We start from the raw sequence: 72,089 nt of genomic DNA, 5'->3' as shown, positions 1-72,089 counted from the left end.
TACACATCAATAACATGTATATCATATATACATTGTTTGGCGTTGGCCACCTTCTTATCGGCCAAATACTTGGGACAGTTGCACTTCCAGTGACCAGTCCCCTTGCAATAGTAGCACTCAGTTTCCAGCTTAGGCCCAGCCTTGGGTTTCTTTGTCGGAGGGGCAACAAATTTGCTAGTCTTCTTGGAGTTACCCTTCTTTCCTTTGTCATTCTTCTTGAAACTAGTTGTCTTATTGACCATCAACACTTGATGTTCTTTCTGGATTTCTGACTCAGCGACTTTTAGCATCGCAAATAATTCGTCGGGTGACTTATTCATCCCTTGCATGATATAGTTCAACACGAAGATCTTGTAGCTAAGTGGTAGTGATTGAAGATTTCTGTCAGTGGTAGCTTCTTGCGGGAGAGCGATCCCCAGCTCAGCTAGACGGTTTGAGTACACAGACATTTTGAGCACATGTTCACCGACAAACGAATTCTACTCCATTTTGCAAGCATAGAATTTATTGGAAGTCTCATACCTCTTGATCCGGGCATTCTTCTCAAAGATAAACTTCAACTCCTGAAACATCTCATATGCTCCTTGAGGTTCAAAATGTCTTCGAATTCCCGGTTCTAAGCCATACAAAACTACACATTGAAGTAGTGAGTAGTCATCCTTACGAGCTTGCCAAGCGTTCAAAACATCTTGGTCAGCCGTAGCAGGTGGTTCATCTCCTAGCGCTACATCAAGGACATAATTGGTTTGCCCAACTTGGAGGATAAGCCTCAGATTTCGAGCCCGGTCTACAAAGTTGCTACCATCATCTTTCAACTTAGCTTTCTCTAGGAACGTATTGAAATTCAGGGTTGCTCCTGCGGGAGCCATTGATCTACAACATAAAATTTTGCAAATATTACTTACACTATGCTCAAGACAATTGAGTTTAGCTAATCATATTACTAATAAACTCCCACTCAAATCGACATACCTCTAGTCGTTCGAGTGTCGCATTATCCAAATTCACTAACTCAAGTCCGATCATCACGTGAGTTGAGTATAGTTTCAGTGGTGAACATCTCCATGTTGATCATATCCACTATATGATTCATGCTCGACCTTTTGGTCTCTTGTGTTCTAAGGCCATGTCTGTACATGCTAGGCTCGTCAAGTTTAACCCGAGTGTTCCACGTGTGCAACTGTTTTCCACCCGTTGTATGTGAACCTTGAGTCTATCACACCCGATCATCACGTGGTGTCTCGAAACGACGAACTGTAGCAACGGTGCACAGTGGGGGAGAACACAATTTTATCTTGCAATTTTAGTGAGGGTTACCTTATAATGCTACCGTTGTTCTAAGCAAAATAAGGTGCATAAAAGGATTAACATCACATGAAAATCATAAGTGACATGATATGGCCATGGTCTTGTGCTTCTTGATCTCCATAACCATAGCACCGGCATGATCTTCATCGTCACCGGCGCCTCACGATGATATCCATCATCATGATCTCCATCATTGTGCCGCCATCGAGGTTGTCATGCTATCTATGCTATTACTACTAAAGCTACTACCTAGCAATATAGTAAATGCATCTACAAGCACAAACGCTAGTTTAAAGACAACCCTATGGCAACTGTCGGTTGCCGTAGCATCGACATGCAAGTTGATATTTAATTATTACAACATGGTCATCTCATACATCCAATATGTCACATCATGTCTTTAGCCATATCACATCACATGCATACCCTGCAAAAACAAGTTAGACATCCTCGAATTTTTTGTTGCATGTTTTACGTGGCTGCTATGGGTATCTAGTATGATCTCACATTACTTACGCAAAGCCACAACGGTGAGATGCAAATTGCTATTTAACCTTCTCCAAGGACCGCCTCGTTAAAATCCGATTCAACTAAAGTTTCAGAAACAGACACCCGCCAGTCATATTGATGCAACAAGTTGCATGTCATTCAATGAAACCGGTCTCTCGTAAGCGTACAAGTAAGGTTGGTCCGGGCCGCTTCAATATAACAATACCGCTGAATCGAGAAAATACTAAGGAGGGCAGCAAACAGAACATCTACGCCCACAAACTCTTTTATGTTCTACTCGAGATTTCATCTATGCATGAACCTAGCTCATGATGCCACTGTTGGGGAACGTTGCATGGGAAACAAAAAATATCCTACGCACAAGAAGACCTATCATGGTGATGATCATCTACGAGAGGGAGATCGGATCTACATACCCTTTTAGATCGCTAAGTGGGAAGCATTAAGAAACGCGGTTGATGTAGTGGAACGTCTTCACGATCCAAATCACCGCCGTCCCACGATTCATCCCGATCTAGCACCGGACGGACGACACCTCCGTGTTCACCACACGTACAGCTCGATGACAATCTCCGCCTTTTTGATTGAGCAAGAGAGACGGGGAAGTAGATGAGTTCTCCAGCAGCATGACGGCGCACCGGTGATGGTGGTGATCTATTCCTGCAGGGCTTCCCCTAAGCATCGTAGAAATCCGATCTAAAGGAAGAACTACAAACTAGAGGAGAGGGTTGCACGTGGCTAAAATTGTGTCTCAAAACCCTCAAACCTCTAGTATATATAGGAGGAAGGAGGGGCTAGGCTTGCGCACCACGGGAGCCTCCCTTGGGCTCGGCCGAACAAGGAGAGGAGGAGTCCTCCTCCAATCCTACTTTGATTAGGACTCCTCCCCAAGTTGTCCTCTTTTGGTTTTTCCACCTTTTACCTCATGGGATTTCTTTGGTTGACTAGTCAGCCCATCAAGGGCTGTTCCGCCACCATCAAGTCCACGTGGCCCCCTTGGGGAGTGGTGGGCCCACTTGGTGGACCCCTATACTCATTCGTCAATCCGGGTACATTGTGGGTAATGCATGAAATCCTTCCAGAATCCAAATACCAACTTCATATATATGAATCTTCATTTCCGGACCATTCCGGAACTCCTCGTGACGTCTGAGATCTCATCTGGGACTCCGAACAGAACTTCAGTCACAAGCACCTACAACTCAACTATACCGAAATGTCACCGAACCTTAACTTTGCAGACCCTGCGGGTTTGAGAACTATGTATACATGACATGAGACACTCTCCGGTCAATATCCAATAGCGGGACCTGGATGTCTATATTCGATCCTACATATTCTACGAAGATCTTATCGGTTGAACCTCTATGTCAAGGATTCATATAATCCCGTATACCATTCCCTTTGTCCTTCGGTATGTTACTTGCCCGAGATTCGATCGTCGGTATCTCCATACCTATTTCAATCTCATTAGCGGCAAGTCTCTTTACTCGTTCCATAATACAAGATCCCGTGGCTAACTCTTTAGCCACATTGCTTGCAAGGCTTGTATGTGATGTTGTATTACCGAGTGGGCCCCGAGATACCTCTCCGTCACATGGAGTCACAAATCCCAGTCTTGATCCATGCTAACTCAACGGACCCCTTCGAAGATGCCTGTAGAGTACCTTTATAGTCACGCAGTAACGTTGCGACATTTGATACACACAAGGCATTCCTCCGGTGTCAGTGAGTTACATGATCTCATGGTCATAGGAATGAATACTTGACATGCAGAAAACAATAGCAACAAAATGACACTATCATATGCTACGTTTATAGGTTGGGTCTTGTCCATCACATCATTCCCCTAATGATGTGATCTCGTCATCAAGTGACAAAACTTGTCTATGGCTAGGAAACCTTAACCATCCTTGATCAGTAGGTTAGTCAACTAGAGGCTCACTAGGGACATACTTTTGTCTATATATCCACACATGCATTTATGTTTCCATACAATAAAGTTATAGCATGGATAATAAATGATTATCTTGAAACAGGAAATCTGATAATAACTATTTTATTATTGCCTCTAGGGCATATTTTCAGCAGAAGGTATACCCAACTATCTCTTTTGGGTAACCTATGAAGACACACTTTTCTGCTTTGGGTTCCAGCTTTTCAGGCTAAAGCTTTTTGACATAAGCATCACATCCCCAAATTTTAAGAAGCGACAACTTTGGCTTCTTGACATACCATAGCTCATATGGTGTCATCTCAACGGATTTTGATGGTGCCCAATTTAAATTGAATGCAACTGTCTCCAATGCATACCTCCAAAATGATAACGACAAATCAGTAAGAGACATCATAGAACGCACCATATCTAATAAAGTATGATTACGACGTTCGAACACACCATTGCGCTGTGGTGTTCGAGGCGTTGTCAACTTTGAAACAATTCCACATTGTCTTAAGTGAGGACCACACTCGTAACTCAGATACTCAACTCCTCGATCAGATCATAGGAATTTTATCTTCTTGTTATGATGATTTTCAACTTCACTCTAAAATTGCTTGAACTTTTGAAACGTTTCGGACTTGTGCTTCATCAAGTAGATATAACCATACCTACTCAAATCATCGGCGAAGGTGATAAAATAACGATATCCACCGTGCGCCTCTTTGCTCATCGGTCCACTCACATCAGTATGTATGATCTCCAACAAGTCACTTGCATGCTCCATTGTTTCGGAGAACAGAGTCTTAGTCATCTTGTCCATAAGACATGGTTCGCAGGTGTCAAGTGATTCGAAATCAAGTGAATCCAAAAGTCTACAAGCATGGAGTTTCTTCATGCGTTTTACACCAATATGAGCTAAGCGGCAGTGCCACAAGAAAGTGGCACTATTATTATTAACTCTACATCTTTTGGTCTCAGTGTTATGGATATGAGTGTTATCACTATAGAGATTCAATATGAACAAACCCCTCATATTGGATACATGACCATAAAAGATATTACTCAAATAAATAGAACAACCATTATTATCTAACTTAAATGAGTAACCATGTCGAAACAAACAAGATCCAGATATAATGTTCATTCTCAACGCAGGCACTAAATAACAATTATTTAAGTTCATCACTAATATTGATGGTAACTGAAGTGATATCGTGCCGACGGCGATCGCATCAACCTTGGAACCATTTCGAACACGCATCGTCACTTCATCCTTCGCCAGCCTTCGTTTATTCCATAGTTCCTATTTCGAGTTGCAAATGTGAGCAACAAAACCGGTATCAAATATCTAGGCACTACTACGAGAGCTGGTGAGGTACACATCAATAACATGTATATTAAATATACCTTGTTTGGCGTTCGCCGCCTTCTTATCAGCCAAATACTTGTGGCAGTTCCGCTTCCAGTGACCAGTCCCCTTGCAATGGTAGCACTCGGTTTTTGGCTTGGGTCTAGCCTTGGGTTTCTTCGTCAGAGGGGGAAAAGCTTTGACACTCTTCCTAGAGTTACCCTTCTTCCCCTTGTCATTTTTCTTGAAACTAGTGGTCTCATTGACCATCAACACTTGATGCACCTTCTGGACTTCCAACTTTGCGACTTTTAGCATCGCAAAAAGCTCGGCGAGTGACTTATTCATCCCTTGCATGTTATAGTTCAACACAAAGCCTTTGTAGCTTGGCTGCAGTGACTGAAGAACTCTGTCAGTGATAGACTGTGGCGGGAGAGCAATTCCCAGCTCAGCCAGATGGTTAGACTACCCAGACATTCCGAGCACATGTTCACTCACAGGCATGTTCTCCTCCATTTTGCAAGCATAGAACTTATCGGAGGTCTCATACCTCTCGATCCGGGCATTCTTCTCAAAGATAAACTTCAACTCCTAGAACATCTGATATGCTCCATGATGTTCAAAACATCTTTAAAGTCCCGGTTCTAAGCCACACAAAACTTCACACTAAACTAACGAGTGGTCATCCTTGCGCGTCTGCCAGACGTTCATAACTTCAGGAAACGTAGGTTGGGGTGCTTCATCACCTAGCGGTTCATCAAGGACATATATTACTTTTGGGCAGCTTGAAGGATAAAGCTCAGATTACGGGCCCAGTCAACAAACTTGCTTCCATCATCTTTCAACTTAGCTTTCTCTAGGAACGCATTAAAATTCAGGGTTGCTACTGCGTGAGCCATTGATCTACAACCTAAAATTTTGCAAAGATTACTTAGACTATGTTCAAGAGAATAGAGTTTAGCTAATCATATTACTAATAAACTCCCACTCAAATAGACATCCCTCTAGTCATTCGAGTGACGCATGATCCAAATCCACTAACTCAAGTCCAATCATAACGTGAGTTGAGATTAGTTTCAATGGTGAACATCTCCGTGTTGATCATATCAACTATATGATTCATCCTCGACCTTTCGGTCTCTTGTGTTCCGAGGCCATGTCTGTACATGCTAGGCTCATCAAGTTTAACCCGAGTGTTTTGCTTGTCCAACTGTTTTGCACCCGTTGTATGTGAACGTTGAGTCTATCACACCCGATCATCACGTGGTGTCTTGAAACGATGAACTGTAGCAATAGTGCATAGTCGGGGAGAACACAATTTTATCTTGAAATTTTAGTGAGGGATCACCTTATAATGCTACCGTCATCCTAAGCAAAATAAGGTGCATAAAAGGATTAACATCACATGCAAACTTGTGATATGGACAAGAACTTGTGCTTCTTGATCTCCAACACCAAAGCACCGGCATGATCTCCATCATTGCGTTACCATCGAGGTTGCCGCGCTAGCTATGCTATTACTACTAAAGCTACTACTAGTGATAAAGCAAAGCATCACCAAGCGCAAAAATAATTAAAGGCAACCCTATGGCTCCTACCAGTTGTCGTACCATCAACGTGCAAGTCGATATTTGACTATTACAACATGATCATCTCATACATCCAATATATCATATCATGTCTTTGGTCATATCACATCACATGCATACCCTGCAAAAACAAGTTAGACGTCGTCTCATTTGTTGTTGCAAATTTTACATGGCTGCTATGGGTATCTAGTATGATCGCATCTTACTTACGCAAAGCCACAACGATGATATGCAAATTGCTATTTAACCTTCTCCAAGGACCACCTCAGTCAAATCCGATTCAACTAAAGTTGAAGAAACTGTTGGAAATCTGGCCTAGAGTGTAGCGACCCGACTCGAAACGAGTCAAGCCTCTGTGTATCTGTGCCATCCTTGGATCAGTATGCTGGCACACACAGTACATCAATGTATATATCAAAGTGCAATCACATGTAAATAACGTAAAATTGATATATACCTCAAAATATCAGCGGAAACAGTCAAAGGGAGTGGAGTCCCAATAAACACGAACGACAAGTTGAGTGTAGACCGTAACCCTGAATCATACTCTTACTCGTCGAAGAAATATCTGCAACATAAGACATTGCAGCCGTGTAGGTCAGTATATTGAATATGCCGGCAAGTCACAAATAGAGGGGTGAAAAGTAATCATCTATACTATATGCATATATGGCAGCTGGGGTTGTAAGTATTTTAGCGGAAAGCAAAGTTTCCTCCTACAACAACAGAGGGGATAAAAGCAAAATATTACTACATTGTTGGTTGTTAATGAGATGGTTCCACCAACCAGTTCTCATACCCAAGTTATCAATATTACCCACATCCATAATAAATGGTGTTGAGAATTCCAGATAGTTTCAGTTCCTTTGGCTCAAGTTGTCCATGACCGGGGACACGGCTAATCGATTAGGTTTGAGTACTCTGCAGAGTTGTGCACATGTTCCCCACAAGATTTGATCACCTGCATTGAAGTCCTCGCACTTCAGGGTGTTTGAGAACCGGACGATCAAAACATGGTCTTTCAAGGGGTTCCTTTGAGACTCTGACGGTGCCCATCCAATCCTACCGCTCATCTACATCTCGTAGCACCGCCTGTCCAGAGTCACCACGTTTTCCAACCAAGCCAGAGCCCATAATGACTTGTGGCTGGGTAGGTAAGCCTTGGGTCTTCAAGTAACGATCCATCTCTTTGTTCCTGGGTGAAGCTTTGCGCAAGATGTCATGGCGCCTCTCCATGCATCCCGGGTCATCCACTGGTTTCTCCAGCAAACCCATCTAAACCATCGTTCACCCAGAGGTATATTTCGTTCTGAGGTCTTGCAAGTCTTTGAGTCTTCATGTCTTGATTATTAAGTTCTTGCAACACTCATGATAAACACTCAACCAAACCCCGTCTACTAGGAGCATAGCATAATAACGTCCCGGCCAAAGTAACAAGGGTGATGGGTTCCTACCACATGATACTACATCAAGATCCAAATTTCCAAGTACCTACTTTGCATGCAATTGGGTGAAGAAGGTAGAACTACTATGCATAAAAACATAGGTAGAATATGATCAACGTGATTTGCCTTGCTGACGATTGTCGAACTCGAGCGCGTCTAGATAACAAGCTTCGCACTCCGGACAATCTATCGACACAAACAAATTCACACAATAAGCACCACAATGACAATAAATTAAAATAAAACAACAAACAAAAATAGCTATAACATGTGAGAGGAACAATTGCCTTTCGTGAACCAAAACAGAATTTGTTTCACATGAAATCATGAGTTAAAATATACTCAAAATTCTGAAATTTTAGCCAGTGCTAAATAAGATCACTAGTGACCAGTAGCAATAAGAATCAATTAAAAAACTATTCTTAAACTCCCGCTATAAGCAAAACAAGATTTAAATCAAATCTGTTCTAACTCAAATTTTATAAATTCAAACATAGTCAAATTATATATTTTCGGAAACTACAAGAAATTTGTGATCTAACTCAAAAATAATCACTTAATTGGCTTTGTATATTAAAAGTTATAGGCATTCTAAAATCAGATTCAAATCTGTTTCGAAATGAAAAATAGAAAAAGATTAAAAGAAATGGGTGACGTGGCAGATTCCTATTTGCTGAGAGGTGTGCACGTTTTAGGCTATCTAGAGGTCGGCCATAATGTAAGAAAAACTATTCGGTTTACTTAACAGGTTGACCGGTTCTTTTTAGAAAACCGAAGGGGTAAGCTATCTCTAATCTATACCGTGGATCTAGATCTAATGGTGAAGTAAAAATAAAAAAATAAAAGGAAAAGGAGAGAGTTGAGAGAGCTCTACCGTGGCTGGGAGGTTGGGGAAACTTCTCCGGCGAGGTGGGCGGCGAGGTGTTGTAGAGGCGGCGGGGTAGGTGCGCCGGCGGAGGGGCGCGGCAGGCGGCGTCGGGGTGGTGCGGGAGGTGGCCGAGCGCTCCTGGGTGCTGGTTCCTGGAGGTGTTGGGGCAGCTCCGGTGAGGCGAGGAAGGGTGGTTGAGGTGTGGAGCTCGGCGTTTGGGGTGGGGAATGGGGTGCGGAGGCGGTAGGGGAGCTCCTGGCGGCGGCAGGAGGGCGCGGGAGGTGCGGCAGTGGCTCCCGGAGCTTCGGCTCCGGCGAGAAGTGGGGCGGCGTGGTGCGGCCGGCTGAGGTGAGGAGAGGGCGAGCTAAGGGGGGAATGGAACGAGGAGAGGCAGGGCATTCTTATAGGGGTGGTGGGAGGCTCGGGGAGGAAATAGAGCTCGCGAATCCCGGAAGGGAACCTTCCTGGGAAGGTTCTGCCATGGCGAGAGAAGGAAAGAACGTGAGGTGGAAGAAGGAGGAGTACTCGGCCAGATTGGTTTCCTAATAGGCCCAGATAACTTTCCAAATAAAGTTATTTGTTTCCTTTTAATTATAATAGGAAAGTAAAACATAAAAAGGAAAAAATATAACTCCAAATATAGAACTATTATATATCAAATTTCTCAACAAAAAAATCCCACCACGTGGGCATTTTATTTTTCACAAAATAAAAACTTCATTTTTTTAAAATCCAATAAAAATCCAACTTTTGTCTTTAAATTTTTTTGGCACTCTTTTTCTATTGACTTTTTTTTGGGTGTCATATTACCTCCTCTCTTTCTTGCTTGGCAATTATATTGTCAGGAAAATTTTGTGGTTGAAATCTTGTGCCAAAATAATTCGAATCAAATACCGAAAGAAAATCAAATGCCACCTTGATTCAAATTCTTTATAGTTGAAGAAGTCATGCTATCTTCTCTCACAGATTTTTAATGGTTGAACTTGAATTCACAGGGAAAAAGGGGAAAGTCATTTTTATTCCCTCTCATTCAAAAGTTTTAAAAAGTTTCAAATTTCACTCAAGTTTAAATCACTCAAACAAACAAACAATCAATCTAATAATTATATTAACATTCCAAAATTTGGGATGTTACAAACCTACCACACTTAAAATGAATCTCGTCCTCGAGATTCGAAGAGGCTAGAAAGAAAAGGTTAGGGTTTGGGTGTCTTCTAACAAATCCAATCTCCTGCAAAGTGGGATGCTACCACACTTAAAATGAGAGTTACTGGTCCCTCAAAATTTTAACAATCCACTGTGGTCTTGGCATCTGACTGCTCACATTCTTCATGGTAACTTCTTTGGTGAAGCTCTTCCATTATATTTCATAATGTTTCCATCGAAATCAAGGGTTCTTATGTTTGTATAAGCTTCTTCCGTCACTGAGTCTCCTTAACTGACAGTCTCGTGATCAATTCTAAATAACCTATCAATGATTCTCATGGTGGTCTATCATTTGTGGTTATCCTGCAGAAAGAGAGGTCTTGGTTTCATCCTCATCGTAAAATTTCCTACGCGTGACAACAAGTGCCATGTACATGGGTCTTCATCATACCATTCTAAGGCTTAAACAAAAGCTTCAAAGAACGTTGTCTCTCACTATGAGTACGTCTCTCAGATTTACCATTCCGAATAGCAAGAGAATGATAAGAGTAAGTCGTCATGGTGATCAATCCATTCCGCACCCAAATCATTACTCTTTATAAGGTTTAGAGAATCTCGCATTCTAACACTTGGGCATCCTCACAAGCGTTGCAGAATTTCTCTTGTCCATGAATGAAGTTCGGATAATCCATTAGTTCTGCAAGCTGAACAAAACATCTATCGTATTCTTTACCACTCTCAGGTTTCACGCATGCTCCTAAGAAAACGTCTGCTGATCCATCATAGCTTCTTCCAAGTTTCTTTCTTCATAAAGGTAGTGATTGATCCTTATTAGTCCCGGGGTCTATGTGTTGCAGGCCCACCTTAACTCATACTCAAATTACTCCGTCTTTAAATCCTATGGTGTTTCATTCCATCATACTCTTGGGGTAACCATCATATAATAAAAATCCTCAGGCTTATTTTTGGTACACACTCCACTCTGTGGGATACTTTTTTTCCTTTGGTGTGTTTACCATTAAAAGGTATTGTCTCATCCATATATCATATAAATTTCATATTCAATCCTTTATTACATCCTTAATTTCCTCTCAAAACTCCAATTCAAAAGTACTCTATTACAATTGCTGCCATCCACATTGTTCGGTATGGTCAAGCATTGCTGCCAACTTTATTTATTTGTCACCCTTGGAGATACTTTAGTCCCACTGGAACTTTCCGAGGTGCTCCTTGAAATCATCCATCTTTTGCTTTCTCATGGTGGCCATGAGCTTCATCTCCATCATCTCTGCATGCATTCACTCATGTATTCCTGGGTATGACGGAGTCTTGCTTCCAGTATTTCTCCAATCTGACGTATGGCTTCCATGGCAACTTTACAAATAGCATCAAAGAAGGTTGCTCGTGGTACACGTGAAATGAAAAAGTATTGCCCCATAGTCTTTGGACAAACTCCTTTCACATGGTGGAGGTGTACTTCCACATACCAAAGTTCCACTCCACTTTCCATGAATGGGTAGCCTTTGTAGACTGCATCTCCTTCAAGATGAAGGTGCTTCATCATGTCCTTCTCGATTTTTTGGGTAATCATGATCACTAGTCAGGGTCATGATTGTTTCTAGGCCCTTAAGGAAGGACTCGTAGAGGGTTGTCATCTGTAGGTGTCAGAAAATGGGTACTCAGAGGAATGTATGTGTCTCCTTGGTATGCATGGTATACTCCTACTCATTAGATCCTATGGGTTTACCGATTAGTACCACACTTAAAATGAAATATACTCATGCCTGCCTAGACCAGCTTTTCTCATATCCTCATAAATGTTCAGAGTTCTTTGCTCGAAGAGAAACAACGCATATAGTTTTCATCATAGGCAATCGTGACAAAAAATATTGACTCATGAAGTTATTACAATCTCAGAGACTTCCGTTGCAAACTCTAACTCCATAAGCTCCTGATAACAAGAGGACTTCATGGTACACTTAACTACTCCATCTTTAGCTTTCTTCCACTGTGGACAATTAGTAGCATAATGTCCTGCTCGCTTGCAACGAAGAGAAATGACTTTCGACCTATCTTGAGGCTTCTTGGTGTTTGTTCTTTGCTCCTCGGGTTTCCCACTTCCTTGTTGGGCACATATTGGCATAGTGACCTAATGTCTTGCATTTAAAACATGAGATATTACTCAGATCCTTATCTGCAGAGATATGGCCTTTCCGAGTGTACTTTCTCTTCTTTCCGGAATTCTTTGTTCTAGTTAGTTCTTCCATTTCCTCAGGATCAAACTCTACTTTTTCTATCGGGCAGTTTCCCAGATATTTATGGCTTTCCTTCATGCAATCCTGTGAATATTGTCCCTCTTCTCCACATGAGTAGCATGCATTGGAGAAAAATCTGGTTAGACCTTGTCCATCAGGGTCTTCTATATTTTCTTTCATCACAGGTTCTTCTAGAATCTTATTCTTGAGCTTTTCCTTTATTATTGCTTTCTGCTTCTTGACAACTTGTTGCACCTTGGGGTAAACATGACACTGGGCTGGGTAGTGGGTGGTTCCTTCACACAAGAAACAAGTCACCTAACTGGTTGGGCATTCCTCCACTGGGTGATTCTCTTCACAATGAGGGCATCCATCCTTGTGTTCCTCCTGGGTGTGTCCTATTTCTCCATAGATCTTGCACGCACAAGGCTTCTTCATCGAATTATCGTAGCTCTTCTGAATGAGACGAGATCTTAATAGAGTCTTCTTGAATTTGTCCCAAGTTTTCGCTCCACTAAATCCTTGTATGGCATGATGTATTTTCCACCAGATAGCAGCACCTTGGGTAAAGTACTGAAGAGAGTGTGCCACTTCATTTTTCCTTGAAATCAAATTGCTCTCGAAGTGGTTCTCCATGTTCGGAATCCATATATCAGCCTCCAGCTGGGTCATTGGTCCAGAGATTACAAGTCCAGCTTCATACTCCATCTGGTAGGGTTGAGGTTTTGGGGATGAGATGGGTAAGATAGAGAGGGAGATACACACAATACAAACAATATTTTGAGAACAGGTTTTATTTGTGGCTGTCGAAAAACACACACCAATGACGACTCACAAATCATCGTATCTAACAGGGGTATATAACAGGGATTTGGATTTCTAATGGTCATATAAATATTCGAACGCTTCAGGGTCTTCAAATTGTTCGGGTATTCAAAGTCTTCAATTAGTGCAGCTTCAATTCTTCAAATGCATGGTGAAATTATCTTTACTTTGAAGTGGGACTCAGTTGATCCTTCATGTGGTCAAAGGGAAAGGGTATTGTCTAACTATTTGAGTTGAGAGAGAACATTTAATGAAATCAGAAGAGATGATAAGTAAAGGATGTTCTTGAAAATAATGTTTTTGAGAGATCCTTTCCTAAGGGATTTCCAGTTTCTAGGGTCACGTCCTACAATCAACATGTGCTCTGATACCATATCTGTAGTGACCCGACTCGAAACGAGTCAAGCCTCTATGTATCTGTGCCATCCCTGGATCAATATGCTGGCACACACAGTACATCAATGTATATATCAAAGTGCAATCACATGTAAATAACGTAAAACTGATATATACCTCAAAATCTCAGCGGAAACAGTCAAAGGGAGTGGAGTCCCAATAAACACCAACGACAAGTTGAGTGTAGACCGTAACCCTGAATCATACTCTTACTCGTCGAAGAAATATTTACAACATAAGACGTTGCAGCCGTGTAGGTCAGCATATTGAATATGCCGCAAGTCAAAAAGAGAGGTGTGAAAAGTAATCATCTATACTATATGCATATATGGAAGGTGGGGCTGTAAGTTTTTTAGCAGAAATCATAGTTTTCTCCCACAACAAGAGAGGGGATAAAAGCAAAATATTACTACATTGTTGGTTGTTAATGAGATGGTTCCACCAACCAGTTCTCATACCCAAGTTATCAATATTACCCAAATCCATAATAAATGGTGTTGAGAATTCCTGGTAGTTTCAGTTCCTTTGCCTCAAGTTGCCCATGACCGTGGACACGGCTAATCGATTAGGTTTGAGTACTCTACAGAGTTTTGAACACGTTCCCCACAAGATTTGATCGCCTCCATTGAAGTCCTCGCACTTCAGGGTGTTTGAGAACTGGATGATCAAAACATGGTCTTTCAACGGGTTCCTCTTAGACTCTGACGGTGCCCATACAATCCTACCGTTCTTCTACATCTCGTAGCACCGCCTGTCCAGAGTCACCACGTTGTCCAACCAAGCTAGAGTCCATAATGACTTGTGGCTGTGCAGGTAAGCCTTTGGTCTTGAAGTATCGATCCATCTCTTTGTGCCTGGGTGAAGCATTCCGCAAGATGTCATGACGCTTCTCCATGCATCACGGGCCATCCACTGGTTTCTCCAGGGAGCCCATCTAAACCATCCTTCAGCCAGAGGTATATTTCGTTCTGAGGTCTTGCAAGTCTTTGAGTCTTCAGGTCTTGATTATTAAGTTCTCGCAACACTCATGATAAACACTCAACCAAACCCCGTCTACTAGGAGCATAGCATAATAACGTCCCGGCCAAAGTAACAAGGGTGATGGGTGCCAACCACTTGATACTACATCAAGATCCAAATTTCAAAGTACCTACTCTGCATGCAATTGGGTGAAGAAGGTAGAACTACTATGCATATAAAACATAGGTAGAATATGATCAACGTGATTTGCCTTGGTAACGATTGTCGAACTCGAGCGCGTCTAGATAACAAGCTTTGCACTCCGGATAATCTATCGACACAAACAAATTCACACAATAAGCACCACAATGACAAGAAATTAAAATAAAACAACAAACAAAAATAGCTATAACATGTGAGAGGAAAAATTGCCTTCGTGAACCAAAACAGAATTTATTTCACATGAAATCATGAGTTAAGTTATTCCCAAAACTCTGAAATTTTCCGCACCGATAAATAAGATCACTAGTGATTAGTAGAAAAAAGAATCAATTGAAAATCTATATTTAAACTCCCGGTATAAGGAAAACAAGATTTAAATCAAATCTGTTCTAACTCAAATTTTATAAATTCAAACATAGTCAAATTATATATTTTCGGAAACTACAAGAAATTTGTGATCTAACGCAAAAAGAATCACCTTAATTGTATTTGTATATTAAAAGTTATAGGCATTCTAAAATCAGATTCAAATCTGTTTCGAAATTAAAAACAGAAAAAGATTGAAAGAAAAGGATGACGTGGCAGATTCCTATTGGCTGAGAGGTGTGCACGTTTTAGGCTATCTAGAGGTTGGCCTTAATGTAAGAAAAAATATTCGGTTTACTTAACAGGTTGACCGGTTCTTTTTAGAAAACCGAAGGGGTAAGCTATCTCTAATCTATACCGTAGATATAGATCTAATGGTGAAGTAAAAATAAAAAAATAAAAAAGGAAAAGGAGATAGATGAGAGAGCTCTACCGTGGCTGGGAGGTTGGGAAAACTTCTCCTGCGAGGTGGCCGGTGAGGTGGGGTGGCGAGGTGGGCGGCGAGTTGTTGTAGAGGCGGCGGGGTAGGTGCGGGCGGCAGAGGGGCGCGGGAGGCGGCGTCGAAGTGGCGCGGGAAGTGGCCGAGCGCTCCTGGGTGCTGGTTCCTGGAGGTGTTGGGGTGGCTCCGGTGAGGGGAGGCAGGGGCGGTTGGGGTGTGGAGCTGGACGTTTGGGGTGGGGAATGGGGTGCGGAGGCGGTAGGGGAGCTCCTGGCGGCGGCAGTAGGACGCAGGAGGTGCGGCAGTGGCTCCCGGAGCTTCGGCTCCGGCGAGATGTGGGCGACGTGGTGTGGCCGGCTGAGGTGAGGAGAGGGCGAGCTAAGGGGGGGGATGGAACGAGGAGAGGCAGGACATTCTTATAGGGGTGGTGGGAGAATCGGGGAGGAAATAGAGCTCGCGAATCATGGAAGGGAACCTTCGTGGGAAGGTTCTGCCATGGCTAGAGAAGGAAAGAACCTGAGGTGGAACGAGGAGTAATGGGCTAGATTGGTTTCCTTATAGGCCCAGATAACTTTCCAAATAAAGTTATTTGTTTCCTTTTAATTTTAATAGAAAAGTAAAACATAAAAAGGAAAATAATATAACTCCAAATATAGAAGTATTATATATCAAAATTCTCACAAAAAAATTTCCCACCATGTGAGCATTTTATTTTTCACAAAATAATAACTTCAATTTTTTTAAAATCCAATAAAAATCCAACTTTTGTCTTTAAATTTTTTTGGCACTCTTTTTCTACTAACCTTTTTTGGGTGTCATGTTACCTCCTCTATTTCTTGCTTGGCAAGTATATTGTGAGGAAAATTTTGTGGTTCAAATATTGTGCCAAAATAATTCGAATGAAATACCGAAAGAAAATCAAATGCCACCTTGATTCAAATTCTTTATAGTTGAAGAAGTCATGCTATCTTCTCTCGCTGATTTTAAATAGATGAATTTCAATTCACCGGGTAAAAGGGGAAATTCATTTTATTCCCTCTCATTCAAAAGTTTTAAAAAATTTCAAATTTCACTCAAGTTTAAATCACTCAAACAAACAAACAATCAATCTAATAATTATATTAACATTCCAAAATTTGGGATGTTACATAGAGGCAATAATAAATTGGTTATTATTATATTTCCTTGTTCATGATAATCATTTATTTTCCATGCTAGAATTGTATTGATTGGAAACTCAAATACATGTGTGGATACATAGACAACACACTGTCCCTAGTGAGCCTCTAGTTAACTAGCTCGTTGATCAAAGATGTTCAAGGTTTCCTGGCCATAGACATGTGTTGTCACTTGATAATGGAATCACATCATTAGGAGAATGATGTGATGGACAAGACCTAAACTATAAACATAGCATATGATCGTGTCAGTTTATTACTACTGTTTTCTGCATGTCAATGTATCTGTTCCTATGACCATGAGATCATGCAACTCCTGGACACCGAAGGAATACCATGTGTGTATCAAACATCGCAACGTTACTGGGTGACTATAAAGGTGCTCTACAGGTATCTCCAAAGGGTGTCTGTTGGGTTGGCATGGATCAAGACTAGGATTTGTCACTCCGTGTGACGGAGAGGTATCTCGGGGCCCACTCGGTAATATAACATCAAAATAAGCCTTGCAAGCAATGTGACTAAGGAGTTAGTCACGGATCTTGTATTACACGAGTAAAGAGACTTGATGGTAACGAGATTGAACTAGGTATGGAGATACCGACGATCGAATCTCGGGCAAGTAACATACCGAAGGACAAAGGGAATAACATACGGGATTAACTGAATCCTTGACATAGAGGTTCAACCGATAGAGATCTTCGTAGAATATGTAGGAGCCAATATGCACATCCAGGTCCTACTATTGGTTATTGACCGGAGAATGTCTCAGGTCATGTGTACATAGTTGTCGAACCCGTAGGGTCTGCACACTTAAGGTTCGGTGACGTTTCGGTATAGTTGAGTTATATTTGTTGGTGACAGAAGGTTGTTCAGATTCCCAGATGAGATCCAGGACGCCAAGTGGAGCTAGGGAATGGTCCGGAGGTAAAGGTTGATATATAGGAAGTCCTGTTTTTGTCACCGGAAAAGTTTCGGGCTCATCGGTAGTGTACCAGGAGTGCCGGGAGGGTGTCGGGGGACCACCAGGAGGGGTGTGACAACCCAAGAGGCTCATGGTCTATGAGAGGAGATGGATCACCCCTTGTTGGGCTAGCCTAAGTCTCTCTCAAGGGACCATGCGAAAAGGATAAAGGAAAAAGGCAAAAAGGCCAAATTAGGAAGGAGTCCTAATAGGATTCCACCTCCCTTATGGGAGATGGATTCCTCCCTTGTGGTTCAGCCGAACCTTCTTGGATTGGAGGCCAAGGCTGCCTCCTCTCCTCTCCTCCTCCTCCTATATGTATTAGAGGCTTTAGAGGTGAGGGCTAACCCTAATTGCCACGTACTCCCTCTACTTCATCTAGATCATTTTCTCCTCTAGTCTAGTTTCAGCGGTGCTTAAGCGACGCCCTGCTGGAATAGTTTCACCACCACCACACCGCCATGCTGGAGAACTCATCTACCCCTCCGCCCCTCTGGCTGGACAAACAAGGCGGAGATCGTCATCGAGTTGTACGTGTGCTGAATGCGGAGGTCCCGTCCGTTCGGCTCTAGATCGGGATAGATCGTGATGGGATCGCAGGACGGATCGTGATGAGATCGTGGGACGGGTTGCGATTTGGATCTCGAAGATGTTCCACTACATCAACCATGTTATATACGCTTCCGCCTAGCGATCTACAAGGGTATGTAGATTCACTCTCCCCTCTCGTAGATGATCATCACCATGGATAGGTATTGCGTGTGCGTAGGAAATTTTTGTTTCCCATGCTACGTTTCCCAATAGTGGCATCATGAGCTAGGTTCATGCGTAGATGATATCTCGGGTAGAACACAAAAGAGTTTATGGGCGTTGATGTTCAATTTAGTGCCATCCTTAGTCTTTTGTTGATTCGGCGGTATTGTTGGATTGAAGCGGCCTGGACCAACTTTACTCGTACGCTTACGAGAGACCGGTTTCATCGAATAACATGCAACTTGTTGCATAAAGATGACTGGCGGGTGTCTGTTTCTTCAACTTAAGTTGAATCGGATTGGACCGAGGCGGTTCTTGGAGAAGTTTAAATAGCAAATTTCATATCACCGTTGTGGCTTTGCGTAAGTAAGATGCGATCATACTAGATACCCATAGCAGCCACGTAAAACATGCAACAACAAATTAGAGGACGTCTAAGTTGTTTTTGCAGGGTATGCATGTGATGTGATATGGCCAAATACATGATATGATATATTGGATGTATGAGATGATCATGTTCTAATAGTTAAATATCGACTTGCACGTCGATGCTACAGCAACCGGCAGAAGCCATAGGGTTATCTTTAAACTAACGTTTGTGCTTGCAGATGCGTTTACTATATTGCTAGGTAGAAGCTTTAGTAGTAATAGCATAGATAGCACGAAAACCTTGATGGCAGCACAATGATGGAGATCATGATGATGGAGATCATGGTGTGGCGCCGGTGACGATAAAGATCATGCCGGTGCTTTGGTCATGGAGATCAAGAAGCACAAGACCATGGCCATATGATGTCACTTATGATTTGCATGTGATGTTAATCCTTTTGTGCACCTTATTTTGCTTAGAACAGCGGTAGCATTATAAGGTGATCCCTCACTAAAATTTCAAGATAAAAATTGTGTTCTCCCCGGCTATGCACCGTTGCGATAGTTCGTCGTTTCGAGACACCACGTGATTATCGGGTGTGATAGACTCAACGTTCACATACAACAGGTGCAAAATAGTTGCACACGCGGGACACTCGGGTTAAACTTGGCGAGCCTAGCATGTACAGACATGGCCTCGGAACACAAGAAACCAAAAGGTCGACCATGAATTTTATAGTTGATATGATCAACATGGAGATGTTCACCACTGAAGCTATACTCAATTCATGTGATGATTGGACTTCATTAGTGGATTTGGATCATGCGCCACTCGAATGACTAGAGGGATGTCTATTTTGAGTGGGAGTTATTAGTAATATGATTAGCTAAACTCAATTATCATGAACATAGTCCAAAGATCTTTGAAAATCATGTTGTAGCTTGCGTTGTAGCTCTACTGTTTTTGATATATTCCTAGAGAAAATTTAGTTGAAAGATGATAGTAGCAAATATGCGGACTGGGTCCGTAAACTGAGGATTGTCCTCATTGCTGCGCAGAAGGCTTATGTCCTTAATGCACCGCTCGGTGTACTGAACCTCGGGCGTCGTCTGTGGATGTTGCGAACATCTTACATACACGTTTTTTGATGACTACATGATAGTTCAGTGCGTAATGCTTAAACGGCTTAGAATTGAGGCACTGAAGACGTTTTGAATGTCATGGAAGATGTGAGATGTTCCAGGAGATGATATTGGTATTTCATGCTCGTGCCCTTGTTGAGAGGTATGAGACCTCCGATAAGATTCTTTGTCTACAAAGTAAGGGATAAAAGCTCAATCGTTGAGCATGTGCTCAGATTGTCTGAGTGCTACAATCGCTTGAATCGAGTGGGAGTTAATCTTCCAGATGAGATAGGGATGGTTCTCCAAAGTCACTGTCAATAAGCTACTAAAGCTTCGTGATAAACTATAACATATCAAGGATAGATATGATGATCCTTGGGCTATTCCCGATGTTTGACACCACGAAAGTAGAAATCAAGAAGGAGCATCAATTGTTGATGGTTAGTAAAACCACTAGTTTCAAGAAGGGCAAGGGCAAGAAGGGATACTTCATGGAACGACAAACCAGTTGTTGCTCTAGTGAAGAGACCCAAGGTTGAACCCAAACCTGAGACTAAGTGCTTATGTAATGTGGGGAACAATCACTGAAGAGGAATTACCCTAGATACTTGGTAGATGAGAAGGCTGGCAAAGTCGACAGAAGTATATTGGATATACATGATATTGATGTGTACTTTACTAGTACTCCAAGTAGCACAAGGGTATTAGATACTGGTTTAGTTGCTAAGTGTTAGTAACTCGAAATAGAAGCTACGAAATAAACGGAGACTAGCTAAAGGCGATGTGACGATATGTGTTGGAAGTGTTTCCAAGGTTGATGTAATCAAATATCACACGCTCCCTCTACCATCGGGATTAGTGTTAAAAATAAATAATTGTTATTTGGTGTTTGCGTTGAGCATGAACATGATTAGATCATGTTTATTGCAATATGATTATTCATTTAAATAGACTAATGGTTGTTCTATTTGCTTGAATAAATACCTTCAATGGTTTATTGAATCTCGATCGTAGTGATACACATGTTCATAATATTGATGCCAAAATATACAAAGTAGTAATGATAGTTGATACGTCTCGATCGTATCTACTTTTCCAAACTCTTTTGCCCTTGTTTTGGACTCTAATTTGCATGATTTGAATGGAACTAACCCGGACTGACGCTGTTTTCAGCAGAACTGCCATGGTGTTGTTTTTGCGCAGAAATAAATGTTCTCGGAATGACCTGGAAATTTACAAGGATTTTTTGTGGAATATATAAAAAATACTGGCGCAAGAATTACCTAGAGACACGGAGCCAGGACCCCACAAGCCCAGGAGGCGCCCCCCTGGCTGCGCGTGGCAGGCTTGTGAGGCCCTCGTGGCTCCGCAGCCTCCAACTCAAGCTCTATATATTCTCTCTCGCCCAGAAAAAATTAAGGGAGAAGAGTTCATTGCATTTCACGACACGGAGCCGCCGCCGCCATCTGTTCTTCCTCTGGAGAGCAGATCTGGAGTCCGTTCTGGGCTGCGGAGAGGGGAAATCGACGCCATCGTCATCACCAACCATCCTTCATCGCCAATTCCATGATGCTCTTCATCGTTCGTGTGTAATCTCATCGTAGGCTTGCTGGACGGTGATGGGTTGGATGAGATCTATCATGTAATCTAGTTTGTTTTGATGGGGTTTGATCCCTAGTATCCATTATGTTCTAAGATTGATGTTGTTACGACTTTGCTATGCTTAATGCTTGTCACTAGGGCCCGAGTGCCATGATTTCAGATCTGAACCTATTATGTTTTCATCAATATATGTGTGTTCTTGATCCTATCTTGCAAGTTGTAGTCACCTACTATGTGTTATGACCCGGCAACCCCGGAGGGACAATAGCCGGAACCACTCCCAGAGATGTATTGTCTAACTATTTGAGGTGAGAGGGAACATTCGATGAAATCAGAAGAGATGAGAAGTAAAAGGTGTTGTTGAAAATAAAAATTTTGAGAGATCCTTTCCTAAGAAATTTCCAGTTTCTAGGGTCACGTCCTACAGTCAACATGTGCTGTGATACCATTTCTGTAGCGACCCGACTCAAAATGAGTCAAGCCTCTGTGTTTTTGTGCCATCCCTGGATCAGTATGCTGGCACACACAGTACATCAATGTATATATCAAAGTGCAATCACATGAACATAGCGTAAAACTGATATATACCTTAAAATCTCAGCGGAAGCAGTCAAGGGAGTGGAGTCCCAATAAACACCAATGACAAGTTGAGCGTAGACCGTAACCCTGAATCGTACTCTTACTCGTCGAAGAAAAATATCTACAACGTAAGATGTTGCAGCCGTGTAGGTCAGCACATTGAATATGCCGGCAAGTCACATATGAGAGGGGGTAAAATATCATCTGTACTATATGCATATATGGCAGGTGGTGTTGTAAGTTTTAGCGTAAAGCAAATTTTTCTCCTACAACAAGAGGGGCTAAAAGCAAAATATTACTACGCTGTTGGTTGTTAATGAGATGGTTCCGCCAACCAGTTCCCATACCCGGGTTATCAATATTTCCCACATCAATATTATTATGTGTGTTGAGAATTTCAGATAACTTCAGTTCCCTTGGCTCAAGTTGTCCATGACCGTGGACACGGCTAATCGATTAGGTTTGAGTACTCTGCACAGTTTTGCACACGTTCCCCACAAGATTTGATCTCCTCCATGTATGTCCTCGCACTTTAGGGTGTTTGAAGACCGGATGATCAAAACATGGTCTTTCAACGCGTCCCTCTGAATCCCTATCGGTGCCCATCCAAATCCTACCATTCTTCTACATCTGTTGGCACCGCCTGTCCAGAGTCGCCGCGTTGTCCAACCAAGCCAGAGCCCATAATGGCTTGTGGTTGTGCAGGTAAGCCTTGGGTCTTGAAAATATCCGTCCGTCTCTTTGAGCCTGGGTGAAGCTTTCCGCAAGATGTCATGGCACGTCTCCAGCATCCCGGGTCATCCACTGGTTTCTCCAGGGAGCCGATCAACCGTCCTACATCCAGAGTTGCATTGCATCACGAGGTCTTGAAAAGTCTTGACTTAACCGGTCTTGGTTAATAAATTATTCTCGCATCACTCGTGATAAACTCTCAACCTGAATCCCGTCTACTCAAGCATAGCAATATGAAATTTGTCGTCCCGGGCCAAGTAACGGGGTTGTTGGGTGCCTACCACATGATACTACAATATGTAACCATAATTTCCAATTACCTACTCAGCATGCAATTGGGCATAGGATGGTAGAACTACGATGCATAAAACATAGGTGATACATGATCAAATGACTTGCCTGGTGATGTTGACGAAGAAGAATTTTCGTTCTCGAGGAATAACTTGATAGACTACTCGGCAATCTCCGATCAAATCTATATAACAACCATAACATTCACGTAAGCACTCATACTAGCAATCATTCTAGCAATCAAAACAAAAGAGAGAGCGAATAAGAATCCGAAAGAAACTTCAACTAAAACTAGGAGTCTTCTGCTACATCAAACACTAAATAGTTTTTTTGGTTCTAACTGAAAATAAAACATTAAATAACAGAGAACTAAGATATAAATTTAACCAAGATAAAATAAAGTATTTTACATAAAACTATTTTGAAAGTATTTTCAGATGGGAGTTGAAACAGTAGAGAAATTAATTGCAAGTTATTAGAGAACTAGAATTGATTTTATGATAACAAATAAAATGAAATTTTGTTTTTGTTGAAAACCTACTGTTAAATAACAGAAAACAAAATATAAACTTTCTCAAATATAAAATAAAATAATTTAAAAACAATTATAGAAAAAGAAATAGCCATAATCCTAAAAAAACTAAAACATAATCTGTTTTGGTAAAAACCCAAAGTAAAAATATTTAAAAAAAATTGAAACTTAAACTACTGAAGTATATGATCAATAGGAAATAGTAGCAAAAAGAATTAATTTAAAATCTATTTTTAAACTCCCGGTATAAGAAAAACAAGATTTAAATCAAATCTGATCTAATTCAAATTTTATAAATCCAAACATAGACAAATTATATATTTTCGGAAACTACAAGAAATTTGTGATCGAACGCAAAAAGAATCACCTAATTTGGAGTTATATACTAATAGATATGAATTTTGTAAGTTTGCACTTTTCTGGAAAAAAAACTGTGACGGGATTTTTTTGAAGCTCACAGTGGCTGGAAGGTTGGCCGTGGCTGGGAGGTTAGACGGCGAGGTGGGGCTTGCTCCGGTGAGGGGAGGGGCACTCCAACAAGGGGAGGGTCGCCGGCGGGGAGGGGTAACGGCGTTGAGGGGCTCCTGGGCGTCCTTCTGTTCGGTTCCTGGCAGAAACAACAATGGTGGGGGCGCCGTGGCTACGGGTAGGGAGAGGATGAGCTGATGGGGAAAATGGAACGAGGAGAGGAGGGGCAATCTTATAGGGGTGGTGGGAGGTGCGGAGAGGGAAGGAATCCCGTGAATCTGGGAGAGGAAGCTTCTGCCATGGCTAGAGAAGGAAGGTCGTGAGGAGGAAGAAGAAGGTACGGATTGGGCCAGATTCGTTTCCTAACGTGGCCCAGGTACATTCCTAATAAAAGTGATTTCTTTCTTGTTTTCAAAACCTGAAAGTAAATGATAAAAGGGAAACCAAATAAATTCGGAATATAGAGTTTCTATATACTAAAATTATCAGAAAAATAAAATCTAAATGATGGACATTTTTCCACGGCCAAAATAAAAACTTAAAAAAATGTTTTTCAGAAAATCCCCTAAAAGCTTTATTTCTTTTTGCAAATATTTTCTCAATTAAATTTTGGTTTTCTTGGATAAAAATATTTCAATAAATGCCCCTGGTTTTGGAGGGTCATGTTCCTCCTCTCTTTCTTGCTTAGCAAGGATTATTTTCGGGGTATTTCTCGGGGAAGAAAAATATAGAAGCAAGGGCAAATATTTGAAAGAATTCAAATGCAAAACTCCATTCAAAATCTTTATAGTTGAAGAGGTCATGTCATCTTCTCTCTTTGCTTTTAATTGGATGAATTTGAATTTACCGGAGAAGGGGAAAGTCATTTTATTCCCTCTCATTCAAAAGTTTTTGAAAAGTTTCAAACTCCACTCAAGTTTCAATCACTCAATCAAACAAACAAACAATCTAATAATTATTTTTAACATTCCAAAATAGTGGATGTTACAAACCTACCACACTTAAAGTGAATCTCGTCCTCGAGATTCGAAGAGGCTAGAAAGAAAGGTTAGGGTTTGGGGGTCTTCTAACAAATCCAATCTCCTGCAAAGTGGGATGCTACCACACTTAAAATGAGAGCTATTGGTCCCCCAGAATTTTAGAAATCCTCTTGGGTTTTGGCATCTGACTCCTCACAGTCTTCATACTAACTCCTCTGGTGATGCTCTTCCATTATACTCATAACGTTCTCATCAAAATCGAAGGTTCTTCTGTTGATACAAGCTTCTTCCGTTACTGGGTCTTCTTAACTGACAGACTCGTGATTAATACTAAATAACCTATCGATGATTCTCATGGTGGTCTACCATTTGTGGTTATCCTGCAGAGAGAGGGTTCTTGTCTTCACCCTCACCGTAAAATTTCCTACACGTGAGAACAAATGCCATGTACATGGGGCTTTCATCATACCATTCTAAGGCTTAAACAAAAGCTTCAAAGAACATCGTCTCTCACTATGGGTAAGTCTCTCAGATTTACCATTCCGAATAGCAAGAGAATGATAATAGTAAGTCGTCATGGTGGCCAAACCATGTCACACTGGAATCATTACCTTGTATAAGGTTTAGTGAATCTCGTATTCTAACACTTGGGCATCCTCACAAGCGTTGCAGAGTTTCTCTTGTCCACGAACGAAGTTCGGATAAATCTAATGATTCTGCAAGCTGAACAAACATCTATCGTTTCTTCACAACTCTCAGGTTTTCGTATGCTCCTAAGAAAACGTTTGCTGAAACAAGTTTCCTTCTCCAAAAAGATAGTACTTGATCCTTATTAGTCCCGGGGTCTGTGGGTTTCAGGCATACTTGGGATTACTCCTCCTTTAAATTTCCATAGTGTTTCATTCCATCATACTCTTGGGGTAACCATCATAAAAATAGTCCTCAGACTTATTTTTGGTACACACTCCACTCTGTGGGATACTTTCCATTGGTGTGTTTACCATGAAAAGGTATTGGTTCATCCATAAATCATATTCATTTCATAATCAATCTTTAGTACATCCTTAATTTCTTCTCAAAAACTCCAATTCAAAAGTACTCTATTACAATGCTGCCATCCACATTGTTCGGTCTGGTCGAGCATTTCTGCCAACATTATTCATTCGTCTCCCTTGGAGATATTTTAGTCCCACTGGAACTTTCCGAGGTGCTCCTTGAAATCATCCATCTTTTTCTTCATCATGGTGGCCATGAGCTTCATCTCCATCATCTCCGCACGTACCTCACTCAGGTATTCCTGGGTATGACGGAGTCTTGCTTCAAGTATTTCTCCAGTCTGACGTAGGGCTTCCATGGCAGCTTCACGAACAGCATCAAAGAATGTTGCTCGCGGTACACGTCAAATGAAAAAGTATTGCCCCATAGTCTTTGGACAAACTCCTTTCACACGGTGGAGATGTACTTCCACATACCAAAGTTCCACTCCATTCTCCATGAATGGGTAGCCTTTGTAGACTGCATCTCCTTGAAGGTGAATGTGCTTCATCATGTCCTTCAGGATTTTCGGGTAATCATGATCACTGGTCAGGGTCATGATCGTTTCTGGGCCCTTGAGGAATGACTCATAGAGAGTTGTCATCTGCAGGTGTCAGTAAATAGGTACTCAGAGGAATGTATATGTCTCCTTGGTAGTTATGGTACATTCCTACTCAGTGGATCCTGTGGGTTTACCGATTACTACCACACTTAAAATGAATTATACTCATGCCTGCATAGACCATATTTTCTCATATCCTCATAATTGTTCAGAGATCTTTGTTCCGAGAGAAACAACGCATACAGTTTCAACATAGGCAATCATGAGACAATAAATTCCATTTATTCATGATGTTATTACAATCACAGGGACTTCTGTTACAAAAAATTTCACTCCATGATCTCATGAAAAACAAGAGTTCTTCAGATTACACTAATTGCCGCGGTCAAACTTAACTACTCCTTTTTAGCTTTCTTCCTTTGTGGACAATCGTTAGCAAAATGTCATGCTTCCTTTAAACGAAAACAAATGAGTTCTGACAAGTCTCGAGGCGTCTTAGTGTTTGCTTTTGCTCCTTGGATTTCCAGCTTCCTTCCTGAACACGTGTATTTGTAGTGGCCAAATCACATACACTTGAAACATCTGACATGGCTCGGGTCTTTATCTGCAGAGATTTGGCCCTTTCGAGGGTACCTTTTTTTCTTTCTAGACTCCCTTTATTTTGGCCAATTCTTCTATTTCAAGTGGATCAAACTCCACTTTTTCCGTCGGGAAGTTTCAGATACTCTTGGCTTCCCTTCGTGCAATCCTGTGAATAATGTCCTTCTTCTCCACATGAGTAGCATGCATTGGAGAAAAATCTGGTCAGACCTTGTCCATGAGGGTCTTCAATATTTTCGTTCATCACCGATTCTTCTAGAATCTTCTTCTTGAGGGTTTCCTTCACTGGATCTTTCTCCTGCTTGACAACTTGTTGCACCTTGGGGCAAATGTGACACTGAGCTGGGTAGTGGGTGGTTCCTTCACAAAGGAAACAAGTCACCTGACTACTTGGGCAGTCCTCAGCTGGGTGATTTTCTTCACAATGATTGCATCCATCCTGGTGTTCTTCCTGGGTGTGTCCTATTTCTCCACAGAACTTGCATGCACAAGTCTTCTCCTTCGGATTATCATAGCACTTTTGAATAAGACAGGATCTTAACAAAGTCTTCTTGAATTCGTCCCAGGTTTCTGCTCCACTAAATCCTTGTATGGCATGATGCATTTTCCACCAGATAGCAGCACTTTGTGTAAAGTAGTGAAGAGCGTGTTCCACTTCATACTTACTTGAGATCAAGTTGCTCCCGAAGTGGTTCTCCATGTTTTGAATCCATATAGCCGCCTCCAGCTGGGTCATTGGTCCAGAGACTACAAGTCCAGCTTCATACTCCATCTGGTAGGGTTGAGGTTTTGGGGATGAGATGGGTAAGAGAGAGAGGGAGATACACACAATACAAACAATATTTTGAGAATAGGTTTTATTTGTGGCTGTCGGAAAACACACACCAATGACGGCTCACAAATCATCATAACTAACATGGGTATATAATTAGGGTTTGGACTTCTAATAAACATTGGAACGTTTCGGGGTCTTCGAGTTCTTCGGGTCTTGAGAGTCTTCACTTGGTGTAGCTTCAACTGAATGATGAAATCCTCTTTACTTTGAAGTAGAACTCCGTTGATTCTTCATGTGGTCAAAGGGGTAAGGGTATTGTCTAACTATTTGAGGTGAGAGGGAACATTCGATGAAATCAGAATAGATGAGAAGTAAAAGGTGTTGTTGAAAATAAAAATTTTGAGAGATCCTTTCCTAAGAAATTTCCAGTTTCTAGGGTCACGTCCTACAGTCAACATGTGCTCTGATACCATTTCTGTAGCGGACGGACTCAAAACGAGTCAAGCCTCTGTGTTTCTGTGCCATCCCTGGATCAGTATGTTGGCACACACAGTACATCAATGTATATATCAAAGTGCAATCACATGTAATTAGCGTAAAACTGATATATACCTTAAAATCTCAGCGGAAGCAGTCAAGGGAGTGGAGTCCCAATAAACACCAACGGCAAGTTGAGTGTAGACCGTAACCCTGAATCGTACTCTTACTCGTCGAAGAAAAATATCTGCAACAAAAGACGTTGCAGCCGTGTAGATCAGCATATTGAATATGCCGGCAAGTCACATATGAGAGGGGGTAAAATATCATCTATACTATATGCATATATGGCAGGTGGTGCTGTAAGTTTTAGCGTAAAGCAAATTTTTCTCCTACAACAAGAGGGGCTAAAAGCAAAATATTACTACGCTGTTGGTTGTTAATGAGATGGTTCCGCCAACCAGTTCCCATACCCAGGTTATCAATATTTCCCACATCAATATTATTATGTGTGTTGAGGATAATTTCCAATTACCATAATTTCCAATTACCTACTCAACATAATTTCCAATTACCTACTCAGCATGCAATTGGGCATAGGAGGGTAGAACTACGATGCATAAAACATAGGTGATACATGATCAAATGACTTGCCTGGTGATGTTGACGAAGAAGAATTTTCGTTCTCGAGGAATAACTTGATAGACTACACGGCAATCTCCGATCAAATCTATATAACAACCATAACATTCACATAAGCAATCATACTAGCAATCATTCTAGCAATCAAAACAAAAGAGAGAGCGAATAAGAATCCAAAAGAAACTTCAACTAAAACTAGGAGTCTTCTGCTACATCAAACACTAAATAGTTTTTTTTGTTCTAACTGAAAATAGAACATTAAATAATAGAGAACTAAGATATAAATTTAACCAAGATAAAATAAAGTATATTACATAAAACTATTTTGAAAGTATTTTCAAATGGGAGTTGAAACAGTAGAGAAATCAATTGCAAGTTCTTAGAGAACTAGAATTGATTTTATGATAACAAATAAAATGAAATTTTGTTTTTGTTGAAAACCTACTGTTAACTAAGATAAAACAAAATATAAACTTTCTCAAATATAAAATAAAAATAATTTAAAAACAATTATAGAAAAATAAATAGCCATAATCCTAAAAAAACTAAAACAGAATCTGTTTTGGTAAAAACCCAAAGTAAAAATTTTAAAAAAAAATATGAAACTTAAACTACTGAAGGATATGATCAATAGGAAATAGTTGCAAAAAGAATTAATTTAAAAGCTATTTTTAAACTCCCGGTATAAGCAAAACAAGATTTCAATCAAATCTGATCTAATTCAAATTTTATAAATCCAAACATAGACAAATTATATATTTTCGGAAACTACAAGAAATTTGTGATCTAACGCAAAAAAAATCACCTAATTTGGAGTTATCGACTAATAGATATGAATTTTCTATGTTTGCACTTTTCTGAAGAAAAAAACTGTGACGGGATTTTTTTGAAGCTCACCGTCGCCGGAAGGTTGGCCGTGGCTCGGAGGTTGGACGACGAGGAGGGGCTTGCTCCGGCGAGGGGAGGGGGAATGGTGGAGGGGGTCCCGGAGGCAAGGAAGGGGAGCGTCAGGGGCTCGTGGGCGTCCTTTTGTTCGGTTCTTGGCAGGAACAACAATGGTGCGGGCGCCGTGGCTACGGGTAGGGAGAGGGCGAGCTGATGGGGAAAATGGAACGAGGCAAGGAGGGGCAATCTTATACGGGTGGTGGGCGGTGCGGAGAGGGAAGGAATCCCACGAATCTGGGAGAGGAAGCTTCCTGGGAAGCTTCTGCCATGGCTAGAGAAGGAAGGTCGTGAGGAGGAAGAAGAAGGTATGGATTGGGCCAGATTCGTTTCCTAACGTGGCCCAGGTACTTTCCTAATAAAAGTGATTTATTTCTTGTTTTCAAAAACCTGAAAGTAAACGATCAAAGGGAAACCAAATAAATTCGGAATATAGAGTTTCTATATACTAAAATTATCAGAAAAATAAAATCTAAATGAAGGACACTTTTCCACGGCCAAAATAAAAAAAATTTAAAAATGTTTTTCAGAAAATCCCCTAAAAGCTTTATTTCTTTTTGCAAATATTTTCTCAATTAAATTTTGGTTTTCTTGGATCAAAATATTTCAATAAATGACCCTAGTTTTGGAGGGTCATGTTCCTCCTCTCTTTCTTGCTTGGCAAGGATTATTTTCGGGGTATTTCTCGGGGAAGAAAAATATAGAAGCAAGGGCAAATATTTGAAAGATTTCAAATGCAAAACTCCGTTCAAATTCTTTATAGTTGAAGAGGTCATGTCATCTTCTCTCATTGCTTTTAATTGGATGAATTTGAATTTACCGGAGAAGCGGAAAGTCATTTTATTCCCTCTCATTCAAAAGTTTTTGAAAAGTTTCAAACTCCACTCAAGTTTCAATCACTCAATCAAACAAACAAACAATCTAATAATTATTTTTAACATTCCAAAATTTGGGATGTTACAAGATGACCATAGTATGAGGAGTTCATTTATTCACTATGTGCTAATGCTTTGTTCCGGTTCTCTATGAAAAGGAGACCTTAATATCCCTTAGTTTCCATTAGGACCCCGCTGCCACGGGAGGGATGGATAATAGATGTCATGCAAGTTCTATTCCATAAGCACGTATGACTAAATACGGAATACATGTCTACATTACATTGACGAACCGGAGCTAGTTACATATCACCCTATGTTATAACTATTACATGATGAATGTCATCCGACATAATTATCCATCACCGATCCAATGCCTACGAGTCTTTTACTACTAGTCCTTGCTAAGTTACTTTACGGCTACTGCTGTCACAATTGTTATACAAGTCGCTACTGCTACTGTTACCGCTCCTACCATTACTATCACACTACTCTGCTACTGAAACTTTGCTGTAGATACTAAGTCTTTCAGGTGTGGTTGAATTGACAACTCAACTGTTAATACTTGAGAATATTCTTTGGCTTCCCCTTGTGTCGAATCAATAAATTTGGGTTGAATACTCTACCCTCGAAAACTGTTGCAATCCCCTATACTTGTGGGTTATCAAGACCTTTTTCTGGCGCCGTTGCCGGGGAAGCATAGCTTTATTCTCTGAGTCACTTGGGATTTAATTCTGTTGATCACTATGAGGAATCCGAGAGATCCAAAAACTAAAGTCTTGCCCTCAACTACGAGGATAGGTAAGGAACTCCCATCTAGCTATGCACTTGATTCACCTTCAGTTATGAGTAAATTTGCGACACCACCACCTACTAGAAATTCGGATGTGTCGCATGTCCTTGATGATGCTAATTCTGCTATCCATGATGATTTGCTTGATAATGATATGCCACTGGGTGCATTTCTTGATGCACAAATTGCTAGAGTTGCTGCTGAATATGATGATACTTCGGGAACTGATGAAATTATTGAAGTAGAACCTGCTGTTTCACCTGTTAGAACTAGCTCTCCTAGATATGAATTTCCTAATATACCTGAGGGTTATGTTATGGAGGGAGAGGTAGCTGAAGACTTTCTTGTTTGTAATGATAACTATGATCTTGAGAATTTATTGCGCAAGTGGAAAGAAAAATCTCTGAATGCTAGAATGAAATACAATCCTAAGTTTGCTACTTCACCCATCTTTGTTACCGACAAGGATTATGAATTGTCTATTGATCCTGAGTTGATCACTTTGGTTCAATCTGATCCTTTTTATGGTTATGAGTCTAAAACGGTTGTAGCACATCTTACTAAGTTGAATGATATAGCCACCCTATTCACGAATGAGGAAACAAATCGCCATTACTATATCCTTAAGTTGTTTCCTTTCTCACTAAAGGGTGATGCTAAGACTTGGTTTACTTCTCTTGCTCCTGGTTGTGTGCGTAGTCCCCAGGATATGATATACTACTTCTCTGAGAAATATTTTCCTGCCCATAAGAAACAAGCTGCCTTGCAGGATATATATAACTTTGTGCAAGTTGGAGAAGAGAGTCTCCCACAAGCTTGTGGAGGCTTGTCGAGTTACTGAATGCTTTGCCTGATCACCCTCTTGAGAAAAATGAAATACTTGATATGTTTTATAATGGACTAACCGATGCTTCTAGGGACCACCTAGATAGTTGTGCTGGTTGTGTTTTCAAGGAAAGAACTGTGGAACAAGCTGAAATTCTATTGAATAATATCTTGAGCAATGATAATGCTTGGACTATTCCCGAACCACCTCCGAAGCCAACTCCGAAGAAAAGAGGTATTCTAATCCTTAGTACTGAAGATATGCAAGAAGCCAAGAAATCTATGCAATAGAAAGGTACTAAATCTGAAGATGTTAAGAATCTACCACCTATCGAAGAAATACATGGTCTTGATAACCCGACACGGGTAGTAGAGGTAAATTCTCTTCGTAGATTCAATGAGAGTGATATTCCTTATGATAAACCTGCTAGCTTATGCTTATATGAATTTGATAACTTTGTTTCCAAACAACAAAGTTTCAATGATTATGTTAGCAGACAATTGGAATAAAATGCTCGCATGATTGATCATATAAGTGCTTGTGTGGATAGAAATTTCAATGATCTTAAGCTTTTGAGTAAACATGCCTCTATGGTCACTACTCAAGTAGAACAAGTACTTAAGGCTCAAAATGACTTGCTCAATGAGTTGAATGAAAATTCTGTTAGAGTTTTCACTAGAGGTGGTAAAATGAACCAGGAACTTTTGTATCCTGAGGGCGATCCTAAGAGAATTGAACAAGATTCTCAAGGAGTTAACACTGATGCACCTAGTCATCCTGGTATTAGGAAGAAAAAGAAAGATGATAGGAACTTGCGTGCTAGCAAACCCGTTGCTGTTAAACCCGAGAATCCAAATGATGTCTCTGTTTCTGATGCCGAAACACAATCTGGAGATGAACATGAGCCTAGTGATAATATTGATAGTGGTGTTCATGGTGATGCTCAACCTAGTAATGATAAGGATGTGGAGATTGAACCTGTGGTTGATCTTGATAACCCACAACCTAAGAACAAGAGATATGATAAGAACGACTTTATTGCTAGGAAGCATGGTAAAGAAAGAGAAGAACCATGGGTTCAGAAACCCATGCCCTTTCCTCCCAAACCATCCAAGCAAAAGGATGATGAGGATTTTGAGAGCTTTGTTGAAATGATTAGACCTGTCTTTTTGCAAATGCGTTTGACAGACATGCTCAAAATGACTCTGTATGCTAAGTACATGAAAGATATTGTGACTAATAAAAGGAAGATACCTGAGGTTGAGATTTCCCCCATGCTTGCTAATTACAATTTCAAGGGTGGGACTCCTAAGAAACTAGGTGATCCCAGAGTGCCCACTATACCTTGCTCCATTAAAGGAAATTATGTTAGAACTTCTTTATGCGATCTTGGAGCTGGTGTTAGTGTTATGCCTCTCTCTTTATATCGTAGACTTGAATTGGATAAGTTGACGCCTACTGAAAAGCCTTTGCAAATGACCGACAAATCAACTGCATTTCCTATCAGCATTTGCGAGGTTGTGCCTGTTGTGGTTGCGAACATTACTATCTTAACGGATTTTGTTATTCTGGATATTCCCGACGATGATGCCATGGCGGTCATCCTTGGAAGACCCATTTTGAACACTGCAAGGGCTGTCATTGATTGCAACAAGGGCAATGTCACTTTCCATGTTAATGGTAATGAGCACACGGTGCACTTTCCGAAGAAACAATATCGCGTTCATTGCATCAATGCTATTGAAAAATATTCATCAATTCTTATTGGAAGCTTTGAATGCCCTATACCTACTGTCAAGATGAAGTATGATTTACTTGTTGGGGATATGCACATCCCCGTTGAGGTAACCTAGTGATTATTAGAAAATTCTCCGTTTTTATGTGATTCGAAAACAGTTTGTCAAGGAGACTTGATCAACCTTATTGACGGATTTCTTTTCATGACCATGAGATGGATGAATCTAGGAGTCACAACCTTCTATTCCCAACTTTTACTTTCTGTTGCTTAGAAGAAAAATGATAAATTTAGCTTTGTTTTTCCTGTTTTCTGCTTTTTCCGTCCCTTAGAAAAGTAACCCGAAAATAAAAGTTCTTCAAATGCCCTGAAATTCAAGTATGATTTTTTCTAGAATATTTAAAATTTCTGAGATAGAAAGTTAGTCAGGGGATGCACTAGTGGGCCACAAGCCCAGGAGGCGCGGGCACCCCCCTGGCCGCTCCTGGCAGGCTTGTGGGTCCCACGTGGCCCCCCTCCACTTATTCCAGCTCCCATCTCCTTCTCCTACCTCAAGAAAAATCATTCCACAGCTCAAACCCGTGTTCTTGCTCTTCTTGCTGCATTTTTTGATCTCCTTGTGCAAAGCCCCATTCACCAAACTATTTTGCGGAATTGTTCCTTGGTATGTGACTCCTCCGTTGGTCCAATTAGTTCTTGCTCTAGTGCTTTATTCGTTGCATATTTTTGCTGCCTTGGTGACCCTGTTCTTGAGCTTTGAATGTTAATTTTAGTTGGTTCCAAGTAGTTTTGATGCATGATATGGCCTCTAGGCACTTGAAGGAATAGTTGCTATGAGTTTTGTTGAGCCTTGCTCACTTTTCTTTTGAGTCACTAAAAATTTCAGAAAAAGAAGATGTTCAGGAGAAACTATCATGGTGGTTCCTCAAGCAAAAGGGGTCCCCGTCTCTCGATTCGGGAGCCCGATCCTTATCACTCAAGGAACGCACAGGTACAACCATGTGAATGGCCTTCCGATGAATTCATGATTGATGCATGTTTCAAGGACAAGTTTGATACATTTGTTCACAATGCCGGGCTCGAAGAATTCATCTCCAACAAATGCGAACAGTAGATGCATTAACGACAAGATTGAGCATTTTCACCTCTGCGCATAAGAGCGCAGTAACGGGTGATAGAAGTTTCAACATGGGAGCTATAATCGCGAGGAGGCTAAATAATAATGCTAATGAAGGGGATTTCTTTGGTGGGATCTATGCCACTCGCATAGCAAATTTTCTTGGAATACCCATCCGCACAGGAGACCCCCCGCTCCATACAGCTTTCCTTGATCGCGCCGCTATGACGCGTTATCAGTTCCTTGAGAGGGAGCATGAATCCATCCTATACCGGTTAATATTTAACCGAAAGTGTGTTTTCCATATTACCCTTCTTGCTCCTGCCTTCTTTGACTTTCAGGTAAAACGGAGATATTACATAACCATAGGAGAGGCAGAGGAGTATGAGAGGGAGGCGAAGGTTCCTCGCCTCCGTGAGGCAGCTATTCAGGCGGTAGCTGCCACGATCCCATACAACCCCCATTATGATTTTGGATATCGCCCGAACCAGCCGTGGGAGTAGACCAACTTAGGCCAAAAGCCTAAGCTTGGGGGAGTACGTGTTTCTCACCGACTTTATATTCATGCTCACACATTCACTTTGATAGTCGGTGTTCACACCTTGCCGTTGTATCATCCATGCTAGTTTATTTCTTTTTCTCACTTTCTTCTCGTGTGTTTGTTTAAATTTAGAAAAACAAAAAAAATTAGTTGTAAGTTTACTTTCCAGCTTGCTAAGTGGTTTAAAAAAAGGAAAACCCAAAAAGATTTCCCGTTCTTCTTTTGCTTGTTGGGAGCTTTCCCGTGTAAATAGTTTTCTTTTTCTTTGGGTCAAGGTAGAATACCATGGTTAAAATGTTTAGTGGCTCTTACATGCATATCTGTTTATCCGTCAAAGATCCATATTACCTTGTCTTCTCCTCTGAGTTTGCTTGCAGATTCCAGCTTAGTCCAATGCATGAACACTCTCATTATTATCCACATCATCCAGTCGTGCAAGTGAAAGGCAATAATGACAATATATGATGAAGTGTCTGATCCTGGAAAAGCTGGTATGAACTTGACCTATGTTGTTTTTGTAAATTTGACTAGCTCATCATTCCTAATTTAGCTTTGTTATGAGAGAAACATGTTTGCGATGAAAACTTAGAGATCATAGTTTCTGATGCCATGCTTAATTAGCTAGGAACTTATAATGGTTTGTCTTGGATGCCAACATGAATTTCAAGATGATTATGATGTAGTATGATAGGATGGTATCTGCTACTTCTCAAACAACAGCGCTAGAAATTGGCACGTTGACGGAGACTTGGCTTGCGTTGGTTTTTCCCTTGAAGAGGAAACGATGATGCGGCACAGGAGCAGTAAGTATTTACCTCAGTTTGCGAACCAAGGTATCAATCCAGTAGGAGAATCTCGTCAAGTCCAGAATACCTGCGCAAACACAAAAGAGCTTGCACCCAACGCTATAAAGGGGTTGTCAATCCCTTCAAGATGGCCATAGTGTTCACTAGAGGCTTCTCTCAAAATAGAAAATATTACGGTGGGTGAACAAATTACTGTCGAGCAATTGATAGAACCGCGCAAAGTCATGACGATATCTAAGGCAATGATCATACATATAGGCATCACGTCCGAGACAAGTAGACCGATACTTTCTGCATCTACTACTATTACTCCACACATCGACCGCTATCCAGCATGCATCTAGTGTATTGAGTTCATGACGAACAGAGTAACGCCTTAAGCAAGATGACATGATGTAAAGGGATAAACGCAAACCAATGATGAAAACCCCATTTTTTACCCTTGATGGCAACAACATGATGCGTGCCTCGCTACCCCTTCTGTCACTGGGTGAAGTCACCGCACGGTATGAACCCAAAACAAGCACTTCTCCCATTGCAAGAATCATAGATCAAGTTGGCCAAACAAAACCCACAATTCGAAGAGAATTACAAGGATATGAAATCATGTATAAGAGAGATCAGAAGAAACTCAAATAAGATTCATAGATAATCTGATCATAAATCCACAATTCATCGGATCTCGACAAACACACCGCAAAAGAAGATTACATTGGTTAGATCTCCATGAAGATCATGGAGAACTTTGTATTGAAGATCCAAGAGAGAGAAGAAGCCATCTAGCTACTGGCTATGGACCGGTAGGTCTATGGTGAACTACTCACGCATCATCGGAGAGGTCATGATGTTGATGAAGAAGCCCTCCGTATCCGAATCTCCCCTCCGGCAGGGTACCAGAACGTTCCCCAGATGGGATCTCGCGGAGACAGAAGCTTGCGGCGGCGGAAAAGTATTTTCGTGTCTCCCCTGATTTTTTTAGGGATTTTAGGGAATTTATAGGCGAAGGAGCTAAGGCAGGGGAGGCCCAGGGAGCCCACAAGCCTGGGAGGCGCGGGCCCCCCTAGCCGCGCCATGGGGACTTGTGGCCTCCCCCGGGACTCCCTGCCTTGGTTCCCAAGCTTTCTGCGTATCTTCTGTTCCGGAAAAAAAAATTCGTAAGTTTTATTCCGTTTGGACTCCGTTTAAAATCCTCTTCTGAAAAGAATCAAAAACACGGAAAAAACAGGAACTGGCACTTTGCACTGAGTTTATAAGTTAGTCCCAAAAAAGATATAAAAGGCATACAAAACATCCAAAGTTTGAAAAGATAATAGCATGAAACCATCAAAAATTATAGATACGTTGGAGGCGTATAAAGCATCCTCGAGTAGGGAAGTGATATAGACTCAATTTTTGATGTGGAATGCTACCTAGCATAGTTGTCCTTTGTAACTTCTTTCATGTGACATGAATGATCAGATCCGTCAAATTCAAAACAATAGTTTGCTATTGACATGAAAACAACAATACTTCAAGGAAACTAGCAAGGTAATCATGAACTTTCGAAATAACAAGGCCAAAGAAAGTTATCCCTACAAAATCATATAGTCTGGCTATGCTTCATCATCCCCACACAACTAATTTAAGTCATGCACAACCCCGGTATTGGCCAAGTAATTGTTTTCGCACTCTTACTTTCTCAAACCTTTTTCAACTATCATGCAATACATGAGAGTGAGCCATTGATATAGCACTATAGGTGGAATAGAATGTGGTGGTGGTTGTGAGACAAAAAAGGAGGAGATGGTCACATTGACTCGGCGTGTCAAAGGGTTATGGAGATGCCCATTAATAGATATCAATGTGAATGAGTATGGATTGCCATACAAAGGATGCACGATAGCTATAAGTATGTGAAAGCTCAAAAGGAGAACTAGTGGGTGTGCATCCAACTTGCTCAAAAGCTATAAGTATGAGGCAGGCCATCCTTGGAATATACAAGCCAAGTTATATAATAAAGATTCCCACTAGTATATGGTGGTAACAAAGCAAGAAGTTCTCAATCAAGAAGAACATGGTGCTATTATGAAGCACAAGTGTGGAAAAAGATAGTAGCATTGTCCCTTCTCTATTTTTCTTTTTTTTTATTTGGGCTCTTTGGCCTCTTTTTTATGTGGGAAACTTTGGCCTCTTTTTTTTCCTCACATGGGACAATGCTCTAATAATGATGATCATCACACTTTTATTTACTCACAGCTCAAAGCTCAGAACGATGATGACTCTATACGAAATGCCTCCGGCAGTGTACCGGGATGTGCAACGATCTAGCTTGGCGTATGACGTTAGAACATCTCGCTAGCTATCTTACGATCATGCAATGGCAATATGAGAGTGACGGCACAAGTCATGAGACGGAACGGTGGGAGTTTCATGGCAATCTATCTCGGAATGGCTATGAAAATGCCATAGTAGGTAGGTATGGTGGCTGTTTTGAGGAAGGCATATGGTGGTTTTGTGCACCGGCGAGAATTTCGCGGCACTAGAGAGGCTAGCAATGGTGGAAGGTGAAAGTGCATATATACCATGGACTAACATTAGTCATGAAGAACTCACATACTTATTGCGAAAGTTTTTATTAGTAATCGAAACAAAGTGCTAAATGCATACTCCTAGGGGAAGGGTTGCTAGGTGTTAACCATCGCGCGATCCCGACCTCAACACAAAGGATGACAATCAATAGATCCATTATGCTCCGACTTCCTAACATAGTGGTTCACCATACGTGCATGTTACGGGAATCACTAACTTCAACACAAGTATTTCTAGATTCACAACACCTAACTAACATAACTCTTAATATTACCAAATCCACGTCTCAAAACTAATTGAGAGGAATCAAACTTTTCTTTCTACTCAATGCACATGAAGATGGAAGTTTTTGTATCCTCTTTGGGTACCTATCACCTTTGGGACTACTTTCATAGCACAAACCAACTACCAAGTCACGCACCGCCGTGCTCTAAAAGATCTAAGTGAAGCACATAGAGCAAAATTATCTAGGCTCAAAAGATATAAGTGAAGCACAATGAGCATTTTAGCAAATTCACGATGAGTGCATGTCTCCCTCAAAATGTGTGAAGCAAGGATGATTGTGACACAACAAAAAGAAAAGACTCCTAAGATACAAGACGCTCCAAGCAAAACACATATCATGTGGTGAATAAAAATATAGCTCCAAGTAATGTTACCAATGGAATGAAGACGAAAGAGGGGATGCCTTCCCGGGGCATCCCCAAGCTTAGGATTTTTGGTGTCCTTGAATTTGGCTTGGGATGCCTTGGGCATCCCCAAGCTTGAGCTCTTTCCACTCTTTATCCCTTTTTCCATGAGAACATCACCCAAAACTTGAAAACTTCACAACACAAAACTTAAACAGAAACTCGTGATATCATTAGCACAAGAAAACAAACTACCACCTCTTTAGGTACTGTAGCAATCTTGATTTCTATTTATATTGGTGTTAGATTACTGTATTCTCACTTCTCCATGGCTAGTACCCCCCGATACTATCCATAGTTTCATCAAAACAAGCAACCAACTCAACAAAAACAGAATCTGTCAAAAACAGACCAGTCTGTAGCAATCTGTACTAGTATAGTACCCGTGCGTTGCCACGGGATAAAAAAATTTGTCTATCAAGAAAAATGTAATGTGCCATGAGGAATAGACTATCCACATATGATATCTCATGATCCTAAAATGGTAGATAAATACATCTCATCATCATCCTCTCCCCTCCCTCTTCTCCAAAGGAAACCTCCTTCCACGATCCTTTATTTTTCGTGTTATCTTCCACATACTTCGCCTTGCACAATCTCTACTACTAAGTGTCTTGTCCAATCCCTATGTCTTGCAAGAGATTAAAATTTACAATGATATCTAAAACTATACAATCAAATTTCAATAAATTTTTGTAGCTTCTATAAAGATTGTCACACGGGCACATTCCACACACTAAAGTATGATGGTGCTTCAGTTATACAGTACAATATTCAAAATGCATCCGGTAAAAATTAAGTCCTAAAAAATCCTATACAAAAGGATAATATATTGTCGCTAGAGTCCTTTCTGAATGTGATTATGCGGACGTGGAAAGAAGAAATAAATTTCAATGCACTGGACGTGTATTAAACACATAAACTAAACACCACCTTGTAACCATGGAATGGTTCTCGAATAGCTTTATAACGGATACAAAATGCATTCCCTGATTTTTCTTGGCTAAAGCTGGCCCTCCAACTATCCTAAAAATGTAGCCCTGCGTTCTCATATGTTATGTTACAAGCAGCCACACCATTCTACCTATAGCCAAAACCCGAAGGGAACTACTACATATGTCCTACAAAAATATATGGTTGTAAGCCTGGGAGGTACTCCAGAATGCGGACACAAAAGAATGGCCGATGTCAGAAAAAATATTGTGGCCTGTCAATTGTGATCAGAAACCATCAGCGAGAAGCTCTTTGGCTCCTCTTTCATGGATGTTCTCGAGCTCATAGGTGTCAGCAAGTGGTGGCCATCAGAAAAATATAGAAGTTCGTTTACTCTTACTCGTTGCAACAGGTTCCTTGCTTTGTTTTCTGGAATTTTTCCCGGAGGCACATCATCTTCCTAGGCTCCTGGTAGTGGGCAACCACATACTCATCATCACAACCTTCCACCAAGATCCTTCCATCGTTCTGGTACGTGACGTCGAAGCCTTCCTTGTCCATCTCATTGATCCATATTCCCATCGCCACATCCTCCAGCTTGAACATCTGCAAGTCAAAATCCCTGGTTAATATTCCACGCCACAGCAGGGACAAACAGCTGGAGAACGTGGTGTTTTCTCTAGACTGCCTTCAGTATCGTTTCAGACTGAAGCAACTGAAGAGAATTCATTATCTCTGCTCAAAAAGAGGGTACCCTTGTACAAATTTTAGAAGGGCGTGTACCTTTAGCTCCCCTCTTTTGTGTTTTCTATAAACTTCTTTTGCTATATCCTGAGATACAATGTATCCTGGTCCATGTGCCCATGGGGGATAGCTCTCTTCAGGCCATTCCTACATAAAGGACAGAAGTAACAAATCAGATGATTAAGAACAGGTAGCATCAGAAGCATTTGCTACATGATAAATGATACTAATACACATGGCAGTCCAAAAAAGAGGTAGCGATAAGTTTCCATCAATTGTTTAATACTCCCTCCGTTCCAAAATATATGTCGTCGTTTTAGTTCAATCCGTACTAAAACCAGAACACTTATTTTGGAACAGAGGGAGTAATTAAATATAAGGTTCAATCACACAAACAAAGAGATTCCCTGTGCTAAAAACACGTTTGCATAATCCCGCAAAAAAAGAACACGTTTGCATAATTGTGCAACAGGGAAAAAAGTTTAACACATTACCTCTGAAGTTATGTACCACTTGATGTACGGATCTCGATGAGGCTGAGAATCGCAATTGACGCGGCCATACAGCAGCCCATGGCTGATATTTACTTGACGTAGGGACAAAAGTATCTCATCTACACGAACAAAAGCATCATCATCGGTTTTCATAACATACTTGGCTGAAAGCACATTTGTCTGCATGAGAAAAGTGATGTCAGAAAATGCAGGTTGCACGCAGAATTCCTAGGGTTCCACTGTACTCCTAAATAAATAAATACCCGCAAAGAAATTAAAGAAATTCTACCAAAAAATTAGATACATACCCCATATATGCAAATAGCAATGGTCTTCCAAAGAATCAAGTTGTAATAATCAACAAATGGTATCAATTGGATGTCTCCACATGTGTGTGCTTCGTTCCAGAGCTCCTCATTCACCACCTCATTTTTTTTCTTTTATCAAAGAAGCCAAAGGGGTACATGAGTATTGACCATGAAGTGAAGAGCGGTAATTCTAGTATATAACAGAACACAAGAAGAGTTATCACAAAACTTCAAAAATTGTTGTCTTGTGATGAGGGGTAAGCAAGTACACAGTGAACGCAAATGCAATCAAAAGAGGAGAAAGATCTTCAATAAGGTGGTCACTGTAGAAGCATGATACCCCCACCCCAACCCACGCACAAAGTAAGGACTAAGCATGTTCGTTTGTGAGGAAAAGTATGAATAAAGCCCTGTGTTATGCTGCTATCCATATGCAGCTCTACACCTATTATTTGACAAATGTACACATATTGCATATATGTAGGTACAACAACTATATGGTATACAAATTACTGTAAGATATAATATCCTATGCCTTTCATCCTTACCAGGCCAACAATGAACCGAAGTGCGAATTTTCCTGAGCGGACAACATCGTACTGCATCCAGGTTCTTCGAACCGCCATTCTGCGTTTAAAATTATTTGCTGTAGAGAATATCCCAATAAAAATATCAATGGATTTATCCGTAGGGACAGGTGGAGCCTTCAATATTTCCAAGTCAGTGACATGCTCAAAGTCCTCTGTTGTAGCCAAGCCACTTGCTAGCACAGACATCAATTTAATATGTACTTCAATCCTTACTTCACCAACAAACCCAGGCTCCAAATCCTGGTACAAACGCGGTAGATTAGTAATAAGAACATACTTTGAAACAGTTCCATAAAATAGTTTGATAATGAGAGTATCGAATAATAACTTCTACAGACCTTAGTAAGACGCAACAAAAAAAATTACCCGGGCAAAATCAGTTTGCCTGGACACTGTTACAAAATGCAATAGCAAAACGAATGTCTCAAACACGACTCACCTCTCAAAATGCAAAGGAAGTGACATGTTTCCCATCTACAGTCATATGGATCCCCTCTGCTCCAACACGATGAATTGCTATAGCAAGATATCTTTGTTACAAAGAGGAGAGGCGGATCCCCGCTCGTGCCGCGCCCTCTTCTTGGGCCGCCCGAGCACCTCCATCGCTCGACACTGGCGAGGATGAGGAGAGGCAAATCCCCGCCCCACGCCGCGCCCGCTTCATGGGCCGCCTGAGCACCACCAACACTCGACGCCGGCGAGGATGAGGAGAGGCAGATCCCCGCCCGCGTCGGGACCTCTCTTGGGCCGCCCGAGCACCACCATCACTCGACGCCGGCGAGGATGAGGAGAGGTGGATCCATGGGGTTTTGAATGGTGCCTTAGGGATGGGTCTGAGGCGGGGTAGAGAATACACGCATGATCGGAATCAATCCATACCTTATGACCCCCCTGTAGATCGAGATCCTCTTCCCAAACGCGATGACGCCAGTGGCGGAGGCGTCAGACTCCTTGTTGCTCCTTCTCTACTCTTTCTTTGCCCGCTTGGGCGCCGCTAAAAGATTAGACAGGGTTAAATATTTTTCTAACAGAAAATTTTGCATCTCGTAATGTTGTATTCTGTTATACCTTAAGTCTCGAGAGAACAATTTTGTACATTTGTAAATTTGCCCGTCTCTTGAAACTATACTCTGCAAAGAACAAATGCAGAAAGTGTTAGCTAAATTCTGCACAGAACAAATAGGAAATTAAACAAGAAAGAGAAGCTTGCAATGCCTATTTGGGGTTTGTTCAAGCTGAGCAGATTGAACCTGCTACCTAAATAATAGAGACAGACTTCTTCACATATGAATTATGGATGAGTGCAGCCAGAACAGTTATATTATAAGGGTTAATTGTAGACCATCAAAGAGTTGATAACAAGGTGATCAAACAAAAAACAAAATTTACAAAGAGAAACAATATTAAACCTAAAAGCTATATGTCGAGACGTAGGAACCTCAAAACAAAATTTACAAAGAGAAACAAAATTTACAAAGTGTATCCACTACAACAAAAACATGTCGAGAGGTAGGAACCCAAATTTACTATGTTGATTAAATAGAGAGAACACAAACCATTAAAAAGAGTACATTACAACTATAATTAGTATTTTTAAGAATGCAGCATAAAAGGGCAAGGGCGCTATATATCTAAAGTTTCAGTTGGGAGGAATTTTAGTTATGTCCTTGATATATCTGAAGTTGTGTGCTCATCCAGTCTAATGCACAAAGAAAGCATCTTTCAACCTGCAAGGACACCAAAAGAATTTGAGACTTGGTACACAAAAATAGGATTGTCCCATATATATCAGCAACACTGAAGTAGAATCCAAATACATTAGGACAAATAGCTACGAAAAATGGAGTATATCATGCTTCTTTCTTTTTCTATTAAAACTCCCTTCCAAAGAATTTTTTTCCGGAGGGTAGTAGCAAATGTAGGACAGTAAAGTATTATTCTTCTGATTATATGGCTAGGATGGTACATATTGAAGGGTTATTCTGTATCATCTTTCTTCAGGTGTGCTACATCAGAAACTATTGCATCCGGAAGTATGTGTATCCTCTCATAGATGCCCTTCGAAATATAGTATTTTCCCAGAAATAGCAGCCTTCACGAATGGTAACACGGATTTTTTCTCAGCAGTGGCAATGCCTCTTATAAAACAAATTATGTACAATACTAACTCTGGATAATTGTCAGTCTTCCAGCTCCTTCCAGCTGCATCACGGAGCCAAAAAAAGAGTGAAACCTTACCAAAGTCTAACCCGTGACAAGAAATGTCAAACCCAAGTAGATGCTATAGAAAGTTAGAAATTGAAATGTAGTATCTTTAAAACCATATGGAAAACTTGTGACAAGGCATATGTTACCTTCGGTCCATCAACTGATCAACCCCTCAAGTAAGGTATCAAACAATCAGAACAATAAGTTTTGTGTTGCAGAAATACAATGATCATCTATTTCTGGTACAATATTTATAAGTATCATCTAGTTTCTGCAGAAAATGAACAACAGAGTCAATCTAATTTATAAATTTAAGCGTGCAACAATCAAAAAGAACTTCAAGTATGAGTACGATCATGGTATGCTAATATGATATTGTGCTAGAAACCAAAATTATCTTATATCAGATTTATAGCTGTTAAGTAAATTCACCACAAGAACAAGAAGCTTGGCATGTTAGAATAAAAGAACTTCAACCCCCGTGTAACACAATCAGTTTCATCAATTCACCCATTTTAAAACATGAGTGTGACTATAAATATGAGTAGAAATTGGTGACTACAACTTGTTATATATTGTCGAGGGGCATTAGTTAATGTAGACAAGGAATTTATTTATTTTTCTTTCAGAACTTTTAAAAGGGTAAAGACATCCAATTTCCGGCAATACAAGCAGCGTCTGATCTGGGGGCTTGTGTTGTGATTCGACCCACAGGCATCCCGCTAAATCCTTCTCTAGTTGTCGAACTCAACGATACCGTGATTGAAACTATCCTCGGATATTTTGCATCTATTTTTATATGAAGATCATTAGTATTCTTCTTGTATCTTGCACACATAAATCACTAAACCATTGAATGCTCAGGTTTATTTCAAATGCACTGAATAAAGGCCTATGTGTACGCATCTAGCTAAAAGAGAAAATCTGTAGCATAATTATTATATGTGGATATACTCACTCCCTGGTACAAAGCTATCATTAGCGATATGTAATTTATGGAGGACTCGGTTAGAATCAATACCTGAAGTTTTTTCACCGCACATCATGTACCGGGGCATTTAGTGGTCAATCAGAAACAATACATGAAGTTCCTACAGAGCTGAGACATGATAATTAGCTAGTTAGTTGTTTGTCTCTGCCTATGGCAAAGCACTTACAAAGATCAGGAGACCCGGCCATGGGGGAAAACGAGGAGAAGGCCGGGTTGAGCTCCTCCATGGACCTGGCAGTGACCACCATGGCCACCTCACTGGCGTCATCGTCGGTGGTTAGGGAAGCTGTGTCGGTTGTGGCCACGACCATATCCGTGGAGCCCGGCGACGGGAGGTCGAGGAGGACGAAGAACGACTACAGTGGAGGTCCGCCTCCCTTGACGTGGACGGATCCATCCGCGTGGAGATCGACGTGGACGGATCCGTCCGGGTGGAGATCGACGTGGACGGATGCATGAACGTAAATATTACCTAGCATACTTGTCACAGGCACACACACACACACAGCTCACGTCCACAGTGTATCCCTATAGGCGACACGCATCACAACTAACCCAACAAAACATGAAAAATCCTGCAATGAACAGAGGAATCTAATGGAGAATCTACGAATATGATACCCCAAGATCTTATCTGACATATTGGAGACCACAACCAAAGCAGCAACATACAATACAACATCAAAGCCATCATCCTCGGTGCTCCTTTATTTTGCACGATAGATTTTGAGAAATCACCAGGTGTCTCTGCAAACAAAACAAGACCAAGATCAATACAACACGCACATGCTTGGGAAATTCGGAACAAACAAATCTACTCAGGTGGTGGAGAAGCGAAGAAGAAGAAGAAACACTCGAGGCCCTCGATGCGGGGGGAGGAGGCGAGGGGGGGTACCGAGGTGGTGGAGAAGCGCCTGAATGCGGCGGCGACGACGGCCTTGGCCTCCCGGAGGCCCCACGACACGCAGTTGCGCCACATCTCGCAGATCGGGTTGGCCCCTAGTGCGCTTTGTAGGGTTTGGCTCGGGTGCTTGGGTGGGGTGGAGAGGAGCACGGGAGGAATGGTTGGGGCGAGACACCGGCGGCGGCCTATGGAACCCTAGCCGAGGTTCGTGCTCGGGAGGAAAAGAAGGAGGAGGAGGGGGCATGGGTGGGTGTGGATGCGACGGAGATGACAGCGACGACGGCCAACGCGAAGGAAGATGCCAGCGGCCGGCTCACCTTCATGGGGGCATGACGATCGACGTCACTGGAGGGAGACAGGCAGCGCGAGGGACGGATGCGGCCGACGAGCCAGAGTGGCGGCGGCCGGCTATGGGCACGAAGGAGGGAGGTGGGGAGTCGGGGTAGGAGTTGCTGGCTAGGGTTTGGCTCCTCCGAAGCCGACCTTGCGAGCGACTCGGGAGGTAGCGGCTGTGGGCACCAAAAAAACCGAGACGAAAAAACCCAGTGGGAGGGATGACGAAAAAACCGAGAAGAAAAAAAACCGGTGAGATCCGGCTACCAACTGCCCCTTTAGGAGTAGAGATACTTTGTATACTTATGGTACCTCAAAAGTTCTGAAAAATTACGAATGCCTGGGCAAAAGGCATATCAACCAGCAGCAAAAAGAATCAACTCAAAATCTCTTTCTGAATAAAAATTAAAATAATCTCGTGAGCGAAAAGTTTCTGTCTTTTTCCACCAGGATCAAACAACCATCACCAAGACTAGTCATAAAGGTTTTGCTTGGCTCAAACACAAAAAGAAACACAAAAGACATTATCATAACATAATTATGATAGTGTGGACGCAACAAAACAGAAAGAAAAAGATAAATTCATTGGGTTGCTTCCCAACAAGCGCTATTGTTTAACGCCCTTAGCTAGGCATAAGGCGATAGAATCACGTATCGTCGTCTTTGGTTCTCAAACCATAAGTAGCCCTCATCATGGATTCATAAGGCAATCCAATTTTCTTTCTAGGAAAATGCTCCACGCCCTTCTTTAAAGGAAACTGAAATCTAATATTCCCTTCCTTCGTATCGATGATAGCACCGATAGTCCTTAGGAAAGGTCTACCAAGAATGATAGGGCATGTAGGATTGCAATCAATGTCAAGCACAATGAAATCCACGGGTACATAGTTCCTATTTGCAATAATAAGAACATCATTGATCCTTCCCATGGGTTTCTTGATAGTAGAATCCGCAAGATGCAAATTAAGAGAACACTCCTCAATCTCATTAAAACCCAGAACATCACATAAAGACATTGGAATCGCGGAAACACTAGCACCCAAATCACACAAAGCATTGCATTCATAGTTTTTGATTTTGATTTTGATAGTAGGTTCCCACTCATCATGAAGCTTTCTAGGGATAGAAACTTCCAATTCAAGTTTCTCTTCAAGAGATTTTATCATAGCTTCGACGATATGATTGGTAAAGGCCTTGTTTTGGCTATAAGCGTGTGGAGAGTTTAGCATGGATTGCATCAAGGAAATGCATTCAATCAAGGAGCAACTATCATAATTGAATTCCTTGAAATCCAAAGTAGTAGTTTCATTACTACTCAAGGTTTTAATATCTTCTACTCCACTTTCAATGCTTTTAGCATCAAGACAGATGGACTCCGAATCATTGGGGCGTTTTTCAACCAAAGTGGATTCATATCCATCCCCATCATCATTAGGTTCGACACAAGAAAACAAAGATTCAATGGGAGTCACACCAAGCACTTTAAAATCTTTGTGATTCTTATCACGAGAACACGCCCTTTTAAGCCATTCATGTCTAGCACGAATTTGGGCGGTTCTTTCTTTGCTCTCACTCATGGAAACACGCATAGCTTTCAAAGTTTCATCCATATTGATCTTGGGAGGAGCACATCTAACTTTCAAAGCATCAATATCACTAGAAATTCTATCAACGCTCCTAGCCAAATCGTCAATTTTGAGTAGTTTTTCCTCTATGGACGCATTGAAAATCTTTTGTGAGTTGATAAACTCTTTGATATTACTCTCTAGATCAGAGGGTTATGTATTGTAATTTCCATGAGTATTCTTGTAGGAGTTGCCAAATTTATTAGAGGGGTTACTAGGAAAAGGCCTAGGAACATAGTTTCATCTAAAAGCATTGTTGTTGCCAAAATTATTCCTACCAACAAAATTAACGTCCAAGCTAGCATTGCTACTCTCAATCAATGAAGACAAGGGCATATCATTAGGATCTAAAGGAGCACTTCTACTAGCAACCAAATTCATTAACTCATCCACCTTAGCACTTAACGAGTTAATTTCTTCTATAGCGTGTACCTTCTTACTAGTAGGTGACTCTTCAGTGTGCCACTGAGAGTACTTCGACATGATATTGTCTAGGAGTTTTGTGGCTTCTCCTAACATGATTTCCATGAACATTCCACCTGAGGTGGAGTCCAAGATATTGCTAGAAGCGAAATTCAAGCCAGCGTAAAAGATTTGTATAATCATCCAAAGACTCAAGCCATGAGCGGGACAATTTCTAATCATCAATTTCATTCTCTCCCAAGATTGTGCAACATGTTCATGATCAAGTTGCTTAACATTCATGATATCATTACGGAGAGAGATAATCTTAGCCGGCGGAAAATACTTGGATATATAAGCATCTTTGCAATTGTTCCAAGAATCAATACTATTTTTGGGCAAAGACGAAAACCAAGTTTTTGCTCAATCCCGCGACGAGAACGGAAAAAGATTCAATTTAATCACATCATTATCCACATATTTCTTCTTTTGCATATCGCAAATCTCAATGAAGGTATTAAGATGGGATGCGGCATCTTCTCTAGGAAGGCTGGAGAATTGCTCTTTCACAACAAGATTCAGCAAAGCAGCAATGATTTCGTTGATTCCGCACTAGTAGCGGGAGCAGTCGGAGTACTAATAAAATCATTATTATTAGTATTCGAGAAGTCACAAAGTTTGGTGTTTTCAGTCATGGTGACTTCAGCAAGCAAGCACGCACATAAGGGAACAGAAAGCAAGCGAGAGAAAAGGGCGAACGAAAAAGGCAAACGAAAAAGGCAAATATTTTCGTAAATTTTTGTTTTTCGCAAGTGGGGGAGAGGAAAACGAGAGGCAAAAAAGTAAATACGAGAGATGAGTTTGCGACACTTACTTGGATGAGTTCTTGACTTGATCCTCCCCGGCAACGGAGCGAGAAATCCATCTGCTACTTCTCAAACAACAGCGCCAGAAATTGGCACGTTGATGGAGACTTGTCTTGCGTTGGTTTTTCCCTTGAAGAGGAAAGGGTGATGCAGCACAGGAGCAGTAAGTATTTCCCTCACTTTGAGAACCAAGGTATCAATCCAGTAGGAGAATCTCGTCAAGTCCAGAGATCTGCGCAAACACAAAAGAGCTTGCACCCAACGCTATAAAGGGGTTGTCAATCCCTTCAAGATTGGTTGCAAAGTAAGATCTGAAGGTGGAAAGTGCAACGAAGTAAAAGAGTAAGGCTGAAAATATGGTGTGAAGTAGACCCGGGGGCCATAGTGTTCACTAGAGGCTTCTCTCAAAATAGCAAATATTACGGTGGGTGAACAAATTACTCTCGAGCAATTGATAGAAGCGCGCAAAGTGATGACGATATCTAAGGCAATGATCATACATATAGGCATCACGTCGGAGACAAGTAGACCGATACTTTCTGCATCTACTACTATTAATCCAAACATCGACCAGTATCCAGCATGCATCTAGTGTATTGAGTTCATGACGAACAGAGTAAGGCCTTAAGCAAGATGACATGATGTAGAGGGATAAACTCAAACCAATGATGAAAACCCCATGTTTTTACTCTTGATGGCAACAACATGATGCGTGCCTCGCTACCTCTTCTCTCACTGGGTGAGGTCACCACACGGTATGAACCAAAAATCAAGCACTTCTCCCATTGCAAGAATCATAGATCAAGTTGGCCAAACAAAACCCACAACTCAAAGAGAATTACAAGGATATGAAATCACACATAAGAGAGATCAGAAGAAGCTCAAATAAGATTCATAGATAATCTGATCATAAATCCACAATTCATCGGATCTCGACAAACACACCGCAAAAGAAGATTACATCTGATAGATCTCCATGAAGATCATGGAGAACTTTGTATTGAAGATCCAAGAGAGAGAAGAAGCCATCTAGCTACTAGCTATGGACCCGTAGGTCTATGGTGAACTACTCACGCATCATCGGAGAGGTCATGGTGTTGATGAAGAAGCCCTCCGTATCCGAATGTCCCCTCCGGCAGGGCACCGGAACGTGCCCCAGATGGGATCTTGCGGATACAGAAGCTTGCGGCGGCGGGAAAGTATTTTCGTGTCTCCCCTGATTTTTTTAGGGATTTTAGGGAATTTATAGGCGAAGGAGCTAGGGCAGGGGAGGCCCAGGGAGCCCACAAGCCTGGGAGGCGCGGGCCCCCTGGCCACGCCATGGGGACTTGTGGCCTTCCCCGGGACTCCCTGCCTTGGTTCCCAAGCTTTGTGTGTATCTTCTGTTTCGGAAAAAATCTTTTCGGAAGTTTTATTCCGTTTGGACTCCTTTTAAAATCCTCCTCTGAAAAGGGTCAAAAACACGGAAAAAAATGGAACTGGCACTTGGCACTGAGTTAATAAGGTAGTCCCAAAAAAGATATAAAAGGCATACAAAACATCCAAAGTTTGACAAGATAATAGCCTGAAACCATCAAAAATTATAGATACGTTGGAGACGTATCAGTATCCTCCTTTGAATGATTCAAGTGGCTTGACTTGGCACATGTTCACGCATGTATTTGAAACAAAATCAACATAACCTCTATGATATTCATGTTTATGGTGATTTATATCCAACTCATGCTTGCACTCAACGTTGGTTAATTTCAATGCATATTGATGTCTGTTGTCGCTCTCTAGTGGGTCGCTTCCCAGTCTTTTGCTAGCCTTCACTTGTACTAAGCAGGAATACTGCTTGTGCATCCACTTCCATAAACCCAAAGTTGTTCCATATGAGTCCACCATACCTACCTATATGCGGTATCTACCTACCGTTCCAAGTAAATTTGCATGTGCCACTCTCTAAACCATCAAATAATAATCTGTTTTGTATGCCCGAACCGCTCATGTGGTGACAAAGGGCGATCAGTATCTTCCATGCTTGACGTGTTATCCTCGATACGTGTTTATTCACTATCACTCACGAGAAAGGGGTCGGTAATCGGAATGCCCAGTTCCATGCTATAATCGAAAAGATAATTGCAAACAAAACTCCCCCTGGATTGTTGTTGGTATGGACGGCACCCGAGGATTCGGCTAGTCGTGGAGTGTGATTTATCGGTGGTGGGGAGTCAAAACTTTACTTTTCTGTTTGGGAACCGCCTATAATATGTGTAGCATGGAAGATGGTGAAAACTCTTGGTCATCGCGTAGACAATGAAAGCATGCCACCCAAAATTATTTATCTTTGTTTTGAAAGCTTGAGCTCTGGCACCCCTGTAAATCAATGCTTCCCTCTACGAAGGGCCTATCTATTTACGTTTCTGTTGAGTCATCCTCTTCTTATTTAAAGGCACCAATTAGAGAGCACCTCCGTCATTTTTATGCTTTGCTATTAATTGATATTGAGTATGACTGTGACTGGATCTTTTTTGCCATGAATTACAATGTTCAGTCAGCTCTTGGTCTTTGAAGGTGCCCTGCATTTATGTTTTGCGGTCTCAGAAAGGGCTAGCGAGATACCATCTGTTCATATTGCATTATGATTGTTTTGATTGAAGTGTTGACATTTGAAACTTATTATTATTGCTCGCTAGCTGATTATGCCATTGATATGAGTATACCATGAGACCTAAATGTCATTGCTTATGTGGTTAGCTTATGATCTTGCTGAAAATCCGAATATGAGTTAGACATAATTACAACAACAAGATCAAATAGAGTTCGTAAAAGTTTTTCTTTTGTCTCTTTCAGTTTGTCAACTAAATTGCTTGAGGACAAGCAAGGCTTTAAGCTTGGGGGAGTTGATACGTCTCCATCGTATCTACATTTCCAAACTCTTTTGCCCTTGTTTTGGACTCTAATTTGCATGATTTGGATGGAACTAAGTCGGACTGACGCTGTTTTCAGCAAAATTGCCATGGTGTTGTTTTTGCGTAGAAATAAAAGTTCTTGAAATGACCTGGAAATTTACGAGGATTTTTTGTGGAATACATATAAAATAATGGCGCAAGAATAACCTGGAGACACGGGGTTGAGCCCACAAGCTCAGGAGGCGCGCCGCCCCTGGACGCACGTGGCAGGCTTGTGAGGCCCTCGTGGCTCCGCAGCTTCCAACTCCAGCTCTATATATTCTCTCTCGCCAAGAAAAAAATAAGGGAGAAAAGGTCATCGCGTTTCACGACACGGAGCCGCTGCCACCACCTGTTCTTCCTCTAGAGGGCAGATCTGGAGTCCGTTCTGGGCTCCGGAGAGGGGAAATCGACGCCGTCGTCATCACCAAACATCCTTCATCGCCAATTCCATGATGCTCTTCATCGTTCGTGAGTAATCTCATCGTGGGCTTGCTGGACGGTGATGGGCTGGATGAGATCTATCATGTAATTGAGTTAGTTTTGATGGGGTTTGATCCCTAGTATCCACTATGTTCTAAGATTGATGTTGCTACTACTTTGCTATGCTTAATGCTTGTCACTAGGGCCCGAGTGCCATGATTTTAGATCTGAACCTATTATGTTTTCATCAATATATGTGTGTTCTTGATCCTATCTTGCAAGTTGTAGTCACCTACTATGTGTTCTGACCTGGCAACCCCGGAGTGACAATAGCCGGAACCACTCCTGGAGATTACCATAGTATGAGGAGTTCATGTATTCACTATGTGCTAAGCTTTGTTTTGGTTCTCTATTAAAAGGAGACCTTAATATCCCTTAGTTTCCATTAGGACCCTGCTGCCACGGGAGGGATGGACAATAGATGTCATGCAAGTTCTTTTCCATAATCATGTATGACTAAATACGGAATACATGCCTACATTACATTGACGAACTGGAGCTAGTTACATATCACCCTATGTTATAATTGTTACATGATGAATGTCATCCGACATAATTATACATCACCGATCCAATGCCTACGAGTCTTTTACTACTGGTCCTTGCTAAGTTACTTTACCGCTACTGTTGTCACAATTGCTATACAAGTCACTACTGCTACTGTTATCGCTGCAACCGTTACTATCACACTACTCTTCTACTGAAACTTTGCTGCAGATACTAAGTCTTTCAGGTGTGGTTGAATTGACAACTCAACTGCTAATACTCGAGAATATTCTTTGGCTTCCCCTTATGTCGAATCAATGAATTTGGGTTGAATACTCTACCCTCGAAAACTGCTGCAATCCCCTATACTTGTGGGTTATCAATAGTACCACTTACTTGTGGCACTGTCGCTTGAGTCATGTTGGTATAAAATGCATGAAGAAGCTCCATGCTGATGGATCTTGGTACTCACTCATTTTTGAAACGTTTCAAACATGCAAACCATGCCTATTGGTATAAACGCATGAAGAAACTCCATGCAGATGGATCGTCTGGACTCACTTGATTTTGAATCACTTGAGGCATGCAAATCATACCACATGGGAAAGATGACTGAAGGCCTCGTTTTTCCGATGAGATGGAACAAGAAAGTAACTTGTTGGAAGGAATACATTTTGATATGTGTAGTCCAATGAGTGTTGAGGCATGCAGTGGATATCGTTATGTTCTTGCTTCACTGACGATTTGAGTAGACACATGAGTATTTACTTGATGAATCACAAGTCTGAAATATTGAAAAGTTCAAAGCTATTTAAGAGTAAAGATCATCGTGACAAGAGGATAAAATGTCAACGATATGATCATAGAGATGAATATCTGAGTTGAGAGTTTGGTACATAGTTAAGACAATGTGGAAATTGTTTCACAACTAATGCCACTTGGAACACCATGGTGGATGGTGTATCCGAACATCATAGCCTCCCCCTATTGGATATGGTGCATACTATGATGTCTCTTATCGAATTATCACTATCGTTTTGGGTTAGGCATTAGAGACAATCGCATTCACTTTAAATAGGTAACCACGTAATTCCGTTGAGATGACACCGTATGAACTATGGTTTGGAGAAACCTAAGCTGTTGTTTCTTAAAAGTTTGGGGCTGCGACGCTGATGTGAAAAAGTTTCAGCGTAATAAGCTCGAACTCAAAGCGGATAAATGCATCTTCATAGGACACCCAAAATAGTTGGGTATACCTCCTATCTTAGATCCAGAAGCAAAGTGTTTGTTTCTAGAAACGGGTCCTTTCTCGAGGAAAAGTTTCTCTCGAAAGAATTGAGTGGGAGGATGGTAGAAACTTGATGAGGTTATTGAACCGTCACTTCAACGAGTATGTAGCAGGGCGCAGGAAGTTGTTACTCTGGCGCCTACACCAATTGAAGTGGAAGCTGATGATAGTGATCATGAAGCTTCAGATCAAGTTACTACAAGCCTCGTAGGTCGACAAGGTCACATACTGCTCCAGAGTGGTACGATAACCCTATCTTGGAGGTCATGTTGTTGAACAACAATGAACCTACGAGCTATGGAGAAGCGATGGTGGGCCCGGATTCCGACAAATGGCTGGAGGCCATGAAATCCGAGAGAGGATCCGTGGAGAAAACAAAGTGTAGACTTTGGAAGAACTACTTGATGGTCATAAGACTATTAAGTACATATGGATCTTTAAAAGGAAGACACACGATGATGGTGAAAAGTCACCATTAAGAAAAGCTCGACTTGTCGTAAAGATGTTTCCAACAAGTTCAAAGAGTTGAATATGATGAAACTTTCTCACTCGTAGCGATGCTAAAAGTCTGTTGGAATTATGTTAGCAGTTGGTGCATTATTTATGAAATATTGCACATACGATGTCAAAACATTGTTTCCTCGACGGTTTCCTTGAGGAAAGGTTGTATGTGATACAACCAGAAGGTTTTGCCCATCCTAAGGATGCTAACAAGTATGCAAGCTCCAGCAACCTTCTATGGACTGGTGCAAGCATGTCGGAGTTGGAATATACACTTTGATGAGATGATCAAAGCTTTTGGGTTTATAGAAGGTTTATGAGAAACTTGTATTTCCAAAGAAGTCAGTGGGAGCACTATAGAATTTCTGATAAGTATACGTGGTTGACATATTGTTGAGCGGAAGTAATGTAGAATTTCTGGAAAGCATAAAGGGTTGTTTGAAAGGAGTTTTTCAAAGGAAAACCTGGATAGAGCTACTTGAACATTGAGCATCAAGATCTATAGAGATGGATCAAAACGCTAAATAGAACTTTCAATGAAATGCATGCCTTGAAAAGTTTTTGGAGTTCAAAATAGATCAGCAAAGAAGGAGTTCTTGGCTGTGTTGCACGGTGTGAATTTGAGTAAGACTCAAAGCCCGACCACGACAGAAGAAAGAGAAACGACGAAGGTCGTCCCCTATGCCTTAGCCGTAGGCTCTAAAGTATGCCATGCTGTGTACCGCACCTGATGTGTGCCTTGCTATGAGTCTGTCAAGGGGTACAAAGAAGATCCAGGATTGAATCACCGAACATCAGTCAAAGTTGTCCTTAGTAACTAGTGGACTAAGGAATTTTTCATGATTATGGAGGTGATTAAAGAGTTCGTCGTAAAGGGTTACGTCGATGCAAGCTTTGACACTAATCTGAATAACTCTGAGTAGTAAACCGGATTCGTATAGTGGAGCAGTCATTTGGAATAGTTCCAAATGGCACGTAGTAACAACATCTATAGGATGACATAGAGATTTGTAAAGCACACACGGATCTGAAAGGTTCAGATCCGTTGACTAAAAACCTCTCTCACAAGCAAGACATGATCGAACCCCAGAACTGTATGGGTCTAAGATTCATTACAATCACATAGTGATGTGAGCTAGATTATTTCCTCTACTGCAAGTGGGAGACTGTTGAAAATATGCCCTAGAGGCAATAATAAATTGTTATTATTATATTTCCTTGTTCATGATAATAGTTTATTATCCATGCTAGAATTGTATTGGTTGGAAACTAAAATACATGTGCGGATACATACACCACACACGGTCCCTTGTGAGCCTCTAGTTGACTAGCTCATTGATCAAAGATGGTCAAGGTTTCCTGTCCATAGACAAGTGTTGTCACTTGATAATGGGATCACATCATTAGGAGAATGATATGATGGACAAGACCCAAACTATAAACGTAGCATATGAACGTGTCAGTTTATTGCTACTGTTTCTGCATGTAAATGTATCTGTTCCTATGACCATGAGATCATGCAACTCCCGGACACCGGAGGAATACCTTGTGTGTATCAAACATCGCAATGTTACTGGTGACTATAAAGGTGCTCTACAGGTATCTCCAAAGGTGCATGTTGGGTTGGCATGGATCAAGACTAGGATTTGTCACTCCGTGTGACGGAGAGGTATCTCGGGGTCCACTCGGTAATACAACATCACAATAAGCCTTGAAAGCAATGTGACTAAGGAGTTAGTCACGAGATCTTGTATTATGGAATGAATAAAGAGATTTGTCAGTAACGAGATTGAACTAGGTATGGAGATACCGAGAATCGAATCTCGGGCAAGTAACATGCCGAAGGACAAAGGGAACACCATACGGGATTAACGGAATCCTTGACATAGAGGTTCAACCGATAGAGATATTCATAGAATATGTAGGAGCCAATATGGACATCCAGGTCCTGCTATTAGTGATTGAGCGAAGAATGTCTCACGTCATGTCTGCATAGTTCTCGAACCCGCACGGTCTGCACACTTAAGGTTCAGTGACGTTTCGGTATAGTTGAGTTATATGTGTTGGTGACTGAAGGTTGTTCGGAGTCCCAGATGAGATCCAGGACATCACGAGGAGCTCCGGATTGGTTCGGAGGTAAATATTGATATATATGAAGTCCTGTTTTTGTCACCGAAAAAGGTTCGGGCTCATCAGTAGTGTACCGGGAGTGCCGGGAGGGTGTCGGGGGACCACCGGGAGGGGTGTGATGACCCAAGAGGCTCATGGGATATGATAGGAGGTGGATCAGCCCTTGGTGGGCCGGCCAAAGTCTCTCTCAAGGGCCCATGCGAAAAGGATAAAGGAAAAAAGGCCAAATTAGGAAGGAGTCCTAATAGGATTCCACCTCCCTTGTGGGAGGTAGATTCCTCCCTTGTGGTTCGGCCGAACCTCCTTGGATTGGAGGCCAAGGCTGCCTCCTCTCCTCTCGTCCTCCTAGATTTACTAGAGGTTTTAGTGGTGAGGGCTAACCCTAATTGCCACGTGCTCCCTCTACTTCATCTAGATCGTTTTCTCCTCTAGTCTAGTTTCAGCATTGCTTAGGCGAAGCCCTGATGGAATAGTTTCACCACCACCACCACCACGCCGCCGTGCTGGAGAACTCATCTACCTCTCCGCCCCTCTTGCTGGATCAAGAAGGCGGAGATCGTCATCGAGCTGTACGTGTGCTGAACGCGGAGGTGTCGTACGTTCCGCACTAGATCAGGACGGATCGTGATGGGATTGCGGGACGGATCGTGATGAGTTCGCGGGACGGGCTGCGATTTGGATCGCGAAGATGTTCCACTACATCAACCGCGTTATATACGCTTCCGCCTAGTGATCTACAAGGGTATGTAGATTCACTCTCCCCTGTGGTAGATGATCATCACCATGGATAGGTATTGCGTTTGCGTAGGAAAATTTTGTTTCCCATGGTACGTTTCCCAACAGAAACAGACACCCGCCAATCATCTTTATGCAACAAGTTGCATGTTAGTAAATGAAACTGGTCTCTCGTAAGCGTACGAGTAATTTTGGTCAGGGTCGCTTCAATACAACAATACCGCCGAATCAAGAAAATACTAAGGAGGGCAGCAAATTGAACATCAACGCCCACGATCTCTTTTGTGTTCTACTCGAGATATCATCTACGCATGAACCTAGCTCATGATGCCACTGTTGGGGAACGTTGCATGGGAAACAAAAAAATTCCTACGCACACGAATGGCCTATCATGGTGATGATCATCTACGAGGGGGGAGATCGGATCCACATACCCTTGTGGATCACTAAGCGGGAAGCGTTAAGAAATGTGGTTGATGTAGTTGAACGTCCTTGCGATCCAATCACGATCCGTCCCACGAACTCCGTCCCAATCTAGTACTGAACGGACGACACCTCCGCGTTCAACACTCGTACAGCTCGGTGAAGATATCCTCCTTCTTGATCCAGCAAGAGGGGCAAAGAGGTAGCTTAATTCTCCGGCAGCGCGATGGCATGATGGTGATGGTGGTGGAGCTTACTCCAGTAGGGCTTCGTCGTGCCGGACTAATCTAGCTACTGGGGTGTCGAAGTTGTGGAGGGGGAGAGGGCTGCACTTTGGCTTGAGTCCCAAAAGCATCTCTCCCCTCCACTATATATAGGAGAGAGGGAGGGGGTGGCGCCCTAGGGAAACCCTAGGGTTTCGGCCGGTGAAAGAGGGAGGGGGAGGAGTCCTCCTCCAATTCCACTTGGAAGGAGGAGTCCTTCCTTCTCCAAATCAGATTGCCCCTCTCCTTGCCTTTTCTCCTATTTCGGCGGACCTAGGCCTTCTTGGGCTGGCCACCAGACCACTAGGATCTAGTGCCCCACCCTTGGGCCCCTTTTGGTATTCTCCTGGGTGGGAGGCCCCTCCCGGCAGAACTACAGAACCCATTCGTCATTCCCGGTACTTTACCGATAATGCCCGAAAACCTTCCGGAAGCCAAATGGATACTTCCTATATATCAATCTTCATCTCTGGACCATTCTGGAGACCCTCATGATGTCCGAGATCTCATCCGGGACTCCGAACAACCTTCGGTTACCAACATCAATAATTCAGCTATACCGGAACATCACTGAACCTTAAGTGTGCAAACCCTGCAGGTTCAAGAACTATGTGGACATGACCGAGACACTCTCCGGTCAATATCCAATAGCAGGACCTGGATGCCCATATTGGATCCTACATATTCTATGAAGATCTTATTGGTTGAACCTCTATGTCAGGGATTCATTTAATCCCTATATCATTCCCTTTGTCCTTCGATATGTTACTTGATCGAGATACGATCATCGGCAAGTCTCTTTACTCGTTCCGTACTACAAGATCCCTTGGCTAACTCTTTAGTCACATTGCTTGCAAGGCTTGTTTGTGATGATGTATTACCGAGTGGACCCCGAGATACCTGTCTGTCACACGGAGTGACAAATCCCAGTCTTGATTCATGCTAACTCAATGGACACCTTTCAAGATATATGTATACACATTTATAGTCACCCAGTAACGTTGCGACGTTTGATACACACAAGGCGTTCCTCCGATGTTAGTGAGTTACATGATATCATTGTCATAGGAATGTATACTTGACATGCAGAAAACAATAGCAACAAAATAACATGATAACATGCTACATTTATAGTTTGGGTCTTGTCCATGGCTAGGAAACCTTAACCATCTTTGATCAACGAGCTAGTCAACTAGAGGCTTACTAGGGAAAGTGTTTTGTCTACATATCCACACATGTATCTATAATTCCTTTCAATACAATTATAGCATGGATAATAAATGATTATCTTGAAATAGGAAATATAATATTAACTATTTCATTATTGGCTCTAGTGCATATTTCCAACATGATACGCCGAGTTGATGTGATACTTTCTTCTCCACTTTTACCCCTTTGAAACCTACCACTACATTCTATTCCACCTATATGCTATGTCCATGGTTCACGCTCATGTATTGCATGAAGCATAAAAAGTTGATGCATATTGGAAAACTATGATCCAATTGCCTCACTTGGGCACCATGGTACTTGACATTTGTATTAATGTGGTGAACATGGACCATGCCTTGATAATATAATAAGATGAATGGGGGTAAACAATTTTTAAGGGTCGTATACTTTGAAAGATTGATGATTTTTCTGCTTGTGCATATAATTATTACTATGCCAATATTTGTTAATTCATCGTTTCTCAATGAGCGTACATGCAAAATATTACATATTGGGTAGCATACCACATCAAAAATTCTGTTTTTATCATTTACCTACTCTCGTATGAGTAGGAATTAAGCTTGGGGATCCTTGATACGTCTCCAACATATCAATTATTTTTTTATTGTTCAATGTTATTATATTTTCATTCTAGGTCACTTTTTGAGTAATTATTTATCAATTTATATTATTTTTTAGCACTAACCTATTGACCTAGTGCCAAGTGTCAGTTCATGTTGTGTGTGTGTGTGTGTGTTTTCGTAGAAATTCCATATCAAACAAAGTCCAAACGAGATAAAAATTTACGGAGATTTTTTGGAATATATGTGAATTTTGGGAGTCGGAATCAATACAATACGATGCTCTAGGGAAGCACGAGCCAATAGGGCACGACCCAAGGGGTCGCGCCCTGATGGCTTGTGCCCACCCTTAAGTCGGTCAGAGTTATGGATCTTTGGATATTTAAGAAACGGTGAAGGTCCAGAGAACTAGTCACGAAAACAGGAGAGAAACAAAGAGAGAGATCCAATCCCGGAGGGGCTACTGCCCTCTGGGTGACATGGCGGCCATGGACGAGATGAGAAACCCTCCTCCCACCTAGGGAGGATGCCAAGGAAGAAGAAGGAAGGGGGCTCTCTCCCCCTCTCTCCAGGTGGCGTCGGAGCGCCGCCGACGCAACCATCATGATGGCGATCATGAATCCTCGCTGATTGTGTTGGTTTCCCTCCATGCTTAAAGGGTGACGTAGAACAGTGATGGCAAATATTTCCCCTAGTTATGAAACCAAGGTATCCATCCAGTTGGAAGATCCAGAAGACTATGTAAGCGGTACCTGCACAGAAATAACAAATCCTTGCAACCCAACGTGTGTACGGGTTGTCAATGCCTCGTGGGTAAAACAAAATAGTAAAAGGATAGATTGATAGATGCAAATAATGCAATGGTAAATAAAATGCATCAAGGTATTTTGGTTTTTTGATAATATAGATCTGAAAATAAAACACCAAATAAATTGGAAACGCAAATAGAAAATATATATTGTAAATATATGATGTAAAATAGACCCTGGGGCCGTAGGTTTCAGTAGTGGCTTCTCTCGAGAAAATAGCAAACGGTGGGTAGACAGTTTACTATTGGACAATTGATAGAAGAGCGAATAATTATGATGATATACAATACAATGATCATGTATATAGGCATCATTTCCAAGACAAGTAGACTGACTCCTGCCTACATCTACTACTATTACTCCACACATCAACTCCTATATCATACGTCTTCAACATATCTATAATTTTTTATACCAACTTTATATCGTTTTTTGGGACTAACCTATGGACATAGTGCCTAGTGCTAGTTGTTGTTTTTTCCTTCATAGAAAATCAATATCAGATGAAGTCCAAATGCCACTAAACTTTATCAAGATTTTTTTGGATCAGGAGGAAAATTGGGAGCCAAGAATGAGCATGAGGCAAGGCCGACATGGTCGACTAGGCACCAGGGCGCGCCTAGGGCCCCTAGCGCGGCATGTTGTCTAGTGGAGCCTTAGGGTGCCTCCTCCACCGCCTCTAAGCTCTATAAATTCCCCAATATTCAAAAAACCCTAGAGGAGTCGACGAAAAATTGTTTCAGTCGCCGCAAGTCCCAGAAGCAACGAAATCCAATCTAGAGCTCGTTCCGGAGAGGAACACGATCACACAGAGGTCACCATCCTCATTATTGCTCCTCCGATGATGTGGGAGTAGTTCATATCAGACCTACAGGTCCGTAGGCAATACCTAGATGGCTTTCTCTCTCGTTTTGTTTCTCAATAAAGTGGTCTCTTGGAGATCTGTATGATATAACTCATTCTTTAACGGTGTGCTTGTTGGGATCCTATGAATTGTGAGTTTATGCTCATATCTATGAAATCATATTCATGCTTGGTTATTATAGCCTCGTATTTCTTCTTCCATATTTTGTTTTTTCTGGCCAACTTCATATTTTATCTTGCAATGGGAAGAGGTGATTTGTAATGCTCAATCTCAGTGACAGAAAGAGACGTGACACGCATGTATCATTGCTATGAAGGGTAAAACGATGGGGTCTATTCCTACATGAAGAGATCCTGTCTACATCATGTCATCATTTTAAGGCATTACTCTGTTTCTCCATGAACTCAATCCACTAGATGCATGCTGAATAGCGGTTGATGTGTGGACTAATAGAAGTAGATGTAGGTAGAAGTCGGTCTACTTGTCTTGGACGTGATGCCTATATACATGATCATTGTCTTGAATATTGTCATAATTATTTGCTCTTCTATCAATTTCCCAACACAAATTTGTCTACCCATCGCTTTCTATTTTGTCGAGAGAATCCACTAGTGAAACCTACGGCCCCGGGTCTAATTCACATCATCTATTTACAATCTCTACTTTGCTATTCACGTTTCTATTTTATTTACTCTTTTATTTTAAGATCTATATTATCAAAAATCCAAAACAAATAGTGCCAAAAAGAGAGCACATGCACACCAACCTGTGCGGTTTGCACATCAAACAAGCCGAACTAGATATTGAATGAAAAAAATACCTTGCTGCATTTTATTTGCTATCACTCTTATTTGCATCTATAAATCTATCCGTAATTTACCCATGAGGGCTTTACACCCCCTCCATGCACTGGGTTGAGATGATTTGCTATTTGTGTGCAGGTGCCACTTACATAGTCTTGTTGATCTTCCTACTAGACTAATACCTTGGTTTCATAACTGAGGGAAATACTTGTCATCACTGTGCTACATCACCCTTTGTAACGCCCAAGATGTGATTATATCCTTATTTTGGATCGATGGCCTCGACAAGGATAGAAGCGCATCTCGTTGTTTTACAAGAGTGGATATCGTTACAAGTACATGTAAAAAAGAGATGAGCATATGGAATTTGCTTACACTCGCCAAAAGATACAACATGAACATCACAATACATCAATACATTCAATCATCATGTAGAAGAGCAGGGTCCGACTACGGACAAAAACAAATGATAAAATAACAACGTCCATCCTTGCTATCCCAGGCTACCGGCCTAGAACCCATCCTAGATCGATGAAGACGAAGAAGAAGAAGAAACTCCAAATAGCAGAATCATCGCGCTCACGCCAAAGTAATGCTTTACTTGTTGGGGAACGTCGCATGGGAAAAAAAGTTTCCTACACTCACCAAGGTCAATCTAGGAGATGCACATCTACGTGAGGATAGATTGTATCTACATACCCTTGTAGATTGCTCAGCAGAAGCGTTAAGAAACGCGGTTGATGTAGTCAAACGTCTTAGCGATCCCATCATGATCCGTCTCATGAACTCTCGATCAAGTGCCGAACGGATGGCACCTCCGTGTTCAACACATGTACAGCTCGATGACGTATTTGCCTCCTCAATCCAGCAAGAGAGGGTGGAGTGGTAGATGAATTCCCTGGCAGTGTGACGACGTGGTGGTGGTGGTGGTGGTGCTGTCCCTGCAGAGCTTGACCTAAGCACTACCGAAAAACTAGAGGAGAAATCGATCTAGGGAGAGAGAGTGGCGCCAAGGGATTCATGTATCCTCTTGGGGTGCCCCATCCTCTCTATATATAGGTGGAGGGGCATGGGGAACAACCTCTTAAAGACCTAGGGTGCAGTCAAGGGGGGAGGAGGTGGAATCATAGTCCCCTTCCTTCCCTTCCATACAAAGGTGGGCTTTCCACCTTTCCCAATTGCATGGGCCTTGAGGAACTCGTGCGCTTGGCCCAATAAGGCCAAAACATCTCCCCTCAACCCATGCATACCCTTGGGACATGGTGGAACCCTTGGTGGACTTCCGTATTCCTCCAGAAGTTTTTGGAACCTTCTAGAAGCTTCCTGATACAATACCAACAAAAACCAAAACTTTTCCGGTAGCCAAAATATGACTTCCCGTATATAAATCTTTACCTCCGGACCATTTCGGAGCTCCTCGCGACGTCCGGGATCTCATACAGGACTCCAAATAACTTTCAGTTACTACCACACATAACTCATTAATACCAAATTGTCACCAAACCTTAAGTGTGCATACCCTATGGCTTCGAGAACTATGCAGACATGACTGAGACACTCTCCAGCCAATAACCAATAGCTGGACCTGGATGTCCATATTGGCTCCTACATATTCTACAAAGATCTTGATCAGTCGAATCATGATGTGAAGGATTCAATCAATCTCGTATATTATTCTGTTTTTCTATCGATATGTTACTTGCCCGAGATTCGATCATTGGTATCTTTATACGTAGTTCAATCTCGTTACCGGCAAGTCTCTTGACTCATTCTGTAATACAAGATCTTGTGACTAACTCCTTAGTCACATTGCTTGCAAGCTTCTTGTGATGTTGTATTACCGAGTGGGCCCTAGAGATACCTCTTCGTCATATGAAGTGACAAATCCCAGTCTCGATTCACGCCAACCCAACAGACACCCTAGGAGATACCTGTAGAGTCACCAAGTTACGTTGTGATGTTTGATACACACAATAAATTCCTCCGGTGTCCTGGAGTTGCATGATCTCATGGTCATAGGAACAGATACTTGACATGTAGAAAACAGTAGCAACAAACTAACACGATCACATGCTATGTTCATAGTTTGGGTCTTGTAAATCACATCATTCTCCTAACGATGTGATCCCGTTATCAAATGACAACTCTTGTCTATGGTCAGGAAACCTTGACCATCGTTGATCAACGAGCTAGTCCATTAGAGGTTCACTAGGGACAGTGTGTTGTCTATGTATCCACACATGTATTTGAGTTCCCAACCAATACAGTTCTAGCATGGATAATAAACAACTATCATGAATAAGGAAATATAACAATAAAATTTTTATTATTGCCACTATGGCATATTTCCAACATTACCTATACCTGCAGCTATTGTGGTAGTAATATGTGAGCCACACGGACTCAGCAATCTCATTTCCAAAGGTATCAAGACTAGCAAAGCTTAATGGGTGAGGTATGGTTAAGTGGCGAGGCTGTAGCAAGCAACTAAGCATTTATTTGAGGTGGCTTACTTACGAGTAAAAGAATAAGAGGGGTGTGATCTACGTATAACGGACGTGAACTAATAATGATCTCGAAGTGATACTGAACACCTACTTACGTCAAACATAACCCCATTGTGTCCTCTTTCGGATGCAGAACTCACGAGAATAGACATACACGGTTACCTACACAATTGGCATATTTTAATGAAGTTTACTTCAAGTTATCTAGAATCGGATGTTAATTTTTTTTTCCAAGTTGACACATAACCGTGGGCACGGCTCTGAGAAAGATTTAACCGTGCAGGGGTGCTCCAACAAGTCCATCACAAAGTACCACACGCTACATCGGAAGCCTCAACCACGGAAACCCCGTGATCTCCTTGGCTTCCTTGTGGAACACCTCAACCTTGAAATAGCCCATAGTATACTCGGAATCCCTTGCACGAGACGTTCGAGAAGAGTAAAACAAGTCCAGCAAAGCCACCCGGTGAGCCAGATCCGCATCTAGAGACGCTCACTCTCTTTCTACGGGCGTCAACCGTCTATGCAAAGTGGACGATAGCCAGAAAATGCCTCGAGTTTCCCGAGGTGGTACCGCCGACTACTAGGTAGGTGGACCAACACTCTTGAGGAGCATTGGTCCTGGGTTCATTAATTATCCACGGGTTAATTACTCCCTATGCAGTTCATTAGTTATTAGGAAAATATAGTACCAATGTTGGGCCTTGCCAGACAAGTTTTATCACAAAAGAAAAATCAAGGGGTCCCCATAACAACCCAAGCATGTTAGGAGCGCAAAATTGTGGAACATAACACCGGTAGAGGAACTAAGGTGGCAAAGATGGAACTGAACACTAGGCTAGAAGGCCAAGCCTTCCACCTTTTACCAGGTATATAGGTGCACTAAATTAAATAGCAATAATATGATGATATAACAAGAAACCTATGTTTTCACATGGAAGCAACTGCACCTGCAACTAGCAACTCTATAAGAAGGTTGAGCGAGCCGTATATAGCCAAACAGTGGTTTGCTAGGATGTGGAGAGGTTAGAGGCTTTCATGGCAATGTTGGTAGGTTGACATTTAAGTGATAGGCAGCGAGACATAGTGATACAAACGAGGCAACTAGCATGGCAATGATAGTAATGGTATCTACGAAAATGATCATCTTGCCTATGATCCTACTTGGAAGAAGACTGAATCCATGATGTAGACGAACTAACGTAGTCGAACGAATCCTCACACTCCGACATGCTTGCAGAACTATATCGAGAAGAAACAATCCAGAAATAATAATCAGCACACAATAAATACCACAACATATGCATGACATGATGCACAAGCACGTATGATGCATGCCCGATTTAGTTATGCAAGGCATGGCAAATCAGAATAATTTGTTACTATACATTAAATGAAGCTCAATTTGCAACGAGTTGCATATTGGCGAAACTCCATATTTGGATTACTTAGTTCACTCCCGTTAGGTACACAGCAATATTAAATGTTGTTAAACATGGAAAGAGGTGAAGCATAAAGAAACTACACAAGCTAGGCATTTTAAATGAGGTCAGAAATTACATATAGCATTTCCAAAATAACCCCACATGTTAATTTCGAAATTAGTCTGTATCTGTTCTAAACATATTTTATATTTATTAAACAGCAAAATAAAGTGGATCATGTGATTCTACACGTCATTCTAGTCGATTTACATATATAGATTATTTGAAACAGAGTTACGGTCTAAAAGATATGAGCCACACAAGATGATATGCCATGAATGCAAAATGCATGCAAATGACAGCCACAACATGTTAGATCATGGATGCACAAGATATTATGAAACTTCAATAAATTCAAGTTTAAATGAGGCCGGAACAACGAACAATAATTCTGAAAAAAATCCCAATATGCAAATTATGATTCCTATACATAATTTTAGAATTGTTAAGCAGCAAAACAAATATCATCATGTCATTCTACGCAATTTTCTAGCCAAGTTACATATGTGGATCATTTTAATCAGAGATACGGTTAATTAATTATGAGACAAACTATTTTAGAGTTTTGTTAGGCAATTTTACTAAAAACAACAAATTAAACATTTTAAACATGGACGAAAGTGAGATATTGTGAAACTACACAGAATTCTATGCATCTTACATGTATGAAGTTTTTAAATCCATTTCACGTTTAATTTGCTACAAATTAAATCATTTTAAATTGTCATCATGCAAATCAAAGCAAACAGCAGGTTAAACATTTTGAAACATGCATCAAAGTTGGAAATTATTATTCTACACAAAATTCTACACATTCTACATATCTGATTTATTTTAATCCGATGCGGTGTTAAATAGTTATTAACATTTTAAAATGATGCAATTTCTGTAATTATCAAATTCCCTTAAAATTGGACAAATTCGCAGACTAAAAAATCAACTACGGGTCGGATCTATTACTAGGCCTAAACAAAGGCAAGCGCGACATATCTATAACGTGCATTGGGCGGGATTTAGCGAGCGGCGTTCACCAGAGGCCTCACGACCCGGCTCGATGCGGGATTGGGCTTGTTGCTGGGTGAGGTCGCGGTCCACACGGGCGAGGCGAGCTGGGAATTGGTTGGGGGCACTGCTGGGCCTGGCCGGGCGCACTGGAGCAGGCCCACATGGGCGCTGGCGAACGGGCAAGCAGCTCAGGCGTCTGGTCGACCTGTCGTCCTCCTTGCGCGGAGACAAACTACGACGGCGGCGGGCGACGGGGCTCCTCGTAGTGGCGGGACCAGATCGAGGGTGCTGTGGACGACCAGATCCACGCAGCGGGGGCCTTCTCCGGCCGGATCCCGCCGAATCCGAGATCGCGGCGAGGCCCAGGTGGCGGGGTGCAGCGGGTCGAGAGGCTCCGATGGTGGTGCAGCGGCGGGCGGCGTGGATGTGGCAGGGCGGCCAGCGGCGGCGCGCGACGGCGCGGAGCGAGGCCTGCGCGAGGGGGCGAGCGGCGGCGGAGAGGAGAAGGTGGGGTCCTTCGGAGGCTGGCGCGAGGGCAGGCAGGGCTTGCTCAGAGCAGGGTGTGTCGCGGCGCGGCACGAGGCTGTGGGCGGCGACGGCCTGGTTTGGGCCCGGGGGTGGGACGCGATGGGCTTTGGCGGGCCCTGATGGATGGGACGAGGGAGGAGAGGAAAGTGGGAGGCTGTGGCGCCAAGCAGTAGTTGCATGGGGAATTCAATGAGGAGACTAGGGTTTCCATGTTGGGCAGGGCTAGATGTCCATATAAAGCAAGGGGGGCTAGGTTTAGCTGATTTTGCCTGATTCGGACCATTCGATCACAATCAGACGACTTCGATGGCAGGATAGGGTAGGTTGGGCTAGGTGGGTTGTGTAGGGGTGTTTGTACTGAGAGAAGAAGAGAGGAAGAATGCGGCCCGTGACACAAGTTTATAAAACTGAAAATCGTCCAATATTTAAACCGATGACGGTGCTGCTAGACTTAACTGTTGGGGTATCAAACGAACTCCGATTGCGATGATATTTGGCACGCGGTTTACCTATACTATAAAAAGACCGCACACCAACTTTCAACCCAACCCAAGAAAGTTTTATACACAAAAATAATATTTTAACAATGCCACGGGTGCGTGCATGTGTTTGGTCTCGAAACCATCAACGACAAAAACAGAGAGAACCAATAACTAACAACGAAAGCAAGTTTTTGAATGAATGACGACAACAGAGTGTTGATGCAATGTGGATGATGCATTGATGAAAGTGACAACCAATTAAATCACACGATGACAATGGAATAAAAGGGGAATCTTCTGGACCGTCGGTTCTAGGCGCTTACAACTCTCCTCCACTAGCAAGAGATCTCAACCCGAGATCTAAGAATTAAAAGGGAAGAGGAAGAGGAAAGGAAGAGGTAAAACTTAGTTTCTTCTTGAAAATCGAGTGAATCCAATGAATCTTGAAGGTCGCAGAGAGTTGATAATGATATTAAGAACAATCAAGGATTCAAAAGAAATTTGGAAAGCAGTTTGGTAGAAAAAAATCAAAATTTGATAAGATGGAAAGAACTTGAAAAGATTCACACAATCCAATTAAATGGATAAGCATAAAAAGAACATGGCCTTGCTAAGCAAGATAATGGATGAAAGAGAGCAACATCACAAGCCTCTGTAACAAAAGAATAGAAACTAAATCATTTGAGGGAGAAGAAAATGACAACTACTACCACAACTAATTGAAGAACATCCTTACAAGAAGAATAGAACATAGTCATTGGAAAATGAACAACAAAAAGAATAGCTTGTTGTTGGCTTATGGAAAACATCTCAAATTGTGAGGTGAAAACCAGCCACTAAAAAAACAAAGATTGCTTGGATGCAACAAGAGAGGCAAATTTCTTACCCCAATTGGATATATTGAGAACACTGGATCATGGACAAGCACCAAAATAGCAACAGTCCTTAGGAAAAGCTTTAGGTGACATCCAATCCAAGATTTCTCAAAGAAGAAATCATGGGTTGAAAATATCTCACGATCAAAGAATTTGGTGGGTTTAAATATCTCATTCTTGAAACAAATCCCCTTTGATACTCCTCGTGAGTCTAGAATGATATAACAACACCTCACAAGATAAAATATAATGAATTGCACTTAGAACTGCAAGAGAAAGAACACTTGATGTTCTCCAACAAGAATCTTGGAGAACACCTTGAGGATGAATTACATCCTTAACGAACCACCATGAAGAGCCTCCATATACAAAAGAATGATGAAAAGAAATGAAGGTTGAACAGAATAAGATTAAAGCTTTGCAAAGATTTAGATGAAGCTTCATGAAGAGATACTTGAGAAAACTTGGAACTCCGGAAAAGAAAAGATAAGAACACTTGGGATAAGAATTAGATATTATGAACAACTCTGGAAGAAATATTGAAATCACTTGAAGAAACAAGAATACAAATTATGTTATGCTTATCCTTCATCAAGTTTAATTGATGACAAGCAACGGATTTAGCACACCACTTGTTCTTCTTGAAAAGATTGGAGAGAGAGATAGAGCACAAACTGAAGAAGTCTTCAATGAAACACTGGTAAGAATTGGGAACGAAAGAGGATAATACAAATGAACTATTCTATATGAGGACAAAGAGAGCATCATTTGATTAGAGAATGCTTGAACAAGCCACCGGTAAGAATTTGCAAATGAATGGAAATGCCATGAATGAATGAAGATACATGAGAAAGAAGAGATCATGACCCACCGGAAGAATTTAGAACATATAGGGTTATTAGAAATGAATGGAATTCATGAGAATGAAGAGATCTTGAGCCGGCTAATAGAAAACTTGTATAAGGCACCAGACTAATTGAGATACGAATGAAGAGACAAAAATTGAGAAGAATTTGAGAATGAAAGTTGAAAGCTGAGAACGAAGAAATCTTGTGAAATGATGGCCTTCGGAGGATCGAGAAAAGAACGCAACTCTGAAATGCACCGAATGGATATGGAAGGAATT

General features: G+C 41.6%; 1 pseudogene; it reads right to left on the bottom strand.

The window, feature by feature from the left end:
• Positions 1-41,501: 41,501 nt before the first annotated feature.
• Positions 41,502-44,006, bottom strand: LOC123450348 (annotated as a pseudogene).
• Between the last annotated feature and the right edge of the window lie 28,083 nt (positions 44,007-72,089).

The sequence above is a fragment of the Hordeum vulgare genome, chromosome 4H, assembly GCF_904849725.1.
Source record: "Hordeum vulgare subsp. vulgare chromosome 4H, MorexV3_pseudomolecules_assembly, whole genome shotgun sequence".
NCBI lineage: Eukaryota > Viridiplantae > Streptophyta > Magnoliopsida > Poales > Poaceae > Hordeum > Hordeum vulgare.
This window is presented reverse-complemented; position numbering and strand designations above follow the sequence as displayed.